We start from the raw sequence: 69,626 nt of genomic DNA, 5'->3' as shown, positions 1-69,626 counted from the left end.
CACATCTCAGAGAAAGCAGAGAAAGATGCACACCATCCCGTGGGAGGAGCCAAACGTCTAAAAATATTTGACCATGTGATCATGTATCATGAAATTTACCCCCACCCCAAAATCAAACATTTCTCCCCTAAAAGAAATGGACTTGGGGTTCAGAGTGTGTTTGGGGAGTGTGGGTTCATTTTTGCTTGTCTCCACACTGGGTGAGTGCTGAATATTTGTATATGTGTGTATGAGGGTGGTGTATGTTTGTGTCTGTGTGTGCATGTTTGTCTATGTCTATGTGTCAAGTCAGGTCTCACATACTGGCTCACTCCCGGCGGCTGCTTGGCAGGGCCTGGCATCCGTGACTCCGTCAGGCTACTTTGGGGGGTGGAGGGCCCTCAAACCTCGGGCCTCGGTCTGCTCTGGTGCAGCTGGCTGCCGGCCCTCTCTGACTTCTGCACTGTGGCTGCTCGGTGACATCCCATATAGGCATCTCCTCAGCTCTTTTAAGGTGGGTGGAGCATCTGCCCATCCGGTGGTCCTTGGGGGGGGGGCTGAATCTATGACTCCCCACACCCACTATCAGATCTTTACACGGAAAAACCTTTTGAATATAAGTGCACACAGGTGTGCGTCAAGATGAACCGAATCAACCTTTTGGGACTGCAGGGAGGGCACTGGCTGCCTCGAGAGCGAAATGCCGTGACCTGTTATTGGAGATACAACATCAGGAAATCTTTATATGGTGTTAACCTGCTGTGCCCAGAAAATGGCGCAGCTCATGGTGTGTTTGAAAAGCTGGGAAATCTAATATTGGATGCACTTAAGCTGCAACTGGGAACCAGCAAAGTAACACATTCACATTTAATGAAGTTTGGTGTGAGTGAGCAAGTATTTCACTGAGGCAATTCAGTTCAGGGGGATGTGTAGGCTGGGATATCATCCACGTAGGCTTCTAGTTGAACAGCGTTGACCAGCCTCATCAGGAATGTTGCTCGTTCACGTCTGCTAAATTTTTAAATCCAAAACTTCAATTATATTGTACGAAATGGTCAGGTGTGACAAAAGCATGTATGCATGATTACAGTTTTTACTGCCACGAGGACTGGACCGGATTCTGGACCGGAGTTTTTCCCATTTTGTGGATAAGCTGTCGGTCCACCGTTTACCTCAGCTGTCAATGCTGGAGCTGAGAAATGTCCACTTTTATTTACTCTCAAACAGGGTGTAAAACTTTGTGCAAGGAGTCTTGTGCAACCAGTGTTGGGGAGTAACGCAATACATGTACCGCCGTTACGTATTGAAAATACAAAATATGAGTAACTGTATTCCGTTACAGTTACCGTTTAAAAAGGTGGTATTCAGAATACAGTTACTTTGTTGAAATAAATGGATTACACGGCGGTACTTTCCTGTTTCATATTGTGGCGGGTCAGGACTGTTTGGGTTTTGTTTGACAGCTACGTTCTGTAGTTCTGGGCGGCAGCGTTGCGGTTGCCATGGTTACAGGGTGACGCTCTCGCTCTGCGCCTTTTTGTTGTTGTTGTTGTTGTTGTTGTTGTTGTGCTAAGCTAATAGGCAGAATGCAGAATGTAGCCTCACGGGCAGTGTAGTCCGTGCTGCAGGGAGAATGGACCGCCATACTCGTTATGTGTCTGTGAGCGCGAGGAGGGAGAAAAAGGAAAAGTAGGAGTTGTCATCGAGCAGAAACAGGAGCTCGAAGCATGTAAATATAATAATAACCACTGCAGCCAAGAAGAGAGCCTGACGAGCCCAGCTGTAAGTAAGCTGTTAAGACAGATTGCATGTCTCCCTGGAAGCCCTAAAGATTAGTTGGAAAACTTATCAGAGGGCAGTTAAGGCCGATAAACACTCCTACTTTTCTCAATTTATTTCGGCCAACTCTCACAACCCTCGTGTTTTATACAATACGATTAATTCTGTACTTAACTTGGAGGGTTACAACCTTTTGCCGTCCTCTGAGGCTATGTGCAATAAGTTTATTACCTTTTTTGTGGACAAGGTTGCTACCCTGAGGCCTCTGATTCCACCTTTGTGGATCCTTGCTCAAGCCTATTCCCTGCTTTTGCACCGATTTCTCTGCGTGACTTAGAGGAGTTGGTGCTACATGCTAAGCCCTGTGGCTCCCCAAATGATGTTGTTACTCCCCGCTTTCTCCAAAAAGTATTTCCCATCATTGGACCTTATATCCTGAAAATTATCAATACTAGTCTGTTAACCGGTCATGTTCCTAGTGGGTTTAAACGTGCAGTCATACACCCCTTACTTAAGAAACCTGGCCTTGATAGTTCTACTATGTCAAATTTTAGACCTATCTCCAAACTTCCCTTTTTAAGCAGGGATCTATCCTTGGGCCATTATTTTTCTCGCTGTATTTACTCCTCCTTGGTGCGATTTTTTTGTAAACACGGAGTGTCATTTCATTTGTATGCCGATGACTGTCAGCTTTACTTACCTTTTAGTCATTTGGATACCTCCCCATGTCAATCACTGCTTGACTGTCTTAGCGATATTAAATTATGGATGGCAAATAATTTTTTGAATTTTAATGGTCACAAAACGGAAGCAATTTTATATGGCCCGCATCGCTCTACTGATTCTCCAGATGTTGATTTTGGTGATTTGACCTCTCATCTGAAAAGTTCAGTCACTAATCTTGGTGTTAAACTTGATTCTGCGCTTACTTTTGAAGGTTATATAAATGGAGTGATAAAATTAGCTTTTTATCACCTCAGACGCCTGTCGAAGGTTAAGCCTTTCCTTTCCAAACCCAATTTGGAAACTCTTATTCATGCTTTTATCACCTCACGTCTGGACTACTGTAATTCCCTTTTAATAGGGGTCGGGTCGGGCACCTTGTCACGCCTGCAGTTAGTGCAAAATGCGGCGGCGCGATTTTTAACCGGTAGTAGGAAATTCGATCACATCACTCCGGTTCTGGCTTCCTTGCATTGGCTTCCCATTGAATTTAGGGTTCGTTTTAAAGTCCTTTTATTGGTTTTTAAATCTTTAAATGGTCTGGCACCTGTCTATTTATCTGATTTGCTGAAGCCACATGTTCCTCCTCGCTCGCTCCGTTCAGCTGAGCAGCTGTTGCTGTCGGTCCCTAAGTCGCGGCTGAAATGCAGAGGAGACAGAGCGTTTTCAATTGCGGCTCCGATGCTCTGGAATAACCTTCCCCTCCAAATTAGACAAGTGTCATCAGTGCAGGTCTTTAAGTTCAGATTAAAAACCTATTTTTATTCCCTGGCTTTTAACTCTGTAGGAAACTGACACCTTCTTATTTATTTTATTGTATGTAATGATTTTATGGTATTTTTAATTTGGTTGTTGTTTTGATCTGTGTTGTTCAGCACTTTGGTCTGCCTGGTGTGTTCTTAAAATGTTATACAAATAAATGATGATGATGATGATGATGATGACTCGACTGAACGCTGTGTTCGTGTTTTCCTCCAATACAATAACTTCCATTGCAGCAGCCTTTCAACGCCTCTCTCTGTCTCTGCTAGCAAAGTTGACCCAGACAACAAAGTACAGCTAGTTTTCAGCTACGAGCCCGACACGGACCCGACGTATGAGCCAGAGGTCCTTTACTACGGTTTGGAGTCGCGGACCTTCAGTAACAGTAATAAATCACAGCAATAGTACTGTAACGATGGTTAAGTGTTATTGTACATGTTGGTTATCTTTGCACACTGTTGTTGTTCTTTTAAGATTCATGTTTGGTTGTGCTGCAGGAAGTAGGGAGGGTGGTGTGGAGGAAGGGGAGGGGGGACCTGGGTTCTGTGTTGTGTGTGTGCCAGGCTGAAGAGAGGTGTAGCATGAGGACGCTCTCCCCTGAGTTAGCAACCCGCTTGCATGTGCCGAATAAACGGACAAACTGAGACCCAACCGTCTGGTTCTTGTGAACGTTACATTGGTGTCAGAAGTGAAGAAAGAAAAAAGAACCCCAGAACGCCCGACACCCTGTTGCTGGCGACGCTTGCCGTTACGAGACGAGGATGTTGCCGGGCAAGATTAAGAAGGAGACGGAGGAGAGGGAGGTTCGTCCGCGCTCGCCCGCCCATGGAGTGAGGGAAACGGCGCTGCGGCTGTCTGCCGAGGCTGGATTTTCTCCAGGTTTGACTAGGCTCGGGAACTGTTCGCACAGCGGCCGCGATTCCGGCGGGAAGGAGTCGACCTCGCTTGGCGCGCCGTCACGTGATGTAAACAAACATGGCGGCGCCCAGCAAGCTGCAGCGAATATAAAAACGCCTAAGTTCAGCGGCAGGACGCCATGGGAAGTGTTTATCGCACAGTTCGAGCTGTTAGCTGTCGCAGCTGGCTGGTCTGAGGAACATAAAGCTCTCCAGTTGGCTTTGTGCCTGTGTGAGGATGCAGCTGCATGCCTGCTGCTGCTGACCGAGGAGCAGAGGGGAGATTATAATGCTCTGGTCGGAGCACTTCAGAGGCGCTTCGGGCAGTATAACCAACCAGTGCTGCTGAGGTCGGAGTTCCACAACAGACGCAGATTGCCAGGCGAGCCCCTCCGCATTTTGGCCCATGAAATCGAGTGCCTTTGCCGGAGGGCATATGACAGCATGCCACCATCAGTGCAAGCGGAGTTAGCTCGGGACCAGTTCCTGCAGGCCCTGAGCCCTAAAGAGCTCCGTATGCAAACTCAGCTTGCTCGGCCAGCCACACTCAGTGCAGCCCTGGAGCTAGCGTTGGAGAGGGAGATGCTTGCAGGATCCTCTGGGGGCGCTGATGACGCACACGTGGTGAGGGCTGTGTCAGCACCTGTGGAACAGATGGAGACGCCAGCGGGCTTGTGCAGTTTGGTGCAGGCGGCTTCGCTGCAGTCGCCTTCCCCTCGGGCTGGCCCACACCGCCGACCACAGAGCTGCTGGGGATGTGGACAACCCGGACACCTCATCAGGCAGTGCCCCAAGCTTGCAGCGGTTCAGGGAAACGCCCACGGGCCCGTGTAGGCGGGAGTACACGGGCCTGGGAGAACGACATCCCCACACCACCGCCACCTCCACCCGGTGCGGCCATCGCTGTGGGCTGGACCCAGGTTGGCGGCTTTTGCCATGTTCCAGTGACGATCGCGGGGGTGTCCTGTACGGCCCTGCTGGACACGGGGTCCAATGCAACGCTGGTCCAACCCGATATTGTCCCAACCGGAGCTGCTGTGCAACCGAGTAATGTGCAACTTAAGACTGTGACCGGTGATCTGGCCCCAATGAGAGGGAGGGGAGTGTTCCAGTTCAAGGTGGGGGACCTCGGTGTGTCTTATGCTGCCTGGGTGGCTGACGTGCAGGACGCCTGCATCCTTGGGCTGGATTTTTTACGAGCCATTGGTGGTGTACTGGACTTAGGCAAAGGCTTCCTCGCACTCCCTGATGGGAAGAAGGTGCCGCTTATTCCCCCCCCGGTCTGCACAGCATCTGCCGCGGCGTCCACCTCCACCGCAGAGACCCCTGCAGACCCGCCAGCAGAACAGCGAGTGGAGGAGGAGGAGGAGGAGAGGCTCTCAGCAGTGAGGAGTATCTGGTCAAAGAACTGTGAGGGGCTGACTCCACAGCAGCAAGAGAGTCTATGGCAGGTACTAAAAGAGTTTAGTGACATTTTTGCCCTGAAAGAAAGTGATGTTGGCTTGACACACTTGGTAGAGCACGTCATTGAGACCGGGGATGCCCAGCCTATTAAAGTGCGCCCCCGCCGCCTGCCCCTGGCTCATCAGGAGGCTGCAGACAGAGAGTTGTGTGAAATGATGAAGGCGGGCATCATAGAGCCATCTGATAGCCCGTGGGCCTCCGCGGTGGTGATGGTGCCTAAGAAAAAAAGTCCTAGGATGCGTTTCTGTGTGGACTACAGACCACTCAACAAAGTGACGAAGAAGGACTCTTACCCCCTTCCCAGGATTGATGAGTCTCTCGACTTAGTAGCCGGGTCCTCCTGGTTCTCCACCCTGGACCTGCGGAGTGGCTACTGGCAGGTGCCACTGTCCCCGGAATCCAGACCGAAGACAGCCTTCTGCACTAACAGGGGACTATGGCAATTCAAAGTCCTGAGCTTTGGTCTTTGCAACGCTCCTGCGACCTTCGAGAGGCTTATGGACAGTGTGCTGGCTGGCGTCCCACGGCAATGGTGTCTGGTTTACCTGGATGATCTTCTAGTGCACGGGAGCTCCTTTGATGCTGCCCTGGATGCCCTGAGACAAGTGTTGGAGAGGGTGGCGGCTGCAGGCCTGAAGCTGCATCCCGACAAGTGCCACTTCATGAGGAGGGAGGTGGAGTTTCTGGGCCACAAGCTGGGTCGTGAGGGCATCAGCACTTTGGAGGAAAAAATTCACACCATTACCGAGTGGCCCACACCAGCAGACCAGAAACAGCTCAAAAGCTTCCTAGGACTGGCGTCTTATTACAGGAGGTTTGTGAAGGGCTTTTCCTCCATAGCCGCACCACTCTTCCACCTGCTGCAGAAGGACCGTGACTTCATCTGGACCCGGGACTGTCAGCAGGCGTTCGACACCCTCCGCAAATCGCTGACAGAGTCCCCAGTCCTCGCCCCCCCGACCCCACCCTGCCTTTTGTCCTGGACACTGACGCAAGTAATGTGGGGCTGGGAGCTGTGTTGTCGCAGGTTGGGCCGGAAGGTGAGAAGGTGGTGGCGTACTTCAGTCGGGTCCTGAACAGGAGTGAGCGGCGCTACTGTGTCACACGACGAGAGCTGCTGGCTGTGGTGGCAGGGGTGAGACACTTTAAGTACTACCTGTGCGGCACAGCATTTGTTATCAGAACTGATCATGCTGCCCTTCAGTGGCTGATGTCTTTCAGGGAGCCAGAGGGACAGGTGGCTCGCTGGCTGGAGGAGCTCCAAGCCTTCAATTTCACTGTGGAGCACAGAGCAGGGACGCACCATTCTAACGCAGACGCCCTCTCTCGCCGCCCATGTGCTGCAGCTGGCTGCCGTTACTGTGAGAAGCGAGAGGAAATAGAGCGGGAACTCACGACAATAGACGGAGCAGCACAGCTCGCCTGCAGGGCTCTTCTGGTGGTGGATGCAGCGGAGTGGAGGGCACGGCAGGAACAAGACACAGACCTGCTGCCGGTCCTGCAGTGGCTGGAGAAGGGGGAGCAACCCCTTTGGGATGAGGTCACTGGGTTTTCCATCTGTACCAGGGGGCTATGGGCCAAGTTTGCAGCTCTCAGGCTGAAGGAGGGGGTGTTGGAGCGTGCCTGGAAGGATCCTGCCACGGGGGAGGAGAGGTGGCAGGTTGTGGTGCCAAGGTCGCTGAGGTCAGCGGTGCTGGAAGCCTGCCATGGGAGCACTGGCTCCGGCCACTTTGGGGTCTCTAAGACTCTCCGCCGCCTCCGCCAGGGCTATTACTGGGGTCAACAGCGGAGGGATGTGGAGGACTTTTGCCGGAGCTGTGATGCATGTTCCTCACACAAAGGGCCACAGGACCAGTCCCGGGCTCAGCTTCAGCAGCAACCAGCAGGGGCTCCAATGGAGCGAGTAGCTGTGGACGTCATGGGCCCATTTCCTCGCACAGACAGAGGAAACCGCTATGTTCTTGTGGCCATGGACTATTTTACCAAGTGGCCGGAAGCATACGCCATCCCAGATCAGGAGGCTGAGTCTGTCGCTGATGTATTAGTGGAGGGGATGTTCAGCCGCTTTGGAACAGCAGAGACCCTCCACAGTGACCAGGGGCGTAACTTTGAGTCCAAGGTATTTGCTGCCATGTGTGAACGCCTTGGGATCAAGAAGACCCGCACCACCCCACTTCACCCCCAAAGCGATGGACTGGTGGAAAGGTTTAACAGGACGCTGGCCCAGCAGCTAGCCATCCTTACCTCAGAACACCAACGGGACTGGGACTACCATCTTCCCCTTATCCTCATGGCCTACAGGTCGGCAGTGCAAGACTCCACCCAATGTACGCCTGCCCTGCTCATGTTAGGGAGAGAGCTGAGAACTCCTGCAGAGTTGGCTTTTGGGAAGCCCCCGGACGCGCCAGAAGCACCACCAGGCCGGGACTACGCAAGGAAGCTGCAGGACCGGCTGGATTCTGCACATTCCTACGCCCGGGAGCAGCTGGCGAAGGCAGGCCTGCGCCAAAAGAGGAATTATGACATCACCACTAAGGGGAGGCACTTCCGTGCTGGGGAGCTGGTGTGGGTCTACAGCCCAAAGAGAAAGAAGGGACGGTGTCCTAAACTGGATAGCAGCTGGGTGGGGCCTTGCAGCGTCCTAGAGCGAGTGGGGGAGGTTGTTTACAGGGTGCAGTTGCCTCCTAGGGGGAGGATAGTAGCGCTGCACAGAGACCGGATGGCCCCCTACAGAGGGCAGTCCCTCCCCTCCTTTCCAGAGGGATGTGTACAGAGCGTCCATGACCCTGCTCAGAGGGGCCCCCGACCGGGGCTGCGTTCCCCTCCCTCGGACTCTTCACCCCAAAGCCCCGACGCTCCGCGCCCACCCCAGGGGCTCAGGAGGTCAAGGAGGGAACGTAGGCTACCACCCCGCCTCAGAGACTGTGTCGTTCCCTCGGGGACGAGGAACTTATTGCTGGGGGGGCAGTGTAACGATGGTTAAGTGTTATTGTACATGTTGGTTATCTCTGCACACTGTTGTTGTTCTTTTAAGATTCATGTTTGGTTGTGCTGCAGGAAGTAGGGAGGGTGGTGTGGAGGAAGGGGAGGGGGGACCTGGGTTCTGTGTTGTGTGTGTGCCAGGCTGAAGAGAGGTGTAGCACGAGGACGCTCTCCCCTGAGTTAGCAACCCGCTTGCATGTGCCGAATAAACGGACAAACTGAGACCCAACCGTCTGGTTCTTGTGAACGTTACAGTACATTCACGTAGTTGTAAACAGCATGATAATATATTAAGTAATCCAAAGTATTCAGAATACGTTACTCTCATTGAGTAACGCAACGGAATAAGTTACATTTTGGGGCATGTAATCTGTAATCTGCAATGGAATACATTTTAAAAGTAACCTTCCCAACACTGTGTGCAAGTTAATAAAGCTCACTGCTGACCGAGGACAGCCATGCTGAGGTGAGCTGTCGACGATATGCTAAACTGTTGGTTAGCTTTGGTATTAGCCTCTGTTAGACTGTGCCAGCTGCAAACAGCAGCTAACAGAGGCTTTTCCACTTTCCTTGAAGTGGATCCTTCATCATTTGTTTCTATTCATGTTTTTTTGGCAGTTCTAGTAAATTGTAAACTCAGTCAAGAAAATCTGGATAAATGACAGATTTGTGTATGAAATGTTTTTAAGTATAGTTTTTAAAGTACTTCATCTGCAAACAGACTGCTTTTCAATGAGGCCGAATACTTTTCTTATGTTGAAAGCTGATAGAGGACAGGGTTTGATGAATATCTGTGAGAGATTAGAGATTCAGAACAGAAACGCTAAGGCTGCTAGTGTTTGTCTTCATACCATTTTTCTTGTATCCACTGATATTAGCTAATAAATGTACGGTCTGCACATTTCTTCTGTGTGTGATGAGCATTTATTTGTATAAAGAAAAAACTAGCTGTCACAACACAAATCAGTCAAATGTCTGATGTTCTACATATGTATATGTGTTACAGTGCTGCATTTCTGTCCTGACCTTTGACCCCATGCTCAGACTAAAGGTCCACACAGGCTGGTGTGTAAAAACAGCTAACAATGCATTTCTGTGTAAAGCATCATTTGTAGTAAACATTTAATGCCTGTTTCAGTTTTACACAACCTGATGGAAAAGAGAAGGAGAGCAAAGGTCAGTGAAGGGAATGACTGTAGTGCAAATACAGGTGATGTCAGTGAGGATGTGACCCTGCTGCCCTCTCCTAAACAGAGGAGACATTGTTACCACAATACTGTCAGGCCAACATCAGCAATAAAACAGGGAAGATGTGGGGTTAATGCGCACTAATGTTAAAGAAGATTGTGTCACAGGGTTTTAGAGAAGCATTACATGTTAACTACAGTAGCTCCATAATGAATGAGTAACACGGGAAAAAGCTGTCCTGTAAAATTCAAACAAATCAAACAGTTGGAGCTGTTTAGTAAAGGAGCCGCCGACTAATATCATGTAAAAATGTTTAAGAATTCAAGAAAATTGTTTCACTTTCTTGTACACAAACCAAAGAAACTTCCAGACATTTCACGAGAAAAAGATGAATCTGTTGATCTCACAGTTTTCCATGCTTTCATCTCCTCCAGTCTCCTCACGTAGTGCAGACTTTACTCAGTCAAGAGTCCAGCTCGTTCAAAACTCTGCTGCCACACTTTCAGCATATTTAAAAAACAGCGCTACACTGGCTACCTGTGATTTTACCATATTAATGGCTACTTTTAAAGCGTTCCTTGAGCTTGTTGAGACCCACATTACAAATGATGTTACATCCTCAGATCAGAGCCCCAAATAAAGCTTATTGTTATTCATGTTTTTATTATTGGCTCCAATGGAGAGGTTGTTGTTCAGTTCCACCTGCAAACACAGATCCCGTTTGAGTTGCCTCAGGAAGCTCATCTAGTGCAAAACTGCCAAATCAAACATGCTGAGCTACCGGCTCCACCTGTTTATTATTTATTAATAATAAATTATAGAATGTGTTACTGTTTATCTGCAAGACCTTCATTAGGAACCTGGAATTTTAAATCATTATGCTATTATTATCATTTCAAAATGCCAGTCACTGGCTGTCACTACAGGTCTGTGCTGGACTTTCAGTAACAGCCACTTCCATGCAACAACTGCCTGAAGCATAGTACACTAAAAAATCATTCTTTACAAATCCCTTTGCAGCCCTGGCAAAAGCCTGCTTTTAGTAAATGGTAGAAGGACTGGTTCTTATGTAGCACTTATATAGCGCTACTCTGACGCCACAGCCAGGGTTCAGTTTATCAGCAAGAGATTTTTATTTAAACAAAGGAATAAACTAAAGGCTAATTTTTGGCCAAGACAAACATCAAAGTTGAAGGCAGCTGGACATTTGGATGCAGAATGTACACTTTTTAAGCAATGGCAAGAAAAACAGATGAGCAGACTAAATTGAAATTAAATTAAATTAATTAAATAATTAAATTAAATTAAAATTGATCTGGGAAACTCCATCAATAACTCAGCCCTGATGCACAAGAGAACGAGAATGAGTAGATGGTTAAAAGAGAATCCAGGAGATGGAAAGACAAGAAGAATAGAGGAGCAAAGAAATTATCACAAGGACCCACAGTGGACAAAGGGTCATAATCATATTTTGTGAAGCAATAACTTGTTGGATAACAGCTGAATGTGTACCTGCAGTGTCCTCGGACTGGAGAAAACAACATGTGAGTGTGTATCTGTAATTTTATTGGCTGATTGTCTGAAGTTCATATCCTGATAGGTGACTTGACTCAGACTTGATGACAGCGTCCTTTCTGCAGGAATGAGAAAGACGAGGATTTAAACACGAGACAAATAATAAAAGATTCTAAACCGAAGACGTCTGCCAGCATGGAGCACAAACTGGGAGTCATCAGGACGCTACAACACAGAGCGAACACCATCCCCACAGACACAGCGGCCAGGAGGAACATCACATCAAGAAGGCCCTGAGTAAATGTGGTTATCCCAGCTAGTGATGTGTCGGTCGCGAAGGAAACTCTCAGAGCCGACTCTTTGACGTGAACGACACGAGCCGGCTCCTTATCGCGAGCCGTGGGTTTTTTTTCTCTCTCTCTCTCTCTCTCTCTCTCTCTCACTTTTTTCCGCTTCACTGAGCAGAGGGGGGAGGGGCGGTAGTGACACTCAGTAGCACAGGAACAGAGCGGGAGGGAGAGAGAGAGAGCAGGGCCAACAAGGTCACATTAGAAAGGTATAGTAATCATCCACAACTATTTTCAGTTGCAGATGATAAAGGATTCAGAAAGTTTATTCATGCAGGTCCATATGACAGAGAATATGCATCTTCTTTTTGTTTTCATATTATAATTTATATTTAATTGTGTTGTGGTTTGCAGTGTTTTGTGTTGTTTCACTTTAAATTTGTAAAAGGAAAAAGCTGAAAATTTAAATAGTTAAAAGTTGAAATGTGAATAGTTGGTTTTTGTATTATATGATTTATTTATTACATTTTATGTGGAGTGAATAAATAAAAGTATATTTACGGTGGCCCCTACAGACAAAGCACATACAAACTCCGAGGCATGTACAGAAGAGAACAGAAGTGCTCCAGGATGCTGGGCGCAGTGTTGAGCTTTTGTTACCTAGAGGCTACACAAGCCAGCAAGTACCAACAACCGGATTTGGTGTGTGGTAGTAACAGGTAAATGAACATATTTTTTAATATATATATGAGTGCTTGTGTATAAATACACAAACAATACACACATGCTTTCAATTGTGTAATTTAAGTGATCTGCTCTGCTTTGAAGTTCAGTTAAAGCTAGAAATGTGTTTTGGAGTTTGCACGTGCTTTGTGTCGTGGTCCTCGTGCCTCGCTGGCTCACTCTGTGTTTGGCAACATGTTTTGTTTGTTTTGTTTCCTTTGCGCTCTCTCTCCTCTGCTGGGGCGGTGCTCATTACGGGCCCCGCCCCTGGCCCACGCACCTGTGCTCACCGTCACACCTGCAGCCGATCCCAGCTGATTTGGAGCACTATTTATGACGGCGGACCTGAACCTGTATCTGTGAGTTTGAGACTATCCCTAACCTGGACGTCTTTCTCTGTGTGTATATAGATCTGCCCTGGACTCGAGAGAGAGTGTGTGTGTGTTTGGAACCCACTGAGAGCATGTATGGGATTAATCCCTGCTTCCCCCCGGACCGTTTTTAATTAAAGCAACAAAACAACCTGAAGAGCCGCTTGGGAGCCGGAAGAGCCGGTTCTCTAAAAAGAGCCGGAAATCCCATCACTAATTCCAGCTGGACTTTTGTCAAAACCTGTAGTGATACTGTTGTGACAGGAGTATCGGAGCAGTTGAGATGCATTTTTTCTAAACACTGGGTCTCTGTGGAATTTAAACCCCAAAACACGCTGCGCCAAAAATTGTTCCACCCCAAGGATCGGGTCTTATACTTTATCAATAAAAGTGTCTCTATATTTTTCATGTAAGATAAGTTCTCTGCTAAACAATGTGAATGGGGACAGTTTATAATTGAATTATAGTATATAATCACATAATTATTAAGGAAAATTTATTTTTCCATGTAAAATGTTTAATCTAATGAGCTCTGGGGGGTTTGACACACTTTATACCTTGTTTTTTGTTCCAAAACAGCAAAGCTGCAACCAGAATAAGATCTAGAAGATCCAGAGAACCCAGAGTAGCTACAGGTGAGATGATGGAGGAGGACGATGTAGAAGGAGGGGAATTGAGATTGGTAGTTGTTGTTGGTGGTGGTTTGGTGGCACTTGGTGAAATGGTGGTGGTGTCATAGACATCTGCAGGAGAGATGATAAAACTGGGTCATTGAATTTATTATAAGCTCAGCAGGTTTGCTTTAAACAGGAAGTGATGTCAGTGTTCTGACCTCTGACCCTCAGAAAGCTCTGAGGAGATGATCCAAACTCATCAGTAGAACACCAGTAGAGACCTTCATCAGACTGCTGCACGTTAATGGTGATGTTTTTCTCTGATTTAGGTCCAACAGGACGTCCATTAAAGTAGAAATAAGCTGCAGCTGTGCCACCAATTTTCTTTTTACAGCGTAGCGTGACATCACTTCCTGTCCTCACAGGAAGTGCAGGGATCTCCAAAATCACTTCTTTATCTGAGGAAAAGACCCACAGAGTGATGTAGAGGTGGTATAACAGTCTGCTGTTAGTCTGATGAAATGAACGACTTCATTACCTGATACAGTGATGTTGACTTCTTCACTCTTCTCTCCAGCTTCACCTTCACACCAGTAAACTCCACTGATTGGCTCGCTTTGCTTATCAAGCAAACAGGATGAACCAGTTAACCTCCCGAAGCCCCGCCCACCTGCTCCACATGACTCAGTCCCACTTCCTGTGTCCCTCTTCACCGTCCATCCATCAGAGCCCAGCTGACCGTCACATGTCAGAGACACTGAGGCTGCTGTGAAGAACTGCTGAAGGTTTGGACTGACGCTCAGAGAGACTGGAGGACAGACGGACAGTTTCTATCAGTGTTTACACTCAGTGTTTGTCCTGGACCATGGTGCACTTCATCTACTCACCTGCACAAACAGTCAGTGCAGACAGCAGCAGCACACACACACCTGCAACAGGAGGTCAGAGGTCATTTAAAGAAAGACTGAGGCTGCACAGTTTTTTTTTTTGTTGTTGTTTTTTTTCTCTCAGGAAACTTTTTAATCTCCTGAAGTATCTGCCACAACCTAAGGAGCTTGGAAAGAAAAGCGTCTGGACTTCTTTAAGTTGCTTGAAGACGTTTCACCTCTCATCTGAGAAGCTTCTTCAGTTCTAGGATCAAACGGTGAAGAGACCCACATTTAAGCTCTGTGGGAGTTTCCCCCTGAGAGGGACAATGGACCCCCTGATGATCCTCTACCTAATCACATGAGCCAAGGTGTGGTAATGGGTGTGGGTCACAATCAGCCAGGGTTTTACTGCTACTACTTTGTACGTTCTTACTTTGAGTACATTTCCTAGTCTGTACTTTTTTTTACTTTTACTTGAGTTAATAAGTTGAATCAGTACTTCATCTTTTACTGGAGTATTTTTGAACAGTAGTATTTGTACTTCTACTTAATTATGGAAGGTCTGTATTTTTGCCAGATCTGTGAGCCACGCAGATTAAACTACACAAACACCACCGTGCACTGTAACAGGAACAGGAAGTTATAAAATACCACCGAGACAGCAACGCAGGTTAGCCTGTCTTTTCCTGTTTTCTATACATTTTTTGATCAGATGGCAATCAACGGTAAACATCACAGTGCACAGCATTGTAAACCATGGAGAAGGAACTGTGCATGGATGAGCTTTCATTCATGTGCAGAGAAGAAAGTGTGGGACTAAGAAGCCACCCTTCAAAAGCACAGTTTTCATTTTCAGATTTGCGGCCTGTTTCACTCCCACACTGCTGCTGTTTAAAGGTCATCATGTCAATGGGAATGGGAACTTTAACAGTCAAAACCGTCTGTGGTTGTTTGAATACACTCAGTCCTCTTAATGGAAAATTGGCTGTGAATAGAGGAAGTGAAGACTAGATAAAAGAGGGGACGCAGTCAGAGGACCCTGTGCTTCATGCAGTCAGAGGCTGTGGTTTCCTGACTGAAGAGATGTTTGATGAAAAGAGGTCAAGTCTCTTTTGTTCTTTTGGTCTTCATGTTACTGACACTTAGCTGGGCAGAAGGTTTAATCGCTGACTTAGTCCAGACTATATGGTGACTTTCCTGCAGGATTCCAGGTTAAACTGCTGAGAGTCTGAACCTCTGAGAGGTTTGCAGTGATGATGAGATCGATTTAAACCGAAAAACTTTCATCATGCATGTTTGAAACCATTTTCTATCACTCTTCATACATTTCAGTTAAAACTGTGAGCTCCATTATTCAATATTAACATCACTTCTTGGTTCCTGCCCAACTTCACAGCCACCAATCCAATGAAACCTGAAAGACATAAGAAGGAGAATGAACTGTTCCTCTCGCCTTGACGAAACTTTTCAGAATTTTTACATGAACTTTAAAGTCAGTAGCTGCGAGCTTGTAACTGCTGAAAGGTTGTTTTCCTGCCATATTGTTTGTTGGAGCTGTGATAAATAAATCGATGATTTTAGTGTTTGACTCACCGAGGAGCAGAGAGACCGGTGCAGTCTTCATGTTGTCTGGATGACGACTGAACGTCAGTCTGAGCAGCAGAGAGACGCCTTCAGCTTCAGCACTTCCCCGTTAACAGTCTTCAGTATGTCACGCTGCTGCTCCATCACAAAGAGGCAGAGCAGCTTCTCCAGCAAACGTCAGTGAATGAGATGTTCCGTTGGGTAATTCAGCTCCGAATCTATAATCCTTTTAAAAAACAAATTCCCTTTTCCTACAAAATGTTAATTGAACTCACATGTAGTTATAAGGAAAAACAGACTGTATGTGTCCAAGTCCAAACTATAAATGTATATCATCACTGTAGCTCCATCTTTGTAGAAGTAGTCGGTTTAAATCTGGTTTTACTATCTTAGAAAACATTATGAGTTGCAGCAGTTTATAATAACTAAGAAGCTGTAAAATTAAAGGTGTTGAGGTGGCAGGCAGGATGTAGGACCCAAACGCAGGACTAGTGATGTGTCCTGTGTGTCGAAGCTTCGAATCGTGCGTCGGGTAATCGCGGGGGCGTCTTTCTGAAGCGCGTATCGAGGCTTGCTTTGATTACGTATGCAGTGACGTTCGAGGCCTTGCGGGCAGTCCGTACCACGTAACTGATTCAGGGACTGGTTCACCGGTTCGCGCCAGATTCGAAATAACATGGGCAGGAAAACAGCTGATTCCCCACATTCCACACCGTGTTGTGGAATTGGATTACGTACGTGCTACATAGTTACTTGTGCATTTCTTCTTCGATGGAACCAGCAAGGAAGAGATTTTTTTCTTAATTTTGTCTCTCCTAATAAAGTATGCACACAGTAATAAATATCACAAATGATAAACACCAAAATATAAATAAACAACACTACACATCCTATAATCTGATTTCTGTCTTTTAGTTTATTAAAAAGTGAAGCACCAAACACTAGTTTGTGTCATTATCCAGATGTACATAAGGTTTACACATCATTATAATCAAAGAGCCCGCTTCACTTGAATTGAGTAGTAGAACAAATGAATCATCACAATGCTTCGAACCATGAGTCGACCAATTGGATGGAAAGCTTCAGTTCATCATGAGGCTTCATCTCACCATCACTACGCAGGACCCAGAGACAGAATGATTAACTAAAGTGGCAGCTTTATTGCTGGAGAACACTCGAATAGAAATAGAAGAAAACAAAACTAGAAACTCAAAACTTAAGCCCAAACTAGAAACCCGGGAAAGTAGAAAATCAAACCAGGAAAGAGTGAACCAGAACATTACCAGAAGCACATAGAAAACAAAACACAGTACAGTGAGGGTACAACACAACAACTAACAGAGAAACACAGGGCTTAAATACACAAGCAGGACTACGAGAAGATGGGGAATAGGTGGTAACACATCTGGGACAAATCAGGCCTAATGACAGAAGGGAAGCAAAACCAAGCACACTGCACACAGGACAGGGACTATCAAAATAAAACAGGAAACACATGAGGCACAGACTTGATACTGAAGAGAGGGAAAACAGAGCACAGGGACAGGATTGACAAACTGCAACATGAGACACGACTGAACAAGAAAATCAGCATGAAGACAGAACTAAACCTTGAGTAAACATGAGGGCTACAGGAAGAAAACCCAAGTAGATTAGATTAGATTAGATTAGATTAGATGAAACTTTATTAATCCCTCGGGTGGGTTCCTCCAGGAAATTCAGTTTCCAGTAGCAAAGCACCGAAAGAAGTTGCATGTTACAGATACATTAAGGGGAATGAGAGTAAGGATATAAGCATAAATACACCACATATACACATATATAGATACAGAATATACAATATGGATAAATAGGATTGCTCATTTGAGTGAGTATATTTCACCGTTGCTTTCGTATACATGAAGCGGACATACCTGAGTGGCTGCGATCTAATCCTGTTTACATAAAGTAAGCCTGCTCCCGAGCAGGAACATACCACAGAGATCACCTCCTTACTCCCATCCTCCCTTCTTTATCTCTTAGAAAAAGAGCTTGTTAAAGGCCAGGTGGTTCGTTTCAGAATTCACTAATGAAAGAACTCTGTATTCTATGTCTAGGAGTGTATTTTTGCTGGGATGACCATAAATTGTAGCTGAACTGATAATCTACACAAAGGATACTTCTTTGCTCAGAGGGCAGGAGGACGTTTCCTTATTTGGTCTGTACCGGTTTGAACTGAGAACCTCTTTTTTAACTGGTGTATGATGATATTAGACTGAAGATTCTGTGACTTAACAAGGCTCTTTATGTTAACCATTATTTTCTCTTGCCTTGTCAACTCAAGATTTATGGTGTGAAAGTAGATGCTAAGGTTGGAGGGAAAACACCAACAAATCACTCTTTTGCCTATCACTCCCTTGCAGAAGATGTTTATGTAAAGACCATCTGGTTTTTGTGTCTGAACAAAGGATTCCAACTGTCAGAAGGACGCCACCCCACCCAGTGGGCAGGGTCTGAACTGAAACTTGTTGTCTGCCTATAAAAAACTGCTGCACAGAGAATAAACTTTGAGTTGATTTTGGGAAAGCAACCTGAACAGTCTCTGTATCATTTTGTTCTCCTAACTGCTCCCGACGTCGTAACTAACCCCGCTGAACGGCATACCTGAGTGTTACTTTGAATAATTTTGAATCTTATACAGAACTCTGCTTATCGGTGCCCACGCCTCAGGAGGAAACCCGATCCACGGATGATCCGGGACGGAGATTTCTTTCATAATAGATATATATAATCAATCAATAAGGTGAAAATATCAGATAAAAGGGTTTTTTTGGTTATAAGGAATAAAGAGTTCAAAGGTCAAAACAAGAGTACTGTTAAGTTAAAATTAAAAGGTCAAAGGTCAGATTAAACAGGTTACACAGAAAGGATCGGCAAAACTTAAACAAGGATAAAGAAATAATACATTAAACAAGGAAATAAATTAAAAGTCTGAGTTAATGAGAAATTAAACGTTTAAATCAGGTTAAGAGTTAATTTTTTTTTTTTTTTTTTTGCCTGTCCCGTTTGGCTCTTTTGCATCAGAATTGTTGTCTAAAGGCAAAGAAAGATGCCCAACGGATTTACTTTACCAAACTGACCATCCCAGCCTTGCCATAATGGTCCATTTGATTCAACTTTTATTGTTTATTTTATTTTCACTTGCTGTATACGGGACAGACTTGACTGGAGAAAGAAGGAGAGAAAGAAAGAGGGAAAGAGAAACAGCTGAGAAGAGGGACGGGGGAGAAGGGCAAAAAACAAAAACCAACAGAATGGGCAGGAAAAAAAAGAAAAAAAAATGCATATATCGATCACCTGGATCACCTGTTGAGAAAGAAAAAAGAAAACAAGCAGAAGCGAACAAGAGTAACAGAATAAACAACATCACAATGATATATGGGAATATGACAGTAAATACTAAATATTAAACATTATTGTGCAGCACATAAGATCAACAGAACACAGTGTGCTTTGAGGTAGGAGCCAAAAAGGGTGTAGTTTGTGGGTGTGATCACCCGTGTGTACACCTGTGAGCATGGACGCGCTTGTTTTTAAAAGGTTCCTTCATGTAGATGTTGTGATCAAATAGTTTGTACGGCAGAAAGAAAAACATGTTTCAGTATGTTGAGCTAAAACCACAGTAGACACTGGTAGAGACCTCAGATCATTGTTACTGAGGAATTCTGCCTTAAACAGTAAAGTGTTCTTTAACTGTGTGTGTGTGTGTGTGTGTGTGTCTGCAGCTGTTCTTTGTGTTGTTGCTGCATCGTTGCCTCAGGGGGAAAGTTGTGTGTGTGTTATGCAGACTAGCAGAGACTGCAGCTGTCAGCAGCCACACACACTTTCTATTCTTCAAATCAAATCACAGTGAAACATGTTCACTGACAGCTCAGCTTCAGCATCGTCTTCATGCTGTGACTGCAGCCGTTCAACTCTGTTTGTCTTTAACCCAAATCATCACAACATGCAAATATAATCATCAAAATGATGTGACTGGAAGGATGCAGCAGTCTGTGCTCCACCTTTCTCCTCCACACCTGCAGGTGGAGAACATGGATGCATGAATCTCTACAGAGTTCTTTGAATATTATCCGTCTCATCAGTTTTCAGTGAACAAAACTCCTCACAGAGCCAAAATAAGCAGTTTGTATCCAACATAACTCAGCTGGACTCTGATGCTCCGTATAACAGCCACACATGAGTCTGGATTCACTCAAAGCATTGAACAAACTTTATTGGAAATGAAGCTTTTGGACATTTGTTCTCTGATATTTGCTCTTCAGCTCGAGTCTCCATCAGTGGGAACATTTCCTGATTCAACTTTTCTTCTGTTCAAATCAAACTCCATGAGAATCAAAGTGTGAATCAGAGTCCTGATGATCAGATTCTATAGAAACATGGAGACTGTAGAGGATTTACACTCAATGTGTTCATTTGTTCCCTTCAAGAAAAATCAATCATTCATCCAATAAAATCAGTCGTTGATCAGTTTGATTGACAGGACAGATGATCAGAGGTGCAGAGTTTTCACCTCCATCATTCAAACAGGGTTCGAAGTATGGGTGGAGTTTGTGAGTGAAGGAGCAGCCAGTAAAGGAGTAGATCAGAGCTGCAGCACCTACATCATAAAAGGAGACCAGACCCTCCTCATAATCCACAAACACCCCCACCTTCTCAGGACCAGGATGGAGACAGAGGGGGACTGAATACTTAGCACAAGCTATGTACTTATTTCCATTTCTCAGCATCACAGTCCAGAAACCATCCTGAGGACTCAGTGTGATTTGTCCCTTCCTGTTGATCGACTCTGTGGCCACTCCTAAAGTCCACGCAGTCTTTCCTTTAACCTGAACCTCAAAGTAAAATCTGCCTGAAGAGAAACTCTGCTCTCCTAAAACAATAGCATAGTAAGAAAATCTCTCTGGGTTGTCTGGAAGTTTCGTCCTCACATCACTATCATAAACTTGTTTTCCATCATCAGACAGGATGAGAGCAGGATGAGCTGTATCAGGATCCAGAGTCACATCCACCTCATGCTGCTGCACCCTCTGCAGCTCAGCCTCAAACAGCTTCTTCTTCATGGGTTTCCAGACTGTCTCCTCCAGCTGAGCCACAGCTCTCCCCACAGTCCCCTCATATGATGGTGGATGAACTCTGACCTCTGTCCAGTCCTTGCTGGGTGGAGCAGCTTTCAGGGAGGAGAAGCTTTGGAGGAGGTGGAGGTGGTCTTCAGAGCGTGAGAGCTGCTCCACCTCAGAGCTTCTCTCCATCAGCTCAGAGATTTCCTGTTCCAGATCTTTGATGAGACCTTCAGCCTGTTTCTCTGTAGCTTCCTGTTTGTCTTCGATCTCCTTCATGAGCTCCTTCAGGCGTCTCTCAACAGACTCCATCAGAGCCGTGAGGACCTGAACACCTTCTGCTTTCTGTCTGTCTGCAGCATCTTTACTCATCTTCACCGACTCTGTGATCTCCTGAATCTTCAGTCGTCTCTTCTGGATCATCTGCTGAATCTCAGCCTCTGTCTTCTCCAGCTCTGCCTTCTTTCCTTCATATTCTTCTCTCAGAGGAACAAACTCGTGGTTCTTGTGGTCTAAAACAGGGCAGAGCACGCAGACACACGTCTGGTCGGTCTTACAGAACAGCTGCAGAAGGTTATCGTGCTTCGTGCACATCCTGCCTTCCAGGTTCTCCACAGCATCAACCAGCTGATGTCTTTTCAGACCTTTCAGTGTCAGATGAGGCTCCAGGTGAGTCTGACAGTAGGAGGTCTGACACACCAGGCAGGACTTCAGGGCCTTCAGTCTGGTTCCAGTGCAGACGTCACAGGGAACTTCTCCTGGTTTGGCAGCTTGTTGCTCTGAGCTGCTGCTGCTGGCTTTCTGCTGAGCTTCACGTCTGAACTGAGCAACCATCTCAGAGATGAAGGTGTTGATCTTCAGCTGAGGTCGAGTGTAGAAAGTCTCTTTACACATGGGACACTGACAGCTCTGATTCATGTCCCAGTGCTGACTGATGCAGGTTTTGCAGAAGTTGTGTCCACATGGTGTAGAGACTGGATCAGTGAACACATCCAGACAGATGGAGCACAGAAACTGATCTTCAGATCGCAGATTGCTGGCAGCAGACATGTCTGCACTCTGAGGGAGAAAGAAGAGAAACATTTGATTCAAAATTCACTTTAAATTTCATTTTACAAAGAGAGAAACAAGCGTCAGTAGTCTGAGGAGCTTGGAGAGAAAAGCGTCTGGACTTCTTTAAGTTTCTTTTCATCACAGAAGCTTCTTCACCTCATCCTCAACACGGACCAAGGAATGAATACTGCACTTTTGGAAGAACTCCCTCCCCTGCAGCCTCTTATCGTCAAAGGGACGGAGGTGGAGAGGGCAAACAGCCACAGATTCCTGGGACTGCAGGTTACATCAGACCTGAGCTGGACTCTCAACACTACAGCAACTGTGGAAAAAGCCCAGCAAAGGCTTTATTTCATTCGGCTGCTCAGGAAAGCTGGCATGAACCACCACCCTCTCACCCAGGCCTGCAGAGGACTGATAGACAGCATCCTCACCGCAGGCATCACTGTCTGGTATGGAAACACTACACAGACAGAGAGGAAGGCTCTGCAGAGTCAGAAAGTCTGCAGAGAGGATTATGGGAACAACACTTGCATCCATGGACCTGCACATACAAAGCTGCACATACAATCTCAGACACAACAGAGCGGACAGCAGCATCACACACAGAACACGATTCTTCAACAGCTTCTTCCCCACAACTGTCAGACTGACGGCAAACAAAAACACACTGAACACTTAAAATAACACAGCACTACTTAACCTCACTTTGAATGTATCATCGGTTCACTGACCATCGGGCAATACACTCACAACAGACTTGTGAAACAGATCTGTGGAACAAATGTGCAACACTGTGAGTGCGATAAGAGGTAGAGAACTACACACTCTCTGTACATTTTCTTCTTTTTCTTTGTATATAGAAAATAGTACGACTACCCTACTCCGGACTTCATTTCTATCCTTCTGCTTTTTCTGTCTTTATATTGTTAAAGTGTGATTTGACTTGGAAAGCTCTGCACAAGTATTCCACTGTGCATGGACTGTTGGTCCTGTGTGCAAATGTCAAAATAAAAATCTTGAACCTTCAGTTGTCAGAGTAACTGGTGGAGACCCAGCAACACATTCAGACACAAACTGGTTCATCTGAAACACAAACTGAACAACGTCGTGTCTGCTGTACAGTGCAGCGTCCAGATGAACAGGATCAACAGGATGAACATCTTTTTAACAGTCGTTACAAAGATGTGAAGTTGTTTGGCTGACACAGACAAACAGTATCCCACATTCTTGATTTTTAGCTCACAAACACGTCTTATAAGGACTTATTGATCCTGAAATGTTGGAGGTTTTAGCTCTTTAAACAGTAAAGTTACAGGAGGATACAGATAATTATCAGGAAAATGTCCTCGGTTTGTTAAAATGATCCCGTCCGATAACACACGAGAACAATAAATGTATCATTTTCTGTTGTAACCCACAAACTGAACGGTCACACTCATCTTTCATGTTGTCACTAAAACATCACTCCTTCCACGTCTAGTTGGTCGTGATGGAGGCGGAGTGCGTTGGGTCCGCTTTCCCTGCCCAGCCGATGTTCCTGACGCAGGGAAACAGATCCTGTTGGGGATCCCTACCTCGGCACAACACCTGCCATGGTCTTTGCACACTCACCACAGTAAATGCATCATGTTGTCAGCTTTACAGTATCATAGTCAGAGAAACTGGTCAGGCCGCTCTCTTCCAAATGTCTACACTTCACCCTTTTACTGTCAGTGGGCTCAGAGTCCATCTAATGTGGCTCATTATCTGATGCCGTCTGCAGACCAGTGTTAGACACTGAGAGGTTGATGGCTCCGTGTCAGAGCACCGGCCTTAACGAAAAAGTTATCAATCGTTCTTTTCATCTTTTCTCATTACCCACAGCTACATCCACTCCTATCAGGCTGCTCACCTCTGCTGCGACGATTCAAACAGCTGGAAAGTAAATAATTTGGAGACGGTGCGTTTGTGTCACAGTGAACAGTGAAAACAGAGACTTTCTAAAACGATGATGCATGTTAGTCATGTGATGCAGGCATGTGACCAATTAAACAAAGATAGTGGAGAGCATTATACAGCAGCAGTTTTGACAGTCCTATTAAAGATGAATATCAGTCTGCACATGCTCCACAGAGCTTTTCTTCAAATTCTTTATTTCTCTCTCGCTTTTGCAACTTTGTACTTTTGTGTTACTCGCAGCAACAACTCCACCTCATTGTTAGTCCATTTTAAAACTCGGTGCTTTTCCTCCACCTCTGCTGCGACGTTTCAAACAGCTGGAAAGTGAATAAGCAGCAGACAGAAATGAGACCGGTCGAATCGTCTTGCGTTTCACGCATGCGCAGGACTGGAACGTAAGCGTTTTCAGCCGTCTTAATGTGGACGCACAACTCTGTGAAAACGACTGAAAACACCAGTGTGGACGCGGAGCGCTGTTTTCAAATCTATCCGGGCGAGTGTGGACGTAGCCTAAGTGGCACCATGGAGAAATGAGGTGGCGCTCTAGACCCTGATGAAGTGAACAGAGTGAAGATTTGTGTAGAAGCAGGAAGTGTGATCAGCTGCACTCACCACTGTTGCTGAGAGGAACCTGATGGACTCCAGTGAATCTTCTTTTAGAGACAAACAGGACTCGACTGCAGCTCTGCTGCTGCTCTCTCACACTTTCACTTCTGCAAAATGACGTTGAGCTTCTTGTTTTTCAGCTGTTGCTCCGCCTCTTCTTGCCTCTCCCTTTACAGGAATCAGCCGGTCTGTACTCAGTGACTGTGTGCAGCGGGTGCGAGGAGTGAGGAGTGGTGTGTGGGTTCACACAGTAATGATGGCCTCAGGTGATCAGGAGAAACTCACCTGGATTTCCTTTTTCCACAGCAGACTGAGAGCTTCAGGTGGACCCTGAAGGAGGTCTCAGACACAGGTGATAAAAGTACACACAGTCTGTACTGAAGTAGAAGTACTACTGTTAAAAATACTCCAAGTACTAATTCAACTTCTTTACTCAAGTAAAAGTAAAAAGTACTGGCTGTGAAATGAGAGTAAAAAGAGCTGATTGAAGAACATTTCTAACACGTGTTTATACAAAGCTAACTGAACCATGTGCTGCATCAATGTGATAATAAAATAATATTCCATCCATCCATCCATCCATGTTCATCCGCTTTATCCGAGGCCGGGTCGCGGGGGCAGCAGCCTAAGCAAAGAGACCCAGACCTCCCTCTCCCCAGCCACCTCCTCCAGCTTATCCGGGGAATACCAAGGTGTTCCCAGGCCAGCCGAGGGATATAATCTCTCCAGCGTGTCCTGGGTCTGCCCCGGGGCCTCCTCCCGGTGGGACATGCCCGTAACACCTCCCACAGGACACCCCGAGGGACACGGTCGAATGCCTTCTCCAAGTCCACAAAACACATGTAGACTGGTTGGGCAAACTCCCATGCACCCTCAAGTATCCTGGAGAGGATAAAGAGCTGGTCCAGTGTTCCGCGACCAGGACGAAAACCGCATTGTTCCTCCTGTATCCGAGGTTCGACTAGCGGACGAACTCTCCTGTCCAGCACCCTGGCATAGACTTTCCCAGGGAGGCTGAGGAGTGTGATCCCCCTGTAGTTGGAACACACCCTCCGGTCCCCCTTCTTAAAGATGGGGACCACCACCCCGGTCTGCCAGTCCACAGGTACTGCCCCTGATCTCCACGCAACATTGCAGAGGCGTGTCAACCAGGACAGCCCTACAACGTCCAGAGCCTTCAGGAACTCGGGGCGGACCTCATCAACACCAGGGGCTCTGCCACCAAGGAGTTGTTTAACTGCCTCAGTGACCTCGCCCCCGGAAATTGGCGGGTCATTCCCTTCATCCCCAGACTCTGCTTCTTCCTCGGAAGACGTGTCAGTGGGATTAAGGAGGTCCTCGAAGTATTCCTTCCACCGCCTGACAATTTTCTCAGTCGACGTCAGCAAAATAATATTATTCACTTTATTTCTGTCTAAATTTGAATTCCAATAAATATTTTAGCTTGAAATAAGTGAAAAAAAATCTGCCAATGGAACAAGTTAAAACTCTCTATTTTTTCTCTGGTTTCAAGATTCACTGTCTTGAAAAAAGTTCATATCTGGTGGCAGACGCCCTCAGACATCGGTGCGTTGGTGGTTCTTTGTGTCTGGGGATGGGCGTCCAGGTACACACCGGCTCACTCCTTGGTGGCCGCTTATCGGGGCCTGGAGCCTGGGGCTCGCTCGGGCCACTTCGGGGGTGGGGTGCCCTCAGCCTCTCAGCCTGGGGCTCGGTCACTCAGGCACAGCTGGCTGCCGGCGGAGCTCACGGGCGCGTCACTGCAACCCCTCCTGGCTTCTGCTCCGCGGCTGCTGAGTGAGCCCTCATCTGGGACTCTCCTCAGCTCTTTCTGGGACAGTGGCGCGTCCATGCTTACAGGTGTACACACGGGTGCTCACACACACAAACTACACCCTTTTTGGCTCCTACCTTAAGGTCAAGGTCAAGGTCGAATTTCTTTATATAGCACATTTCAAACAGCCGATGCTACACAAAGTGCTTAACAATATAAAAATGGTATTGAAAAGCAACAATGTAATACAATAATAACAATAAAAAACAATAAAAGGACAGTAAAAGAATTAAAACAATAACTAAACTAATTCAAATAAGACCAAAATGCTTGGGTCATAGTTTGTTAAAAGCCAGGGCATAGAAATGTGTCTTTAGTAAAGATTTAAATTGCTCAAGTATTTGTGCAGATCTAATATTTAAGGGGAGACTATTCCAAAGTCTGGGACCTGCCACAGAGAAGGATCTATCAGCACGGGATTTGAGGTTAGTCCGTGGGATGGACAGCATTAGTTTTGAGCTAGACCTCGTGGTTTTTCCTGGAGCATAAGCACAGAGGAGCTCAGACAGGTAAGGAGGGGCTCGGGCGTTAAGTGACTTAAAAACAAAAAGTAAAAGTTTAAATTGGATCCTGTAGGAGACAGGAAGCCAGTGTAAAGAAGCTAAAAGTGGGGTTATATGCTCTCTCCGTTTGGTACCAGTTAGCAGGCGAGCAGCTGCATTTTGAACCATCTGAAGATGATGGATGGTGGCCTGATCTAGACCATAATACAATGAATTGCAGTAGTCCAATCTGCAAGTAAGAAAAAGGTGAATAACACGCTCAAAGACATTAGCCGGAAGGTATGGCTTTACCTTGGCTAGTGTTCTTAACTGAAAAAAGCAGGACTGAACTACTGCACTCACCTGCTTATTCAATTTAAAAGAACCATCAATATAGACACAGAGGTTTTTTACATGTGTTTTACAATACGAGGAAAGTAGCCCAGAGTGCTGTCGATATGATTAAAGTTGCCAAAAGTGACAACCTCAGTTTTATTTTCATTTAGCTTTAAAAAACTTTAATGACAACCACTGTTTGACATCATCAAGGCAGCATAATAAGAGCTGGGGATGGTCTGACCCTGCTTTTAAAGGTAGATAAATCTGCAAATCATCAGCAAAACAATGAAATGAAATGCTGTACCGCGAGAAGATGGAGCCCAATGGCAACAAATAGAGTACGAACAGGGCAGGACCCAAAATAGAGCCTTGAGGTACACCGTATTTAAGAGGGGCTATTTTGGAGTTGTGGGGGCCCATACTGACTGTGGGGATGAACAAAAAGTATTTTACCAGCATAATATAATCTGCAGTATGATCATTGCTTTAACAATGTAACAGATAGCTTTAAGATGGCCTTAAGATGTTTATGATGATGTTAGCAGTTATAACTATTTTATACATATTGCATATCTGTGCTTATTTGAGTTGATGTTCAGGTTCTTTAAAGGTTTGAAGCTTCACTGACGTGACTGTTCAGATGATCCATGTTGAGGGAAAACTAGAACATAGAAGGATTGCAATACATGCTTACAAAACACTTATATCAGGTTATTTTTAATATCTTTTATATGCTTCATATTTTTATATTAAACTTTTAGTAGAGGTTCTTGGTTAAAACATTTATTTAGTAGAAGACATACACATAGTCTCAGTGAGCCTCTGGTCTGGTAAAAGGTCAGAAGTGCGAGAGGTGACATAGAGGCTGAGTGAGGTCGTGACACACACACACACACATGAGTTAGATTTATTTAGAGGAGAGAGGTTAGTCATGTCTGGATTGTAACGGCGAAAGTGTCTCTGAAAAAAGAAGAACCGTTCCTTGTTGTCTCAGCAAGAAAGAGGAACTGAAAGGTAGAAAGGAAGTCCCGGCCATGAAAATAGAAAATGATGTTCTTTCAAATTGGGTGAAAAGTCAGTGTGGTGTTGATTTGACGTATGTATAAAATGTATCTGTGACGTTGAAGGGGCGTCAGTAAATTTAAGCCCTGATGGTATAAAATATCTGTTTATGCTTTGATTAAGTTGAAGATCAATTGTTGTTTCTAGTGATCTTCCCACGCGTGAATTAAAATCATTGTTTGACTTCACCCGGCCGGATCAGTGTGGTTATTCTTCGATCACCTCTTGTATCCTTCCTCAATCTTTGAACCTTAACATGACATAAAAAAACCTTTCTGACAGATAGGACCGAAACCACTGTAAGGCAGATCCTTTTAGGCCAGCATGAAATTCTAGCTGTGATAACAGGATGTCATGGTCGACCGTGTCAAAAGCTGCTGACAAGTCCAACAATAAAAGGGCAGCAGGGCTGCCAGAGTCCAGAGTTAAAAGAATAGCGTTAAAAATCCTTAAAAGTGCCGTCTCAGTGCTATGTAGTGGAGGCCGGAGACAGCCCTGATGCCAAAGGATCCCAAGAAGCAAGTGTTCTCACCCAAATAGCTCGGTACTTCATATAAGTTCCTGTTAGGCATAGCAACAAAGAGGAATAAGGATTAATATGTGAGTGGGGCACACAAAGGAAAACTACACTGACCAACATATGCACCACCTGCATTTACTACAAGAAAGCCTATGACTCTGTGCCTCACACAGGGATCCTGGAAGTGCGCAAGATCAACTGGACTGCAAGGACCTTCATAAGTCACCATCAAGTGCATTATTTACCAAGGAGTTGCTCTGTCCTCACAGCTGTTTCTTGAAGACGTTTCATCCGAGAAGCTTCTTCAGTTCTAGGGTCGAACCGTGGAAAATCCCAGATTTAAGCCCTGTGGGAGTGTCCCCCCAAGAGGGACAATGGCGTGAAAACGGGTGTGGGTCACAATCAGCCAAGGTTTTTGGGTGAGTTCATTGTGAAACCTAACGCCACCATATCATGTGATTTCCTGAGGTCAGATGGCCCAGGGTGTGAGTGGGCGTTAAGGCGTCTGGGAAGGATCTCAAAACTGGATTATAGATGGCATATAGTTGGTGTTGTAAACCACCGCCTCTGTTCAAAGATGGTCGCTCACAGTGGACATAGATGGCTTGTGAACTTTTTTTAGGAACTGCATCACATGACTGTGTTATGATCGTGCTTTTAGATTTAACAGCTGCCTTTGATACAGTGGATCATAGGATTTTAGTGCAGTTTAGAGCAGGTGGTGGGTGTTAGGAGTACTGCACTGCAGTGGTTCAGATCCTAATTGGCAGACCAAATTTTCTCTGTGAAACTTGGTGAGCTTGTATCCTCTGCTGCTTCTTTTCAATGTGGGGTTCCACAGGGTTCAGTTTTAGGCCCGCTTCTTTTCTCCTTATATCTGATACCACCCGAGTATATTTTCAGGAAACATGGGATTTCTTTCTACTGTTTTGCCGATGACTCCCAGATTTGTTTCCCACTTAAAAGATAAATGGTTTCTCAGTAGACCCTCTGCTCAGATGTCTTGATGAAATAAGGGCCTGGGTGCCTTTGAACTTTTTACATTTTAATGAGCAGAAAACAGAAGTGATGGTTTTTGGTGGCACTTCTGAGACCACTACTATGGATCCTGGTTTGCTGGCGCAGTTTGTTAAACCAATCACCACTAACCTGGGAGTTTAAATGGAGGCAGATGATGAAGTTGAAAGCCAGGTCAGAGCTGTTGTAAAATCTGTCTTTTTTTCATTTGAGACAACTGGCAAAAATAAAGCCCATCTTATCAGAGCAGCTTTTTGAGACAGTAATCCATGTCTTTGTTACATCTAAGATAAGAGATGAGGTAAGATGTACCTTTATTAGTCCCACATGTGGGAATTTTCTAGACTCCATTATTGTAACGCACTTTATAGTGGGGTTAGTGATGCATCTGTTAGGCGTCTGCAGGTTATGAAGCACATCTTTTAACTGGAACAAAAAGGTCTGAGCACATTACCCCCATTTTAATTTCACTCACTGGCTTCCTGTCACAAACTGGTAGTAGGAACTCAAGAGCAGAGTCTCCAAAAACAGTTTATTTACAGCACCAGTGCACGATATATACAGTGAAGGGAAAATCCAAACTCCAGGGAATCACAGGGAAGCGCTCTCACACTCGCTCACGTCTTCTTGCCCAAACCCACACATGCTCACACGACAGGGAGGTCCGGGGAGGAAAGTCTGTAGCAGAGGAAAGGGAAGTCACTCACAAATCACGAATCACAGGTATACTCAAGCACAGGTTCACAGGAGCTGGGAGAATCACTAACGTCTGTAGTACAATCATCCAGCAATGAGAGGATCTGTGTTCCAGCCTCAAATAGTGCTCCAGGTGATGACAGCTGATTGTTGTCAGGTGTGTGGGCCAAGGGCGGGAGCCCACAGTGAGCTCCGCCCAGGCAGAGAGAGAGAAAACCAAACACCACATGCAGTCTTGTGGGCCGGCCGGGCAGGCACGGAGACCATGACACTACCTGTACATTTTAGGGTCCTTCTTAAAGTTCTCTATTTGTTTTTAAATCTCTTATAGCCTGCCCCCACCTCTCTGAGATGCAACAGCCATATACACCTTCCCACTCCCTTAGTAAGCATTAATTTGCTTTGGCTGTAGCAGCTCCAAAGTTGTGGAACGATCTGCCCTTGCACGTTAGGCAGGCTTCTTCTCTTTCTGAGTTTTAAACTCTTCTTAAAACACATTTTTTTGCTGGCGTGTACAGCATTTGTGAACCCTGGTTTTATTTTAAAGGGCTTTATAAATAAAGATGGTATCATGCAGTATGGTAAAGTTAAATTAACACCTATACTTCACAGTTAAATAACAGTGGCCATTATGAAGTGTTACCCACTCAGTTCCTTTCTGTTACTGAATGAACTCCCACTGGTCACCATCAGCCTTTGCTGTGTTTGATTTGAGTATCACTCCCTCTGGTGGGCTGTACAGGTATTACATGTGAATGGCAGTAGATTTTTTGTTGTTGTTTTTGCTGTTTTCTTCAGTTTTGTAACTAGAATTTAAATCTATCCTATAATATTTATGATTAAAAGTTACATTTAAAGAGAAGTGAAAATAAAGATCAATCCCAGCTGTGCTTAGATGCACTTAGATGGTGGGAAAATAGTTAAAAGAGAGTGGGAATCAACAGATCCAAAACTGGAAACATTTAATTTTAGTGTTTCATGTTGAAAAGGTGTCATGATTAAAGTTACGCATAACAGATTAAAATCACAGATTTTAAGCAGGAAGTTTTTAAATGTGCAAATAGGTTATTTAGGTTTTTACTCTAATGAATGCTTCTTTCATTCTAACAGTTTCTTCTTTACTGGCTGAGGCTTTTGTGAACACTCCTCCTCCTCCTGCTTTTAAAGAAGTGTTTCCTCTTCCTGAATGAAAACAATCCACAGGTGTGCTGTGTGACATGGAGAGCAGCCAGAAAACACCTTTGGCTTCTTGGCAGGATTATTTAATCTCTTAGTCGGTTCAGGTTGAAGATTAACTTTGTAGATGTCTACTCTCTGTATAGCAACATGAAGATTTTGGATTTGTTTGTGATCCTCCTGTACGGTAAGAAAAGTTTCTTTTAAACTTATGACACACACACATATTTACACAAGCACACACACACTGGTTTTGCTTACAGAAACAGTCAGACAGGTTTGTGCATGTTGATCAGGAAGATAAGTTCTCAAATGCCGCAGGTTATTCTCGCATAGTTAAAGCCAAAAGAGAGAATTGTTTTTTGTTTTAGGACCAAGTGTATGTTTGCACCAGACTTTTACCATAAGAAGTATGTAAATGAGAAAAAACTGAACTGTAGTCCTCTCATTTCTTTTAAAACAATGACGGGACTCAAACACAAACACACTGAAGCTGAAGTCCAGCTGTAATCCAGGCCTGAGTTCTGAACAGTAAGACAGTCAGTGGGTAAAATATCACAGGCAAGGGGGAGAGATGACAGACAAAATATAAAAACAGCAAAGGTAAACACACACACACACACACACACACACACACACACACACACGGCATTATTATAGACAGGAGAAACGTCTTGGAAATAGTCTTTGAGCATGAAGAATCCACATCTGTCACTGGTGGGCAGATAAACTGAATCCGTTGATACAGCCATGCTTGGATGTGTATCTGAGGCAAATGATCAGACGGAGCAGGTGGTGGTCAACCTCCCGAGCAAACCACACCTCATCCAAAGTTTGGGCATGGAGGTGGTCACCACGTACAAGCTGCTGGGTGTTCACCTTAACGATAACCTGGACTGCTCAGAAAACACTCAAACTCGGCACCAGGACCAAAGTCGACTGTGCTGACAGGCTGAAGTCTGCAGGACATTACTGAGGATGTCTGCAATCTTTTATCCAGAGCTCTGCTGTGGAGGCGGCAGCAGAGAGAGGGGCAGGTAACGGCTAAATAGCCTGGTGAAGAGGGCCAGCTCTGTCCTGGACAGTCCCCTAGACCCCATAAAGGAGGTGGGTGGGCTATTATGCACAACATCTCTCATCCCTGCATGAGACTGTGGATGGAGACTGTGGATGGAGACTGTGGACGGAGACAGTGGACGGAGACTGTGGATGGAGACTGTGGACGGAGACAGTGGACGGAGACTGTGGATGGAGACTGTGGAAGGAGACAGTGGACGGAGACTGTGGATGGAGACTGTGGAAGGAGACTGTGGACGGAGACTGTGGATGGAGACAGTGGACGGAGACTGTGGACGGAGACTGTGGATGGAGACTGTGGAAGGAGACAGTGGACGGAGACTGTGGATGGAGACTGTGGATGGAGACTGTGGACGGAGACAGTGGACGGAGACTGTGGACGGAGACTGTGGATGGAGACTGTGGAAGGAGACAGTGGACGGAGACTGTGGATGGAGACTGTGGAAGGAGACAGTGGATGGAGACTGTGGATGGAGACTGTGGAAGGAGACAGTGGACGGAGACTGTGGAAGGAGACTGTGGACGGAGACTGTGGAAGGAGACTGTGGATGGAGACTGTGGAAGGAGACTGTGGACGGAGACTGTGGACGGAGACTGTGGACGGAGCGCTATCACAGGTCCTTCATCCCGACAGAAGCCAGGCTGTAACATTATAAACAGGATAAACACTGTTTAGAAATATGTGTGTATAACTATCACTGCCTGCACTTTATGTGCACATAAAACATCTTGTTGTATTTTTCTGCACATAGTAACCATTGAATCTTTTTATTATTTATTTTTTCTATTTTTATGTGGGATCAATAAGGTCTTTGTCTATGTCTGTGTCCTCAGTTTCCCAGTGTGCCTCAGGTGTGGAGGTACTAGAGGGGGCGGAGTTTGTTCTCCTGCCCTGTGAGTTTCCCACTTTTGAAGAAAAAGAATCCACAGCTGTGTGGAGTCGCTATGACCTCAATCCCTCCACAGTGCACCTGCGTCGACGAGAAGGCGATGACCTCCAGAACCAAAATGACCAGTTCAGCGGCCGAACATCGATGAATCCTGACGCTCTGGAAACCGGAGACCTCAGTCTCACTCTGAAAAAGCTTCAGCTGTCTGACAGCGGCAGCTACACCTGCACCATCCGTAAGTTTGGAGTAGAACTGGGTCAGTCAAGAGTGGAACTGCAGGTTCAGCGGGTCAAAGGTGGAGGTCAGTGCAAAGAGATTCAAAATCACATGTAGTGTCACAGAGTGTTAATCATTTTATGTTAACATCATGTAATGTTCATGTTTTCATTGTGTTATAAGTTCCCATCAGTGTCCCAGTGGCTCTGGGTGTCCTGGCTGTAGTTGCAGCTGTCATCGTGGGTGTTGGAGTTCACTTCAGAGGCTATTTTAAGGAAGGTATGTTGTGTGTGTGTGACGTGTTTGCATTGTGAATAATCTGAATCATCCCTAAACCTCAGATTTATTTTACTTGACTTGCAGTGTTTTTATCTTCTTCTTAATCTATTAGTTATGTTAATAGGTTGTTTTAATTGTCTCCTTTCTTTCAATAAAACACAAACCAGTGCATCCCCATGTTTCATGTTCTTAAGGAATCCTCCAGCGCATTTTGCAAAACAGGCTCCTCTCTCTCATTTAGGAGCCTTCCTGAGGACAAACGGCAGCTATTTGTCTAGAATACTAATTGAATTACTCTTTGCTCCCTTCACACACTTTACATGTCAAACATGGGAGCTTTGACAGACTGCGTGTACAAATCATTATTTGTTGTTCTTACTTCACAGTCCCACAGGTGGATGTGGATTCGGGGGTGGAGTCTGTTCAGCTGCCCTTTATAACCACAGTTTACCGACATGAAGATGTAACTGTAGAGTGGACTGACAGCTCCAACAGGATAGTGCACATGTTTAAAAACGGTTCTGACCAGCTTGAAAAACAGCACTGGTTTTACAGAAATCGAACAATGATGAGGAAAAACCTGCGGATAGCTGTGGACCTCAGCCTGACCCTGACATACCCGACAAACAGAGACGCACTCACCTACACCTGCACCGTCTACAGGGGGGAAAACATCCTAAAGAAGAAACAAGTGAAGCTCTACGTCAGAGGTGAGTGCTGTAGACAGAAGATGAAGATGGTGAGTCATGAATTGAAGAGCTTGGTGACCACACTGATAATCTGTCCCTGAGGTGAACAGGACTTGATGAGTGAGCTACAGTAAGATCTATTAAGTTAGGTTTTTCAACCATTACTTTTTTATCAGCTCAAACTAAAGATGTGACACAAGTCCGAGAAATTGAGGAGTTTAAGAGAAATTTATGAAATGATTTAGAATGAAAATATTATAATGATAATGTTTTTGAGTCAATGTCAGCCTGAAAGCACCAGGATTTTGAGGATCAGATGTTTTCTTAAGGAAACTCACACGAGCTTCTTCTATTTCTTCTATTCCACACTAAAACAACCTCATTAAAATGCTGCAGGCTTTGTCTGGGCCTGCATAGCCCAGAATAATAGCTTATTTAACAAAAGTTCATAATAATCTACATGTAGAGAGAAAATTCAAAAGAAATATTAAGTAGGCAAGCTCACATGATGGTATATTAACGTTTCCAGTTTGGGTGTAGGAAGTGAAGATAAAGACAGATGATAAATTTCTTCCCATAATTGATTTAGGACACCAAAGATAACACTGTGTCTGCTCAGTGGAGCAACAGGACAAATCCCAGGCTGCAGCCAGTCAAACATGTTTTCAGTGCAGATGTTTCACTTCATCCAAAAAAAATGTTCTCAGTGCTGATGATGCTGTGTTCAGCTCATTGTGGTATTTTTTCTCCTTTCAGTCCCCCTGGTGGAGGTGGAGCAGGGGGTCGAGTCTGTACAGCTGCCCTGCAAAACCAAACTTCACCTGCTTAAAGGCAGTAAAGTGGAGTGGACCTGCATTTACATCCGGACCACAAAGGTCCACGTGAATGAGAACGGCTCTGACCAGCTTGAAGAACAAGACCACTTTTACAGAGACCGAACGAAGATGAATGAAGACCTGCTGAAAACTGGAGACCTCAGTCTGACCCTGAGATACCCCACAGACAGAGACAACGAAGTCTACACCTGCACCGCCTACAGCAGCGAGGGAAACATCCTGCTGAAGAGAGAAGTGAGGCTTCGAGTCAAAGGTCAGAAATGAATTTAAGTCAGTTATTTATACAGCACCAAATCACAACAACAATTGCGTCAAGGCACTTTATATTATAAGGTAGTTCCTTCAATAATACAGAGAAAACAGAGAAAAACCCAACAATCATATGAGCCCACTATGGGTAAGTGCTTTGGTGATAGTGGGAGGAAAAAATCCCTTTTAACAGGAAGAAACCTCCGTCAGAACCAGGACTGGGGCGGCCATTTCTGACCCATTCCAACAAAACGATGGCTGATAAACACACGTGCTGTGGTAGAGAGGCAGAGGTTATTAATGACTAATTATTACATTCAGAGAGGTGTATTAGTGTATTAACACATCATCACAACCACAATCAACACAATCATCATCTCGGCTCCTCTGACGACCTGTTTGCTGTTGCATGCTGTTGAAAGGCAGTGGGGAGAGGGGACACTCTCCCCACTGCGTAGGAAACGCTTCAGGAAACGGGGTAGAAGGAGTGGTGCTCGCGTCCGCTTCAAGGCTTATCTTAGAGCCATGGCTACGGATTACCCTTCTACAAGCCGTGAGCTTTCACGTCTCGTCCACTATTCCTTTTTTTTTTTTTTTTTTTTTTTTTTTTTTGTGTCCCGTTTGGATCTATAGCCATCAGAATTGTTGTCTTGAGGCCAAGAAAGATGCCAAGCGGATTTATTTTACCAAGTGGATCATCATGGCCTTGCCATATTGGTCCATTTGATTGACCTTTATTATAATTATGAATTTATTTTATTTTCAGTTGCTACAAACGGGACAGACATGACTGTGGGATAGGACAGGGGGAAAGAACGAAAGAAAGAGAGGGAGAGAAAGAAAGAAAGAAAACCAAAGGGGAGAAGAGACGGTGAGAAGGGGGGGAAGAGAGAAAAAAACAAACAAACAAAAAAAACAAAACTCCTGGGTCACCTGTATGGAGAAAAAAAAAACAGAGGAGACAGCAAACAACAAAGAGCAACATAATAAGAAAAAAAAAGCACCATCACAATAAACTAGCTAGCAGTAGATATCAATAGTTACTAAATAATAAACGATATTGTGCAGCACGCAAGATAGACAGCGCACAGTGTGCTTTGAGGCAGCAGCCAAGAAAGCTGTAGTCCGCGTCTGTGAATACCCATGTGTACACCTGTGTGCATACCTGTGTGGATCAGCATGCTTGTATTCCAAAGGTTCCTCCATGTAATGATCTGCTAGGGAGTGTGGGGAGCCACAGCCCTGTCCTTTATGGTATCAAGCAGGTATGGAGGAGATCAAAACTCCAGACATCCAGAGGCCCCCAGAACACAAGAGACCAAGGAAGACCCACAGAGGGGCAGCCGCGCCACTGTCCCAGTAAGAGCTGAGGAGAGTCCCAGATGAGGGCTCACTCAGCAGCCGCGGAGCAGAAGCCAGGGGGAGTTGCAGTGATGCGCCCGTGAGCTCCGCCGGCAGCCAGCTGTGCCTGAGTGACCGAGCCCCAGGCCGAGAGGCCGGGGGCACCCCACCTCCGAAGTGGCCCGAGCGAGCCCCAATAAGCGGCCACCAAGGAGTGAGCCGGTGTGTACCCGGACGCCCACCCCCAGATACAAAGAACCACCAACGCACCGACACCTGAGGGAGTCCGCCACCGGCAGGGGAAGTGGTGGTGGGTGGAGATAGGCCTCCAAACCTTGGAGGGCCCGAGATGTCCCCAGAGAGGTGGCGTCTGATACCCAACCTGACATATAGACACGGACATACAGGCACACACAGATACATCCATTCCCACCCTCATGCTCTCATGTGCACTTCACACTCAACCGACTGCTGAGTCATCGTTGGATTTGCCTTGCTGGCCTTCAAACTTACCCTGCCCGCCCAGTGGCTCTCCTCCCTGCTCGATCCTGGATAACGTCGCTCGGTCGCGGTGTCCAACATAACAACCTCAGCACTCTGCGACGTGCTACCGCTAATGACCTAGCTCCTCGGACTCGGATGGCTTTATTTAACGTCAGGTCTCTCTCGAATAAGGCTTTTCTTTTAAATGACTTTTTCCTCACCACGGGACTGGACGTTCTATTTCTGACGGAGATGTGGACTTCCCCGGGTGAGTTCATCCCCTTCTCCGAGCTTCTCCCTCCTGACTGTGTTTTTTTTTTTTTAGCTCACCAAGGCTCACTGGCAGAGGTGGCGGCTTAGCCTCGGTTTTTAAAAACAAACATGAAGCTCGGCTGCTATCCTCCCCCATCTACTCTAGCTTTGAAGCTCAGTTATTGGAGTTGACTGGCTCTCGGACTACTCTGTGTGTTGTGGTCTATCGTCCGCCTAAATACCACAAGATGTTTATTTCTGAATTTGCTGACTTTTTGGGATCCATTCTTTTTAAATATGGCTTTGTTATTATTTCTGGTGATTTTAATATACATGTCTGCTGTATGGATGACCAATTGGTCAACGACTTTCTTGCATTGACTGACTCTTTCAATCTTACTCAGTGGGTGAATGAACCAACCCATGTTAAAGGCCATACTCTTGATTTGGTCTTTACATATGGCGTGGATATATGCATTAAGGATATTAGAAATACTGGTCTTTCTGACCATTCCCCGGTTATCTTCGATGTTGACCTAGGTAATACCGGATTACACCTTGAGGCTACTCTTTGCCCTATGCGTACTGTTAATGCTGATACTGTGGTGAAATTCTCTGCTTCTTTTGTGTATTCTGCATCTATTACATCAGATTGTCTTACCCCTCATATGGTTGAGAATTTTACCAATACCCTGTTAACTACATGTTCCTTCATCCTCGACACTGTGGCACCTATTAAAATGAAGCGCCCCAGAACTTACTCACAATGTTGGTTAAGTGACTCTGTTCGCGCTCTACGACGTGCGTGTCTGAGAGTGCGTGTCTGAGAGGAGGTGGAGGAAAGATAAACTCCAGGCATCTTATGACATCCTACGTACTAGTCGCTTGAAGTTTCAAACTGCTGCCAAAATGGCTAAAGCAGCTTTTCTTTCAAAAATGATCTCTACCAATGGTAACAATCCTCGAATTTTATTTAAAATTTTTAACTCTGTGGTCAACCCCTGCCCCACTATGCCGCTGCCGTGCTCCACGGTTCTTTGCGAACAATTTTTAAATTATTTTTTAGATAAAGTCTCATCTCTTAAATCTGCTCTTCCTTTAATGACAGGCCCTGCGTTTACCCCTGACTGTTCCTCTTCCTTCTATCAGTTTGAACCCGTTTCACTCCCTACTCTTAAGCATCTGGTTGAACAACTGAACAATACTAATCTCGTATATGATGTTCTTCCATCTTGTATAGTTAAGGACTGTTTCAGTGCAATTGGACCTAGTATATTGTCCCTTTTGAACTCTTCTTTGCTCTTTGGTTGCGTACCATCAGCCTTTAAACATGCTATAATTCAGCCTGTTCTTAAAAAAAGGAACCTCGATTATAATGATTATGCGAACTATAGGCCGATTTCCAAGCTTCCGTTCTTGGCCAAAATTCTTGAGAAGATAGTGTTGCTTCAACTCCAGGCCTACCTGGATGAGAATAGCATTAATGATAAATTCCAATCGGCCATCAAACCACATCATAGCACTGAGTCAGCGCTGCTCCGAGTTCTCAATGACCTTCTACTAATGGCTGACAATGGACGCTCCTCGGTCCTAGTGCTATTGGATTTATCGTCGGCTTTCGATATGGTTGATCATAAAATCCTATTGGCGAGACTTGAGCACACTGTAGGCATCAAGGGTGTTGCCTTGGATTGGTTTAAATCATACTTCTCCAATCGGCTCTCCTCGGTTCACTTGGCCACTTCCTCTTCCTCCGCTGTACCTGTCTGTTGTGGTGTCCCTCAGGGATCTGTGTTAGGCCCTACTCTGTTCTCATTGTACATGCTTCCATTAAGCGCTATCTTTGAGAAATATCACATCTCTTTTCATTATTATGCTGATGACTTTCAGATCTACTTTAAGTTAAATGATGACCTAGCTTTGTCCTTGAATAGTTTTCGAGAGTGCATGTGTGAGGTCAGGCAATGGCTCCTGGCAAATACTCTTATCCTTAATGATAAGAAAACTGAAATTGTGGTCTTTGGCAGTGACGTCCTTCGTGCCAAACTTCGTGATGCTTTTGGTTTTCTCACTAGCCCCTTTTCCGACACTGTTAGGAATTTGGGCGTGTTACTTGACAGCTCATTTAAACTTGATAGACAAGTGTCTGCTGTTGTTAGATCCAGTTTTTACCAACTCCGCCTTATTTCTAAGGCCAGGCAGTATAACCCGCATAAAGACCTGGAAAAACTCATCCATGCCTTTGTAACTTCGAGGCTGGATTACTGCAATTCACTCTATTTTGGACTCCACTCTGCCCTCCTCCATAGATTACAGACAGTCCAAAATGCTGCTGCACGCATTCTAACCAAAACTAAGAAGTTTGCCCACATTACTCCCGTCCTAGCTGATTTGCACTGGTTGCCTGTGAAATACCGTATCCAATTTAAAATTCTGCTGTTTACTTTTAAAATCACTAATAACACAGCACCGAGCTATCTTAAGGAACTCTTAAGCTTATATGTTCCTGCTAGGGCTTTAAGATCATCCTCACAGTTACTGTTGGTGCGGCCTAGATCTCAGCTGAAGTCTAGAGGTGATCGAGCGTTTGCCCTGGCCGCACCAGAGTTGTGGAACAACCTTCCGATTGGCATTCGGGCGTCTGACTCTATTCAATCTTTTAAATCACGGCTTAAAACGTATTTGTTTAATGTTGCGTTTTCTACCGGTTAAATGCTGGCCTTGTCTGCAGTGATTTATTTTACTAATTTTCCTATCTGTCACGGTATGGCATGGCACACCGTGGAAGGAGTGGGGAAGGAGGACCCAGGCGCGGTGCTCTATGTATAAACAGTGTGTTTATTTACAGAGTGGGAAAAAACAACAATAAATCCCCGTGTTCTCTCCCGTGTCGTGCCTCTGCGTGAATAGTCCATGTCTCTGTGCTCTCCGCTCCCATGTCAGCACCCCCCGGTGCTCGCTGCTCTTCGTGCCTTCCACGCTCCTCCTGCGGGAAACAATAGACGCAGCCGTCAGGACACAAATAACCGCGGGCATACACTAACACACACTAACTCAATTCAACGGGATGACTAACATGGAGTCTCAAGGAAATGATCCCGCGTCGGTGGGAGCTCCAACTCTCTCCTAAGTAGCTCCCCCGACGAGGCCTGATCAGCAGCAGGTGTGTGGCTTCGGGTGTGGCCAGTCCTTCCGCAGGGCCACACCCCTCAGGCCTGCAGGTGGCTGAGCTCCATCCTCCAAGCATACCCGCAGACATACACACACACACTCACATCTACAAGCATGGAGAAGAGCAGCAGCAACACCAAAATACATATAATAATAATAATAATATAATTCATAACTGCTCAGGGATCCTGGGTTGCTCAGACCCAGGACCCTGACACTATCATGCTTTTTATTTGCGCTGTGTATGTCTTATCCCCATTGTGTGTTGATGGCATAGTTATATTGTGCTATAGCTATGTGCTATAGTTATATTTTTTCTATTGGTGGCTTTTTCCTGTGAACATAATTCTACACTTTTATTTTTATGACTCTGATTATACTTGTGTTAATTTGTTCTATGTTAAGCACTTTGGCATGCCGTTGGTTTTTAAATGTGCTCTATAAATAAAGATTGTTGTTGTTGTTGTTGACACTCGGGCAGTGCATTTATCACGTATAATGTGTTTCCTGGATACACTGCTGCTTTTACAGCATTCAGAGATAGATGGCTCCGTGTCAGAGCTGGCTATGAACTTCAGATGGATCAGGCCTTAACTTAACAAAAAAGTTATCAATCTTTCCTTATTACCCACACCTACATCCACTCTGTCAGGCCTAGGCTGCTCACTAGGGCTGGGTATCATCACTGATTTCTATAATCCCTTTGATTCCGATTCACGAAGTCCCGATTTGATTCAATTTTGCCTCAGACAGTCAGAAATATTATAATTCTGATCATTTATCAGCACCGATACATGTGAGACTTCATCAGAATTGTGAGCATCACAGCTGATGCCTTTGTGTCAAAGTAACTAAGGATAAAACAGAGAAAAACATGAAGGAGATTTTCCTGGTCTGGGGTTTTATAGCAGATAACCATAAAAATATTCTACAGTAGATCAAAAACTGTAGAAAACCATGAATCGACATATGAACATTACCTGATGCTGCTAAAGTGAAGCAGAGCAAAGTTGCAGAGGTTCTTTTTAAAAGTGGAATTAATGATGACATTTATCAAATGTGAGTTGTAGTTTGGATCTTGTCTGTGAAGCTTCTCAGTGATCCAGGTCATCGTAGTCTAAGGAGTGTGGAAAGGAAAAACGTCTGGACTTCTTTAAGTTGCTTGAAGACGTTTCACCTCTCATCCGAGAAGCTTCTTCAGTTCCAGGACCAAATTGGTCACACTCTAGGGACTCCCCGGCAGCCTACCAAAGGAAAGTTTTAAGCCTAATCTTAAAAGTAGAGATAGTGTCTGTCTCCCGAATCCAAACTGGAAGCTGGTTCCACAGAAGAGGGGCCTGAAAACTGAAGGCTCTGCCTCCCATTCTACTTTTAAATACTCTAGGAACAACAAGTAGGCCTGCAGAGCGAGAGCGAAGTGCTCTGGGTAAACTGGTGTAAGATCCAATAAAGTCATTACTTTCATCTTGTCATTATATGCTCCACTTTCTTGTAACTAGTTACCAAAATAGATTGTACTGATACAATACAATAGATACTTTATACCCAAAATGAGTTGAGATCAGGAGTATCTGTACTTCATTGATTTGATTGATCGCAATCTGTGTGTTACATGAACACACAGATTGTAGTTTTGGGTAAGTTTAAGGGTCCAAATATGTGTTTCATTCAATGATATACAGATGAATTTACACTTTTTATGTAATCTTTCTTTTTTGGATTTTTTGTTAATAAATGGTAAATGGCCTGTATTTATATAGCGCTTTACTCAGTCTCTAAGGACCCCAAAGCGCTTTACACTACACTCAGTCATCCACCCATTCACACACACAGTCACACACTGGTGACAGCAGCTACAGTGTAGCCACAGCCACCCTGGGGCGCACCGACAGAGGCGAGGTGATAATTTGTCTCCCTTTATTAAAATTAAACTACCATAAAAAATTAGAGACTCATTCTTTCTTTGTGAGCAGTCCCACTCAAATCCTACTAAAGTGGACTGAAGGCAACAATTCAAAAGAAATGAAGAACAACCATTAAAATACATTAATCCTGAATTAAATGAGTGTAGTATATTTCATCTTTAGGAAATCAACACAAGCAAAAACAAATATCATAGTTTGAGCTTATGTTACGATTCGGTGTTGTCAGTGTTTTGTTTTTCCGTGACTGTCATGTATTTCCTGTTTTACTTTGAAAGTCTGTGTTATCTTAGTGTGTTCAGTTTACGTTTCCTTGTCTCGTCAGGTCTAATTTGCCCCAGCTGTGTTTGTGTGCACCCCGGTTGCCTAGGCCGGGGTGTAACACTTAAAATTGAATATTAAAGTTCTCTTTGGAATCATTGAATAAAACTGCTGCTGTGTCATGTTGTGTTCGTTGTCCTCTCAGTCTGTCAGGTGGAGGTGGAGGAGGGGGCGGAGTCTGTCCAGCTGCCCTTCACAACCACAGAAAACCTGCCTGGAGATGCTGAAGTGGAGTGGTGGCGCTATGAACCTGAACCACCGATGACTGTTCACAAATATCACGCCGGCTCTGACCAGCCTGACGCACGAGACCAGTTTTACAGAGAGCGAAACGAAATGACAGACGACTCACTGAAAACTGGAGACCTCAGTCTGACCCTGAAACTCCCCACAGACAGAGACACTGGAAAGTACATCTGCAGAGTTGAGGGGAAAGGGATCAAGAGAAAGAAAACAGTTCTGCTGAGAGTGATGAGTCAGTGCAAATACCTATGAAATATTTCTTACAGTGTATTTGTTTATAAAATGACAATAACAATAATTAAATGTAAATATCAGACTGCAGCATCTATAAAGAAGCTTAATAAGGTGTTTTCTAGATTCACTGCTGTCTGTACAGCTCATGTTGTGTTTGTTGTCCTCTCAGACTGTCTGCTGGAGGTGGAGGAGGGGGCGGAGTCTGTCCAGCTGCCCTTCAAAACCACACAAAACCTGCCTGAAGATGCTACAGTGGTGTGGAAACGCATTGACCCTGTACCATCAGTGTTGGTTCACATGTATAAGAACGGCTCTGACCAGCCTCACAAACAGCACCAGGATTACAGAGACCGAACGGAGATGAATGAAGACCTGCTGAAAACTGGAGACCTCAGTCTGACCCTGAAACAGCCCACAGAGAGAGACAGTGGAGAATACATCTGTAATGTCTGCAGCAAAGAAAAATGCATTTCAAGAGAGACCACGGTGCTATTAAAGGTCAAAGGTCAGTATGAAAATATAAGTTTGTCTCTTGTTGTCTGTCCCTGTCTGACTGTCTTGTCTCTGCAGGGAGAGTTCAGGTCCAGGATCAAACAGGGGACATCAGGAACAGAAGCAGCTCCATTGATCCGACTCCTCTGATGGCTGATCAATCAGTTTGATCTGTGCTTAGTTTAGGATCAGCTTTTAGTTCAAGCTAAAATTAAAGTCCCTTTCTCATGACTACACTTTAAGAAAGGGACTGGAGCACACCAGCCTGCGTGGCAGAGTTCCAAGACTGTTGGGGGAAATAAACCCTGGACTGATGAGTGTGTGTCATTACACACTGCATTTCAGAAAAGGAACCTCATACCAACAGTAAAATATGGTGGTGATAGTCTGATAGTCTGAGGCTGTTTTGCTGCCTCAGGACCTGCAAGACTTGCCTCCCTAAATGGAACCATGAATTCGGCCCTCTTAAAGAAACAATTCTTTAGGAGACTATCTGCCATCCGTTCTCATCTGACCTGAAGCGCACTTGGTTTCTGCAGCCGGATAATTATGCAAAACACCCAAATAAGTCAAAGTTCTTACCTGAATCTGATTTATATGCTGTGACATGACCTTAAAAAGGTGGTTCATGCTTGAAAACCCAGCAATGTGGCTAAATTACAACAATTCTGCAACAGTGAGTGGGCTGAAAATCCTCCACAGTGCTGTTAAAGATTTATTGCAGGTTGTTACAAATGCTTGGTTGCAGTTATTTATTAAATTCAGGGGCAATAGCTTTTTCTGACATGTTCATCTAGGTTTGGGTTTTTTCCCCTTAATAATAAACACATTTATTTAGAAACTGCATTTTGTGTTTACTTCTGTTCTTTGGATAATATTGTAATTCAATTAATGTTTTATCACTCACCTTTGAAAGTTCAGGTCAGGGGTTAACGTGTGATAATGAGAAATAACAGAGAAAAACAAAAGGAAGAAAAGGAAGGTGCAATGAGACATAGGAAATCACGATTCATGGCAAATGAAATTTATCAATAATTGAAAGCCATCCTGACAGTTATTACAAATTAATATTAGCAGGTTCAGTCCCAACTGATGACCTATAAAGATCTGTGTCATTACCAAAGTGTCACAAAAGAAACATCTCATGATGGGTAAACCAGTGAGCCGTCTCAAAACCTTCACAACCGTATTGTTGCAAAACATACTGAAGGTATTGGTTCTAAACTACTGGAGGTTCTAGTGAGCACTGTTGGGTTCTTAATGCAGAGGTGGAAAGAACATCATTTCACCATATATAATAATGATCAGAAGAGTCGTTGAAGAGCCAAGGTGCTAGAGAAAAACCTGGAATCAGCAGGTACAATTGTTTCAAGAAGGCATGGCATGTAGGTCACCATCCATGGTGCCATTGCTGAAGAAAAAGCATGATGAAGAGCATTTAAAGTTTGCTGAACATTTAGAGAAGCCAGTGAAATATGGTCTGGTCAGATGATCATATGATTGTTCGGTTTTTCTCTGTAGGGTCTACCTTACAATATAAAGGTAACTGTTATTGTGATTGGTCGCTATATGAATAAAATTGACTGGAAATGAAAAGATGACATTTAGTCCTTGCCAAGCTCAATACAGGAAGGCTACACAGATAAAGGTCAGTAAAAATAGTGTTCAAGCTTGTGGTTTATTTTCCGGCTCTACATAAGAAATGCTTCAACCACGAGTGATGGCAGTTCACTGATCATCATTTATACATGTAAACTGGTTGTTTGTGTAAACGAACTGCTGCTACTGCTCTAATCCAGCTGAGCACTCAAGACTCAGCTATTCACACACTGCTTTCTAAGCACCTTTATCAAACACTCACGTTTGGATGGAGGCGTCAGAAGAAATTTGGGGTTCAGTATCTTGCCTAAGAATACTTCAGCATGCAGACAAGAAGACACATTTAGAAGACAACCCACTGCATCACATGAGCCTCAGTCAGCGTTCACAGTGCACAGAGAGATCCTGCTGGTTTGCTGTTTATGCATTACTAATGTAGATTTATTGTTGACATGCGTGTTTAAGGTTCGGTGCCCAAACTGACAGTGACTGATGGCAACATTTAGACTGAAAACCAAACAATGAAACTCTGAGAGACACAGGACGATTATCGACTCTGTCCACACAGTGGAAAATTTGTTCTTAATAGAGGAAACATCGTCTACATAACAGACCCAATCAGCAGGAGCGATGCTAAACACAGCCGCTGTGGTTTCCTGTTTGATGAAAACAGGTCGTCTGCCTTCATGTTCAGTCGTCATGTTACAGATACTAACTGAACTGAACCTTCAGCAGGTTTTGGACGTTTATGAGACAAATTTAAATCACAAACTTTCATCACTTTAATCCTGCAGGTTTGAAACTGTTTTCTATTATTAGAAAGATTCTTTGTGTATTTCAGGTAAAGTGTGATGCTCATATGTAAATAACATCTTGTTTTGTTTCCTGTCCAACTGGCCAGCTTTGAGATGAAACCAGTCATTTTTAACCAGGACATGTCCTTTAATGCACATATTAAACAAATATGTAGGACTGCTTTCTTCCATTTGAGCAACATCTCTAAAATTAGAAATATCCTGTCTCAGAGTGATGCTGAAAAACAAGTTCATGCATTTATTACTTCTAGGCTCAAAATCGTTTTCTGTGCCTGTCATGAACAGCTGTGTGGCAGGCAGAGGCAAGACCCAAATGCAGGACTTGGAAACAAAGGGGTCGGCTAAAAGAGGCAGCGTTATTAATGTTAGAAGATACTCAGAAAGAAACATAAAAATACAAGAAAAACAAAGAAAGAAAATTAGAGAATATAAACAGGAAACTACGAAGGAAACATAGAACTCACAGAAGAACACAGCAAAACAGGCACGAGGGAGACTGAGGACCTAAACACAGGGATGGGATTACAAACACAATGAGACAGAACACAGAGAAAACAGACAAACGCAGGTACGTGAGCGGGGAGACTGAAAGAATAACAAAACACAGAGAAGAGGCTGGCACAGACTGGACACGAAGGAAATAAACATGAACAACAAGAAATAGAGAATAAGAAATATAAATAATGACGACTCTGACAAATAAGGGAACCTGAGCTCAAGAGACACCAATATAGAACCAGAACAAAGGTCATTGAAACAAGAGAACAAATAAACACATAGTCCATAACAAACACAAAAACTAGGTCAAAGACTGAGGACCATCACAGGACACTCTGTGTCAAACATGAGTGTTCATAAGTTCAGAGTATTGATCAGTTTGAAATGATGGAAGCAGCTCCTGAAAGTGACGACTCTTCACCTCGCAGTAGACCTTTGTCAGAGTTCAAGCTGCACAGACTCAAACCAGCAGCAGGTCGATTTCTTTAGTTCCCCGTCAATCCTGGTTCCTCAGGAGGAACTTGCTCCCACAATGACATCACTGTGTGAATGAATGGGAGTGAATGAAGAAAGGAGGAAGCTGATGACTGCCTGTAAATGTTCCCACGGTGACTGACAGAGTGAGACTGTCCACAGGAAGTCTGCAGGTCTGTCCTCAGCTTCCTGTTTACACTTCTTCTGTGGTGTCTGTGGTTCCTTTAGCTTCTGTAAAAATGGGACAGTTGAGTGTGCAGTCATGGTGCAGGTCACTAGAAGGGTGAGGCATTTATTGTCCTACCAACTTTAAAACCTAATTAAAATGTATATGTATGTAACAAATATACGAAACTTTAAACCTAATTTTTAAACTGAAGCTTAAAGAGAAAAAAGTTAATGATGGATTGCATTTATATAACACTTTTCTAGGCACCCAAAGTACAGTTCCACAGTCACTCTCACACACTGGTGGAGGCAGCTACAGTTGTAGCCACAGCTGCCCGGGGACAGACTGACAGAAGCAAGGCTGCCATATCGCACCATCGGCCCCTCTGGCCATCACCAGTAGGCGGTAGGGGAAGTGTCTTGCCCAAGGACACAACGACCAGGACAGAGAGAGAGCAGGAGGGATCAAACCGGCGACCTTCCAGTTATAGAGGAGCTTCCCAATCCACTGAACCACAGTCGCCCCGATAGTTCAGCATGTAATAACACTGGGACATGAGTCATATAGGTGCAGCCTCCCTACCTGTGTTCTCAGGGGTCTGAGTGATGATGTCAGCATTGGTCATGTGTGTTTTTGGGATGACATCATCAAGACAAGAACATGCCAATGAGTGACTGATATCCGGGATTTATTTACAACTCACTGAACTTGGATTTCCCATCAACCCTGTTTGCCTGCTGAACTGAATTCAAATATATATTGTTTTCATTTAATAATAATCCTGCAGAGAAATCTTAATTCTTATGAAGACGTTGTGAGGGGCTTCATGAATCTCTCTCTGAAAAAGAACTCATTTTGTTTCACTTTAAACACTAGTCACACAAAGAGATGAAGACAAGAAACAAAGTTAAGAACATCTTTTGCTGTGTGGTAACTTTACATCTTCCTTTGTTCAGTCCTGTATCTCAGCACCGGTATCTGCTGACATGCACTCTCTCTACTCTCAGACACTGTTTACCTCTACAGAGTCCACAACATTCAAATAGCTGCTAGACTGATCTTAAACACATAAAACACTTCATGGTTTATGTGTTTTACCTTTGATCATTTCCCACTGATCTCAACAAAGAAGCTCCGTCACAGAGAGCTTCTCTCAGCAGTTAACCACACCAGCAGCACCTGTTTTGATGTGGGTGAATGAACGCTCGACTCCGGGAAATATGAACTACTGACTCAGGTGACTTCACTATTTATGTGCTTTTACATCTGATTACTGCTACTACTGTGTATAACCCTCAGATTTACATGGCAATAAAAGAAATAATGTGGTCACTGAACTAGCTTCTCCTGCTAGTCCCAAAAACGTGACTCAAAGTGAGAGCTGACTGGGCTTTTTCAGCTGTAGCCTAAACTGTGGAAGCATCACCCTGCCCTCGTTAGTTCAGCCCACTCGCTGCCTGTCTTTAAATAATGTCTTAAAATGTGTTTTTGCTCCTCAGATTAGAGTCAGAACGCGAGCAGTACATTCTCACCTTGTACTGGTTGTTATTTTCCTAATTTTGCTGGTTTGCTGGTTTGTAGAGTATTTTTATTAAACTGTCCAACGTGTGCTTCTCCGATTTATTTTTGAAAAGATACATCTGGATTAAAAACAAACCAAATCCGCTCAGATTATTTTCAATCTTCAGTTCAGGCCGACTGCTCCTGTTACACTGTGTCATACACACAAACCTGAATTGACTCCCATCAAACACCGATCATATCTGTTTAAGCTGCAGGATTTCCTGTCTCAGTGCCACGTCTCTCTCTGCTGACTGCCTCATGTTATAAACACTGAACTGACCAACGAAACCACAGTACAGCTTTAATTATGAAACCAGTGACAGGTTTTACTGAGGAAACAGGAACCTGAAGAGTGAACTGCACCTGCATTCAGGTCCCACTTTCAAAACACTAGTTTGATAAATGTGAGAAGAAGATTCTCATTGTTTCATTGACCACATTTTACAAGCCCAATGAAAACTACTTTTGGGTTTATCTCTCATTGATGTCCCTCGCTAGAACACAGGTGAATGTGTACCTGCAGTGTTTGTCCTCAGACTGGAGTAAAGTACTTCAGGTTCGCTGGCTGGAGTCTTATTGGTCCAGGCTCTACTGGTGACCTCAGCATAGGTGACATCATTTACTGGAGCTGACTGGTATCTCCCTGCAAAGATGAAGTGATCTGAAAGAATACTAGTATTTGTGTCTGTGGAGTTTTAGTCTGAATCTACTTTCTAAGTGTTCTAAAAATAGAAACGCTGATGGAGGCTGTCTTGATGTGTCCAAGATGATGACTTTGGATGAAAATTTGAGACAGACGCCATACCTGTGCGCTTCTTCCATAGAAGATGAAGTACAAACAGAACCAGAACCAATAGCACCAGGGAACCTATAGCAGCTACAATTGGGGATATGAGGGAGGAGGGGGGAGAGGGAGAAGGGGGAGGAGAAAGAAGGGTAGAAGAAGAGGAGATATGAGTGTTTGTGAGTGACGTTATGGTTGTTGTTGCTTCTTTTGTTGTTGTAAACAAGGCTGTGGTTGAAGGACCTGCAGGAGAGATGAGGAAGCTGGTTCAGTCAGTTTATCATCAGCTCAGCAGATTGGCTTTAAACAGGAAGTGATGTCAGTGATCTGACCTCTGACCCTCAGAAAGCTCTGAGGAGATGATCCAAACTCATCAGTAGAACACCAGTAGAGACCTTCATCAGACTGCTGCACGTTAATTGTGATGTTTTTCTCTGATTTAGGTCCAACAAGACGTCCATTAAAGTAGAAATAAGCTGCAGCTGTGCCACCAGTTTTCTTCTTACAGCGTAGAGTGACATCACTTCCTGTCCTCACAGGAAGTGCAGGGATCTCCAGGATCACATGTTTATCTGAAGAAAAGACCCACAGAGTGATGTAGAGGTGGTATAACAGTCTGCTGTTAGTCTGATGATGAAATGAATGACTTCATTACCTGATACAGTGATGTTGACTTCTTCACTCTTCTCTCCAGCTTCACCTTCACACCAGTAAACTCCACTGATTGGCTCGAACTCATCAAACAAACAGGATGAACCATTGAACCTCCCGAAGCCCCGCCCACCTGCTCCACATGACTCAGTCCCACTTCCTGTGTCCCTCTTCACCGTCCATCCATCAGAGCCCAGCTGACCGTCACATGTCAGAGACACTGAGGCTGCTGTGAAGAACTGCTGAAGGTTTGGACTGACGCTCAGAGAGACTGGAGGACAGACGGACAGTTTCTATCAGTGTTTACACTCAGTGTTTGTCCTGGACCATGGTGCACTTCATCTACTCACCTGCACAAACAGTCAGTGCAGACAGCAGCAGCACACACACACCTGCAACAGGTCAGAGGTCACTGAAGGTCAGAGGTCAATGAAGGTCATAGGATATTAAAGGTGAGAGGTCACTGAAAGAGAGTGGACATTATGACCAGAAGGCAGTAATAGGCCTGGGAGAGCATCTTCTATGTTACCATGTTCACCCTTCACCCTGCTATGATGGCACTTGTTTAGCCATTTGTCACATAGACTCTGGATGTTATATTTCAAAGCTGCACACTGGTTATCTGTGTAGGTCACAGTTAGGTAGTGATGGCCCGCTTGAAGCTGACGCTCCGGAGCGTGTGTCGAAAAAAACAACACACTGGTTCAGAAGCACTGTGTCGAGGCTTGCTTCGTTTGGCAAAAGTCACGTGACCAGTGACGTCCGAAGCTTCATTACGCACGTAACTGCTTCGGTACCTGATTCAAACGGATATAAGGAAGTGAATCATCCACGGGATTCGTGGAGTGTGTTGATGGTGACAGATAGCGACGAGGTGATCATTCCACTGACAGATATGGAGCCTGAAATGTCCAAAATCATGTTTTCATAATGTAAATATCATTACAGCATATGACTTCAGGAACACTTCCATGTGAATTAAAGCTGATGAAGACTACAAAAATGTATTTGACACTATACGTACATTACATTGCTACACAGTTTAGAAAATCATTTTGTTTATTGTTTTTAGGTGATAGTCTGCAGGACCCAGGAATACCTGCATATCTACCAGCTTGCAGTGTAGTTCCTGCACTCCACAGCCTCTTCTGTTCCATGCAAGTGGATTTTCTCCAAGGCAGGAGAAACTATTTCCAAGAAAAGAAACAGACTCAGCCAGCGCACAGTAACACTAATCCTCTTTTTAAATGTAAATAACAAAAGGGCTACCTGACATAGATCATGTTTTTACTTTGCAAGTTCTTGATTAGGGGTGGGTTTTGATTATCGCTTTTCTGATTACAATCCATGCTAAATTGAATAAAGTGATATTGATTCATTAAAATCCCGTGTCGATTTGTAAATTAACGTTATTATGCCTGAAACGTCAGCATCTCAGGTTAAACCTCACAACATGTCGTCAAACACCATACAGCTAAAACAGTACCTGGGAGCAGGTTTACGGATTCTGCATACAAACGTGAACACAGAGCGCGGACCCGACGCGTCAGAGTCAGATTTTGGTGCGTCATCGGGTCCGCGCTGTGTTTGCCTCCTTTTTCTTCGCTGGCTTCTGCAGCTGCAGGTTTCATAACTCTCTGTTTACATCTCTAATTAAGTCTCACATGTGTCAGCTTTCTTTTAATAGATACGAAATTATGGATATATACTGTTAAATGATCAGAATTGTAATATTTCTGACTGAGGCAAAACTTTCCAGATTCCAATCAAATTGAATCGGATCCTGTATCGAATCAAAATGATTCTACAAATCAGTGACGATGCAGCCGTACTCAGCTTCCTAAGCATTTTCCCTTTCCAGTTCACAATCAATCCTACCCCTAGGTCAAAAATATGTATAGGACAATTGGCCTCATCTAATATTTTGTATGAACCTGTCCAGCTGTCCAGTGATTAAATGACAAGTAGATGGAGGCAGGACTCCACAGCAGGGGCATACTCCATAATGTGCTGTGCATTATCATATGTATATTATATATATTGCTCACTTATTGTATTTACCAACATCAAGGAGTTATGAGCAGAGAAAGGCCACACCATAGTGCATGTTTAAATAGGGAAAGTTTATTGATCAAAATGTATTACGCAGATACGCATGACATTTTTTTCAGCCCCCCAATCGAGAAAACAAAACCAATTACATGTTCAAAGCAACGGAACGGTGGCCCAATATCAGAGAGAACTCCACTCTTGAGTGAGCAGTGATGATTGAGCAGTCCGTTTTATTTTGCAGATTCAAGCTGCTCTTTAAAATTTTCACCACCAGATGTCACCGGAGAGGACTGTGTTGAAAAGCTTCGAGTAATGAACCGTTTTTCAATACAAGCTTCAGTGCTTCGGAAAGCTTCATTTGGCCATCACTACAGTTAGGTGTTGTGAGAAAGTTGGTGACACCCAGTTGGTGGGGAGGTCCTGGTGGTGAAGTCTTCTGTTCTCCTGTGTCAAGAGTGCAGACAACAGCTGTTGAAACACCTTCTCTTTTAACGTCTATTCAACTAAATGCTGTGCTATTCATCTTTAGTGACTGTGTACCTGCCCCCCCCCCCCCCCCCCCAATAGTATCTTCAACCTCTTGTATACTCTGAGTGGAAAACAGTTAAAACATAAACATGTTTAATCAATACCTTTCATAACTTGAAATGCAAATAGAAATTATACATTTTTAAAAATGATGCAAACAACAAAGTAAAATGTTGCTATTTACCCCAAAATGCAGCAAAGGCCTCAGATTTTTTGCACAATCACTTCAAACTATTTACAGAACAATCAGGTGTGTTGCATCAAATAAGAAGGCACACAAAGTATTCATGCAACTCCCAAAGAATAGGTCCTGTCCACTATAAAACAGAGGAGAACACCACAAGGTCTGACAGCAGGAGCACCTGTGACATTCACTAGTATAACTCACAAAAACCCAATAACTGCATAACACACTAACTACAGCCTCCAAACACACTAAACGTCACTAATCTCTCACATGTGAAAACTCGCTCTCTCTCTTTCTTTCGCTCTCTCTCATTGGTGTCACTCCTAAAACTTCTCCCTCTTCCTAAACAACCAAATGCCTCATGTTGCCATATCATTTTTTGATTGGTGGACATGGTACACTTCAACATGAATAAGGAAGGGAAGGGGTGTTTTTTCTTTTTCACTCGCAAGCGGAGAGCGTTTGCTAGCGCTGTCCTTAGAAAACGCAGTTGCTGAGGCGGCTGAGGTCATTTGGAGTCCAGGGAGCGCTTTGAAGACCTTCTGTGACTCTTTGGTGGCATCTGTCATTTTTTACAGTGTTGTATGTTGGTACCTCAGGTCCCACATCTCCAGATTCACTAACAGCTTCTTCCACCTGGGCCATTCGGACATTTAACAAACACCATGTCCCCTCTGTTCTATCTCTGCTGTGATCCCAACAACCTACATGTAAAGGTCGCCCAAACTAATAAAATTGTCAGGGATTATAGTGGAGAGAGAAAACAGGCGGCTCCCACACTTTATCTGAACATCAGTTTTGAGTGGCTATACAGTATATCTGCAGAGATACGGGCAGTACAGGTGCAGCAGTTAGGTATTAAGAAATAAAAAAGAAAAGAAAAACAAAATGAATTCATATTCAATTCCCACATTTACTAAAAGCAAACAATGTAATGATATTAAAGAAACTCCCTGATGGATGACATGAGCAATGAATAGCTTCACTGATTTTATTAGGTTCTATTTGAGTCTCAATCTGCTGCTGTTTGAAGCTCATCACCAGAAAAACAACAAAACATACAAACTCTGAGGGAAATGACCAAAACAGTCTCCAGTCTTTTGTTAGACTCTGTGTTTATAGTGGAAAACTTGCTCTTATTAAAGGAAGTGAAGGCTACATAATAGGCAGATAAGACAAACGTGTGGTGAGTGCAACTAGCAGCTGTGGTTTCCTGAATGAACGTCGATGTTCGAAGAAACGAGGTTACTACACCGGGGGACCCCATCCTTGGGGTGGACCCATTTTTGTTTTAGCATGTTTTGGGGTTTAAAAGCCACAGAGACGCGGTGCTTAGGAAAAATGCATTTCAGCTGTGCTGATGCTCCTGACACGTATAAGACTGGGGAAACCTGCATTCAGCTGGACCTGAAACACACTATGTCCAGATAAACACAATCAACTTTTGGAGAAAAATAAAAGATTCTTCATCAGACTAACAACTAAAAACATGACACTTACCTTAACAGTATGGGCTACATCAAATATATTCAAGACCGACAACAACACTTCTCACTGCTGCTAATTTTAACAAAACTAAACAAAAAGTAGAAAAAGGCAATTCACCAAGTCTTGAAAAGTAAAACTGAAAAATAGAAACACAGAATAAAATAAAACATCCATCCAGATCTTTACCACCAACAACATAAAATCCATCTTAATTAAATGGACAAATTCTCCAATAAATGAGCAATAATAAAGTAAGAAAAAATAAGACATTCAATTTATGGACGCTCAAATTAACAGAGCGACATTAAACGCACCTCATTGCCTGCCGTAGCGTTCTTCGCAGCTGCACTTCACCTCAAAGGTCGGTTAATACATCGGATTGAACTTAACCAAAGTCCAATTAAAGGAAAATAAATGTTTCTAACAAATACAATGAAGAAGATTAAAATAATTCACTGTCAGTTACTGTCGCTGTGAGTTTGACCAGGTCAGCTGCTTCATTTGGTTCTGCCTAAAGTTCTCTCAGTGATCCAGTGTTTATATGATAAGATACGTGTTTAATGCAGAGAGTTGGAATTACAAGTTGGTAAGAAGCTTTTTAACAAAGGTTTGATTTAAGCTTTAAGTTCAAAGGTGAAAGAAATTTCACGTTTGATGAAGGAAGATCAAGGCTAACAAGGACATAGGTCAAAGGTCAAAATAAGGTAAGGTGAGAAAATATAATAGATATATATAATCAATCAATAAGGTGAAAATATCAGATAAAAGGGTTTTTTTGGTTATAAGGAATAAAGAGGTCAAAGGTCAAAACAAGAGACACTGGTAGAGACCTCAAATCATTGTTACTGAAGAAGGAGTTCTTTAACAGTACGACATTGATAGAGTTTGTTTGTGTGTTTGAGAGTTCAGACTGAAAGGGAGCGCACAATCGTGTGTGTGTCTGCAGCTGTTGTGTTGTTGCTGCATCGTTGCCTCAGGGGGAAAGTTGTGTGTGTGTTATGCAGACTAGCAGAGACTGCAGCTGTCAGCAGCCACACACACTTTCTATTCTTCAAATCAAATCACAGTGAAACATGTTCACTGACAGCTCAGCTTCAGCATCGTCTTCATGCTGTGACTGCAGCCGTTCAACTCTGTTTGTCTTTAACCCAAATCATCACAACATGCAAATATAATCATCAAAATGATGTGACTGGAAGGATGCAGCAGTCTGTGCTCCACCTTTCTCCTCCACACCTGCAGGTGGAGAACATGGATGCATGAATCTCTACAGAGTTCTTTGAATATTATCCGTCTCATCAGTTTTCAGTGAACAAAACTCCTCACAGAGCCAAAATAAGCAGTTTGTATCCAACATAACTCAGCTGGACTCTGATGCTCCGTATAACAGCCACACATGAGTCTGGATTCACTCAAAGCATTGAACAAACTTTATTGGAAATGAAGCTTTTGGACATTTGTTCTCTGATATTTGCTCTTCAGCTCGAGTCTCCATCAGTGGGAACATTTCCTGATTCAACTTTTCTTCTGTTCAAATCAAACTCCATGAGAATCAAAGTGTGAATCAGAGTCCTGATGATCAGATTCTATAGAAACATGGAGACTGTAGAGGATTTACACTCAATATGTTCATTTGTTCCCTTCAAGAAAAATCAATCATTCATCCAATTAAATCAGTCGTTGATCAGTTTGATTGACAGGACAGATGATCAGAGGTGCAGAGTTTTCACCTCCATCATTGTTACAGGGGCTGAAGAATGGGTGGAGTTTGTGAGTGAAGGAGCAGCCAGTAAAGGAGTAGATCAGAGCTGCAGCACCTACATCATAAAAGGAGACCAGACCCTCCTCATAATCCACAAACACCCCCACCTTCTCAGGACCAGGATGGAGACAGAGGGGGACTGGAGGACCAGCATTAGCTTCGTACTTATTTCCATTTACCAGCCCTACAGTCCAGAAACCATCCTGAGGTCTCAGTGTAATTATTCCCTTCCTGTTGATCGACTCTGTGGCCACTCCTAAATCCCACGCAGTCTTTCCTTTAACCTGAACCTCAAAGTAAAATCTGCCTGAAGAGAAACTCTGCTCTCCTAAAACATTAACACACTGAGAAAATCTCTCTGGGTTGTCTGGAAGATTATTCCTCACATCACCACAGTACACTTGTTTTCCATCATCAGACAGGATGAGATTAGGATTTGCTGTATCAGGATCCAGAGTCACATCCACCTCATGCTGCTGCACCCTCTGCAGCTCAGCCTCTAACAGCTTCTTCTTCATGGGTTTCCAGACTGTCTCCTCCAGCTGAGCCACAGCTCTCCCCACAGTCCCCTCATATGATGGTGGATGAACTCTGACCTCTGTCCAGTCCTTGCTGGGTGGAGCAGCTTTCAGGGAGGAGAAGCTTTGGAGGAGGTGGAGGTGGTCTTCAGAGCGTGAGAGCTGCTCCACCTCAGAGCTTCTCTCCATCAGCTCAGAGATTTCCTGTTCCAGATCTTTGATGAGACCTTCAGCCTGTTTCTCTGTAGCTTCCTGTTTGTCTTCGATCTCCTTCATGAGCTCCTTCAGGCGTCTCTCAACAGACTCCATCAGAGCCGTGAGGACCTGAACACCTTCTGCTTTCTGTCTGTCTGCAGCATCTTTACTCATCTTCACAGACTCTGTGATCTCCTGAATCTTCAGTCGTCTCTTCTGGATCATCTGCTGAATCTCAGCCTCTGTCTTCTCCAGCTCTGCCTTCTTTCCTTCATATTCTTCTCTCAGAGGAACAAACTCGTGGTTCTTGTGGTCTAAAACAGGGCAGAGCACGCAGACACATGTCTGGTCGGTCTTACAGAACAGCTCCAGGAGTTTATCGTGCTTCGTGCACATCCTGCCTTCCAGGTTCTCCACAGCATCAACCAGCTGATGTCTTTTCAGACGCTTCACTGTCAGATGAGGCTCCAGGTGAGTCTGACAGTAGGAGGTCTGACACACCAGGCAGGACTTCAGGGCCTTCAGTCTGGTTCCAGTGCAGACGTCACAGGGAACTTCTCCTGGTTTGGCAGCTTGTTGCTCTGAGCTGCTGCTGCTGGCTTTCTGCTGAGCTTCACGTCTGAACTGAGCAACCATCTCAGAGATGAAGGTGTTGACCCTCAGCTGAGGTCGAGTGTAGAAAGTCTCTTTACACATGGGACACTGACAGATGACATTCATGTCCCAGTGCTGACTGATGCAGGTTTTGCAGAAGTTGTGTCCACATGATGTAGTGACTGGATCAGTGAACACATCCAGACAGATGGAGCACAGAAACTGATCTTCAGATCGCAGATTGCTGGCAGCAGACATGTCTGCACTCTGAGGGAGAAAGAAAAGAAACATTTGATTCAAAATTCACTTTAAATTTCATTTTACAAAGAGAGAAACAAGCGTCAGTAGTCTGAGGAGCTTGGAGAGAAAAGCGTCTGGACTTCTTTAAGTTTCTACTCATCACAGAAGCTTCTTCACCTCATCCTCAACACGGACCAAGGAATGAATACTGCACTTTTGGAAGAACTCCCTCCCCTGCAACCTCTTATCGTCAAAGGGACGGAGGTGGAGAGGGCAAACAGCCACAGATTCCTGGGACTGCAGGTTACATCAGACCTGAGCTGGACTCTCAACACTACAGCAACTGTGAAAAAAGCCCAGCAAAGGCTTTATTTCATTCGGCTGCTCAGGAAAGCTGGCATGAACCACCACCCTCTCACCCAGGCCTGCAGAGGACTGATAGACAGCATCCTCACCGCAGGCATCACTGTCTGGTATGGAAACACTACACAGACAGAGAGGAAGGCTCTGCAGAGTCAGAAAGTCTGCAGAGAGGATTATGGGAACAACACTTGCATCCATGGACCTGCACATACAAAGCTGCACATACAATCTCAGACACAACAGAGCGGACAGCAGCATCACACACAGAACACGATTCTTCAACAGCTTCTTCCCCACAACTGTCAGACTGACGGCAAACAAAAACACACTGAACACTTAAAATAACACAGCACTACTTAACCTCACTTTGAATGTATCATCGGTTCACTGACCATCGGGCAATACACTCACAACAGACTTGTGAAACAGATCTGTGGAACAAATGTGCAACACTGTGAGTGCGATAAGAGGTAGAGAACTACACACTCTCTGTACATTTTCTTCTTTTTCTTTGTATATAGAAAATAGTACGACTACCCTACTCCGGACTTCATTTCTATCCTTCTGCTTTTTCTGTCTTTATATTGTTAAAGTGTGATTTGACTTGGAAAGCTCTGCACAAGTATTCCACTGTGCATGGACTGTTGGTCCTGTGTGCAAATGTCAAAATAAAAATCTTGAACCTTCAGTTGTCAGAGTAACTGGTGGAGACCCAGCAACACATTCAGAGACAAACTGGTTCATCTGAAACACAAACTGAACAACGTCGTGTCTGCTGTACAGTGCAGCGTCCAGATGAACAGGATCAACAGGATGAACATCTTTTTAACAGTCGTTACAAAGATGTGAAGTTGTTTGGCTGACACAGACAAACAGTATCCCACATTCTTGATTTTTAGCTCACAAACACGTCTTATAAGGACTTATTGATCCTGAAATGTTGGAGGTTTTAGCTCTTTAAACAGTAAAGTTACAGGAGGATACAGATAATTATCAGGAAAATGTCCTCGGTTTGTTAAAATGATCCCGTCCGATAACACACGAGAACAATAAATGTATCATTTTCTGTTGTAACCCACAAACTGAACGGTCACACTCATCTTTCATGTTGTCACTAAAACATCACTCCTTCCACGTCTAGTTGGTCGTGATGGAGGCGGAGTGCGTTGGGTCCGCTTTCCCTGCCCAGCCGATGTTCCTGACGCAGGGAAACAGATCCTGTTGGGGATCCCTACCTTGGCACAACACCTGCCATGGTCTTTGCACACTCACCACAGTAAATGCATCATGTTGTCAGCTTTACAGTATCATAGTCAGAGAAACTGGTCAGGCCGCTCTCTTCCAAATGTCTACACTTCACCCTTTTACTGTCAGTGGGCTCAGAGTCCATCTAATGTGGCTCATTATCTGATGCCGTCTGCAGACCAGTGTTAGACACTGAGAGGTTGATGGCTCCGTGTCAGAGCACCGGCCTTAACGAAAAAGTTATCAATCGTTCTTTTCATCTTTTCTCATTACATACAGCTACATCCACTCCTATCACGCTGCTCACCTCTGCTGCGACGATTCAAACAGCCGGAAAGTGAATCAGCAGCAGACAGAAATGAGACCGGTCGAATCATCTTGCGTTTCACGCATGCGCAGGACTGGAACGTAAGCGTTTTCAGCCGTCTTAATGTGGACGCACAACTCTGTGAAAACGACTGAAAACACTAGTGTGGACGCGGAGCGCTGTTTTCAAATCTATCCGGGCGAGTGTGGACGTAGCCTAAGTGGCACCATGGAGGAATGAGGTGGCGCTCTAGACCCTGATGAAGTGAACAGAGTGAAGATTTGTGTAGAAGCAGGAAGTGTGATCAGCTGCACTCACCACTGTTGCTGAGAGAAACCTGATGGACTCCAGTGAATCTTCTTTTAGAGACAAACAGGACTCGACTGCAGCTCTGCTGCTGCTCTCTCACACTTTCACTTCTGCAAAATGACGTTGAGCTTCTTGTTTTTCAGGTGTTGCTCCGCCTCTTCCTGCCTCTCCCTTTACAGGAATCAGCCGGTCTGTACTCAGTGACTGTGTGCAGCGGGTGGGAGGGGTGAGGAGTGGTGTGTGGGTTCACACAGTAATGACGGCCTCAGGTGATCAGGAGAAACTCACCTGGATTTCCTTTTTCCACAGCAGACTGAGAGCTTCAGGTGGACCCTGAAGGAGGTCTCAGACACAGGTGGTAAAAGTACACACAGTGTGTACTTAAGTAGAAGTACTACTGTTAAAAATACTCCAAGTACTGTTTCAACTTCTTTACTCAAGTAAAAGTAAAAAGTACTGGCTGTGAAATGAGAGTAAAAAGAGCTGATTGAAGAACATTTCTAACACGTGTTTATACAAAGCTAACTGAACCATGTGCTGCATCAACGTGATAATAAAATAATATTATTCACTTTGTTTCTGTCTAAATTTGAATTCTAATAAATATTTTAGCTTGAAATAAGTGAAAAAAATCTGCCAATGGAACAAGTTAAAACTCTCTATTTTTTCTCTGGTTTCAAGATTCACTGTCTTGAAAAAAGTTCATATCCGGTGGCGGACGCCCTCAGACATCGGTGCGTTGGTGGTTCTTTGTGTCCGGGGATGGGCGTCCAGGTACACACCGGCTCACTCCTTGGCGGCCGCTTATCGGGGCCTGGAGCCTGGGGCTCGCTCGGGCCACTTCGGGGGTGGGGTGCCCTTGGCCTCTCGGCCTGGGGCTCGGTCACTCAGGCACAGCTGGCTGCCGGCGGAGCTCATGGGCGCGTCACTACAACTCCCCCTGGCTTCTGCTCCGCAGCTGCTGAGTGAGCCCTCATCTGGGACTCTCCTCAGCTCTTTCTGGGACAGTGGCGCGGCTGCCCCTCTGTGGGTCTTCCTTGGTCTCTTGTGTTCTGGGGGCCTCTGGATGTCTGGAGTTTTGATCTCCTCCATACCTGCTTCATGCCCTGGAGGACGGGGCTGTGGCCCCCCCACACCCTCTAGCAGATCATTACATGAAGGAACCTTTTAAAAACAAGCGCGTCCATGCTCACAGGTGTACACACGGGTGATCACACCCACAAACTACACCCTTGTTTGGCTCCTACCTTAAGGTCAAGGTCAAGGTCAAATTTATTTATATAGCACATTTCAAACAGCTGATGCTGCACAAAGTGCTTAACAATATAAAAATGGTATTAAAAAGCAACAATGTAATACAATAATAACAATAAAAAACAATAATAGGACAGTAAAAGAATTAAAACAATAACTAAACTGATTCAAATAAGATCAAAATGCTTGGGTCATAGTGTGTTAAAAGCCAGGGCATAGAAATGTGTCTTTAGTAAAGATTTAAATTGCTCAAGTGTTTGTGCAGATCCAATATTTAAGGGGAGACTATTCCAAAGTCTGGGACCTGCCACAGAGAAGGATCTATCAGCACGGGATTTGAGGTTAGTCCGTGGGATGGACAGCATTAGTTTTGAGCTAGACCTCGTGGTTTTTCCTGGAGCATAGGCAGAGAGGAGCTCAGACAGGTAAGGAGGGGCTCGGGCCTTAAGTGACTTAAAAACAAAAAGTAAAAGTTTAAATTGGATCCTGTAGGAGACAGGAAGCCAGTGTAAAGAAGTTAAAAGTGGGGTTATATGCTCTCTCCGTTTGGTACCAGTTAGCAGGCGAGCAGCTGCATTTTGAACCATCTGAAGATGATGGATGGTGGCCTGATCTAGACCATAATAAAATGAATTGCAGTAGTCCAATCTGCAAGTAAGAAAAAGGTGAATAACACGCTCAAAGACGTTAGCCGGAAGGTATTTCTTTACCTTGGCTAGCTGTCTTAACTAAAAAAACAGGACTGAACTGCTGCACTCACCTGCTTATTCAATTTAAAAGAACCATCAATATAGACACCGAGGTTTTTTACATGTGTTTTACGATACGAGGAAAGGGGCCCAGAGTGCTGTCGATATGATTAACGTTGCCAAAAATGACAACCTCAGTTTTATTTTCATTTAGCTTTAAAACATTTAATGACAACCACTGTTTGACATCATCAAGGCAGCGTAATAAGAGCTGGGGATGGTCTGACCCTGCTTTTAAAGGTAGATAAATCTGCAAATCATCAGCAAAACAATGAAATGAAATGCTGTACCGCGAGAAGATGGAGCCCAATGGCAACAAATAGAGTACGAACAGGGCAGGACCCAAAATAGAGCCTTGAGGTACACCGTATTTAAGAGGGGCTATTTTGGAGTTATGGGGGCCCATATTGACATAAAAAAACCTTTCTGACAGATAGGACCGAAACCACTGTAAGGCAGATCCTTTTAGGCCAGCATGGAATTCTAGCCGTGGTAACAGGATGTCATGGTCGACCGTGTCAAAAGCTGCTGACAAGTCCAACAATAAAAGGGCAGCAGGGCTGCCAGAGTCCAGAGTTAAAAGAATAGCATTAAAAATCCTTAAAAGTGCCGTCTCAGTGCTATGTAGTGGAGGCCGGAGACAGCCCTGATGCCAAAGGATCCCAAGAAGCAAGTGGTCTCACCCGAATACCTCGGTACTTCATATAAGTTCCTGTTAGGCATAGCAACAAAGAGGAATAAGGATTAATATGTGAGTGGGGCACACAAAGGAAAACTACACTGACCAACATCTGCACCACCTGCATTTACTACAAGAAAGCCTATGACTCTGTGCCTCACACAGGGATCCTAGAAATGCGCAAGATCAACTTGACTGCAAGGACCTTCATAAGTCACCATCAAGTGCATTATTTACCAAGGAGTTGCTCTGTCCTCACAGCTGTTTCTTGAAGACGTTTCATCTGAGAAGCTTCTTCAGTTCTAGGGTCGAACCGTGGAAAATCCCAGATTTAAGCCCTGTGGGAGTGTCCCCCCAAGAGGGACAATGGTGTGAAAACGGGTGTAGGTCACAATCAGCCAAGGTTTTTGGGTGAGTTCATTGTGAAACCTAACGCCACCCTATCATGTGATTTCCTGAGGTCAGATGGCCCAGGGTGTGAGTGGGCGTTAAGGCGTCTGGGAAGGATCTCAAAACTGGATTATAGATGGCAGATAGTTGGTGTCGTAAACCACCGCCTCTGTTCAAAGATGGTCGCTCACAGTGGACATAGATGGCTTGTGAACTTTGGCATCCTCAAAAGAGTGACCTTTGTCCTTTAGATGCAGATGGACTGCTGAGTCTTGTCCTGTGGAGGTGGCTCTTCTATGCTGTGCCATACATTTATGAAGTGGCTGTTGGGATTCCTTAATCTTAGATAAGTAAAAGCCATATCTGAACCATGGCTGAATGAAGGCACCTGTGAAGCCAGAAGAAAGTGTAGAGAGCTGAACGTAAACGGAAGAAGGATGAACTTCAGGTGTCAGCAAATATTACAGTATTACTGGAATTCACATCCTGAAATGACTGCAAATTACAGACCTATTTCCAAATTGAGTTTTATCTCAAAAATTCTTGAAAAGGTAGTTTACAAACCATGAATATCCATTTTTAGAAGAATGTTGTATTTCGGAAGTTTTTCAATCTGGTTTTAAAGCTTTGCATAGTACAGAATCTGCCCTTTTAAGAGTTTTTAATAATTTTTTTAGGAACTGCATCACATGACTGTGTTATGATCGTGCTTTTAGATTTAACAGCTGCCTTTGATACAGTGGATCATAAGATTTTAATTTGCAGTTTAGAGCAGGTGGTGGGTGTTAGGAGTACTGCACTGCAGTGGTTCAGATCCTAATTGGCAGACCAAACTTTCTCTGTGAAACTTGGTGAGCTTGTATCCTCTGCTGCTTCTTTTCAATGTGGGGTTCCACAGGGTTCAGTTTTAGGCCCGCTTCTTTTCTCCTTATATCTGATACCACCCGAGTATATTTTCAAGAAACATGGGATTTCTTTCTACTGTTTTGCCGATGACTCCCAGATTTGTTTCCCTCTTAAAAGATAAATGGTTTCTCAGTAGGCCCTCTGCTCAGATGTCTTGATGAAATAAGGGCCTGGGTGGCTTTGAACTTTTTACATTTTAATGAGCAGAAAACAGAAGTGATGGTTTTTGGTGGCACTTCTGAGACCACTACTATGGATCCTGGTTTGCTGGCGCAGTTTGTTAAACCAATCACCACTAACCTGGGAGTTTAAATGGAGGCAGATGATGAAGTTGAAAGCCAGGTCAGAGCTGTTGTAAAATCTGTCTTTTTTTCATTTGAGACAACTGGCAAAAATAAAGCCCATCTTATCAGAGCAGCTTTTTGAGACAGTAATCCATGTCTTTGTTACATCTAAGATAAGAGATGAGATAAGATGTACCTTTATTAGTCCCACATGTGGGAATTTTCTAGACTCCATTATTGTAACGCACTTTATAGTGGGGTTAGTGATGCATCTGTTAGGCGTCTGCAGGTTATGAAGCGCATCTTTTAACTGGAACAAAAAGGTCTGAGCACATTACCCCCATTTTAATTTCACTCACTGGCTTCCTGTCACAAACTGGTAGTAGGAACTCAAGAGCAGAGCGGTGTGACGTCTCCAAAAACAGTTTATTTACAGCACCAGTGCACGATATAAACAGTGAAGGGAAAATCCAAACTCCAGGGAATCACAGGGTAGCTCTCTCACACTCGCTCATGTCTTCTTGCCCAAACCCACACATGCTCACACGACAGGGAGGTCCGGGGAGGAAAGTCTGTAGCAGAGGAAAGGGAAGTCACTCACAAATCACGAATCATAGGTATACTCAAGCACAGGTTCACAGGAGCTGGGAGAATCACTAACGTCTGTAGTACAATCATCCAGCAATGAGAGGATCTGTGTTCCAGCCTCAAATAGTGCTCCAGGTGATGACAGCTGATTGTTGTCAGGTGTGTGGGCCAAGGGCGGGAGCCCACAGTGAGCTCCGCCCAGGCAGAGAGAGAGAAAACCAAACACCACATGCAGTCTTGTGGGCCGGCCGGGCAGGCACGGAGACCATGACACTACCTGTACATTTTAGGGTCCTTCTTAAAGTTCTTTATTTGTTTTTAAATCTCTTATAGCCTGCCCCCACCTCTCTGAGATGCAACAGCCATATACACCTTCCCACTCCCTTAGTAAGCATTAATTTGCTTTGGCTGTAGCAGCTCCAAAGTTGTGGAACGATCTGCCCTTGCACATTAGGCAGGCTTCTTCTCTTTCTGAGTTTTAAACTCTTCTTAAAACACATTTTTTTGCTGGCGTGTACAGCATTTTGTGAACCCTGGTTTTATTTTAAAGGGCTTTATAAATAAAGATGGTATCATACAGTATGGTAAAGTTAAATTAACACCTATAATTCACAGTTAAATAACAGTGGCCATTATGAAGTGTTACCCACTCAGTTCCTTTCTGTTACTGAATGAACTCCCACTGGTCACCATCAGCCTTTGCTGTGTTTGATTTGAGTATCACTCCCTCTGGTGGGCTGTACAGGTATTACATGTGAATGGAAGTAGATTTTTTGTTGTTGTTTTTGCTGTTTTCTTCAGTTTTGTAACTAGAATTTAAATCTATCCTATAATATTTATGATTAAAAGTTACATTTAAAGAGAAGTGAAAATAAAGATCAATCCCAGCTGTGCTTAGATGCACTTAGATGGTGGGAAAATAGTTAAAAGAGAGTGGGAATCAACAGATCCAAAACTGGAAACATTTAATTTTAGTGTTTCATGTTGAAAAAGTGTCATGATTAAAGTTATGCATAACAGATTAAAATCACAGAGTTGAAGCAGGAAGTTTTTAAATGTCCAAATAGGTTATTTAGGTTTTTACTCTAATGAATGCTTCTTTCATTCAAACAGTTTCTTCTTTACTGGCTGAGGCTTTTGTGAACACTCCTCCTCCTCCTGCTTTTAAAAAATCGTTTCCTCTTCCTGAATGAAAACAATCCACAGGTGTGCTGTGTGACATGGAGAGCAGCCAGAAAACACCTTTGGCTTCTTGGCAGGATTATTTAATCTCTTAGTCGGTTCAGGTTGAAGATTAACTTTGTAGATGTCTACTCTATGTATAGCAACATGAAGATTTAGGATTTGTTTGTGATCCTCCTGTACGGTAAGAAAAGTTTCTTTTAAACTTATGACACACACACATATTTACACAAGCACACACACACTGGTTTTGCTTACAGAAACAGTCAGACAGGTTTGTGCATGTTGATCAGGAAGATAAGTTCTCAAATGCCGCAGGTTATTCTCGCATAGTTAAAGCCAAAAGAGAGAATTGTTTTTTGTTTTAGGACCAAGTGTATGTTTGCACCAGACTTTTACCATAAGAAGTATGTAAATGAGAAAAAACTGAACTGTAGTCCTCTCATTTCTTTTAAAACAATGACGGGACTCAAACACAAACACACTGAAACTGAAGTCCAGCTGTAATCCAGGCCTGAGTTCTGAACAGTAAGACAGTCAGTGGGTAAAATATCACAGGCAAGGGGGAGAGATGACAGACAAAATATAAAAACAGCAAAGGTAAACACACACACGGCATTATTATTGTCAGAGATTTATAGTTAACAAACAGTCAGGTGAATAAACAACACTGAGACACTTGTTACTGATAACATGCGGCATGGGTGAATCTCAGACAGAGAGACACACCGAACTGCAGCATTCGTTTATTTTATAGGTTACATCGTCAATATGCAAATATAATCACATTTCCTGTTACGCAGGTCCTGATGCTGTCTGTGTGTAAGCTGTGTGTGTGTGTGGTGTAAGTGTGCTACAAGTCAATTTCTAAGAATAGTATAATGCAATTCAACTTCTGCGGATGTGTATTTCTGAGCTGAGCTGAACTCTTGTCACTCTTGTCACAGGGTCAGCTTCCTGTTTCTACAGAAAGCTGTCTAGTGAAATATGTGAACATAAGTATAACATAACATGTGAAGCATAATCAAATAAAACATTAAAAACTCCCTGACATTCCCTCCTGTTGTTACCGTATTTCACCACTTCAATCATACTTTATTATCAGCCAACAATCACTTGCTTATAACACTTTCAATTGTAGCATCATTCAGTATGTGTGAGTGTGTGTGTTCCTATACTAAATCCTCTTCGTCCGGTTCATCTTCTAGTGGCAGTCCAACATAGGTGATTACTGTGGCCTGTACCATTTTGTCAATCATTGATCTGATACAGGGTAGAATGCAAGTTGAGAACATGCAAAGCAATAAAAGAAGAACTCCTATCAAGACAAGTCCTTTAATCACGAGGGTCTTCCAGCTGCCGCTCAGCAGCCAGGTCAGCCAGTCCTCTGTGTTCGTGACATAGTCTTGTTGCTCTGCATTACTCAGTTGTCGTAACTTGTCTAGGGCGGTGGTCATGGTCAAAGAGTGCACGTTGTCCGGGATATAGGTGCAGCAAGTGGTGTTGAATAAGACACAGAGGCCCTCTCTCTCAGCCAGAGTCATGTCCAGGGCGACTCTGTGTTGCATGACCACTATTCTGATCGCGTCGATCTCCTCATTCTGAGCCTTGTTTATCCTTGTTGAGCTGTTCAGGAAAAGTCCAAATCGGTAGTCAAGTGTCTCTATCCTGAGCTTGTTCTTCCCAGTTCCGACCCATGGGAACAGTGAGTGCAGGACCTTCTGTCCGGTGGTCCACAACTTGAACTCCGCTGGCACATCACTGCCCCATATTGGGTCATGGGGTTGCACGTCATCAGTGCTCCTCTTGCGTCTTGGTTGGTTCCGATGGAACATTCTGAATGTGTGGTCTGACACTAAAATTGGGGCGCAGAGTCCGGTGCTGTTGGGTGGGATGGTGAAGTATGTCTTTGAGCCACATGCCCATGCTGTACCCTGCACCCAATACGTGCCATTCAGGAAGCTTGTCTGTGCCTTTCTGTCCTGCGGCATTCGGAAAGTCTGGGAGCAGTTTTGATTCATTCCCAGCTTTCTGTTGCCGTATGCGAAGGTGAAACACATTGGATGTTGTATTCCTGGTTCCCTCCTGACGTTGAAAGATTTTCCCTTGTCATTGGTTGCATTTAAGTGTACCCAGTATCGTCCATCACAGCTGTAGTTCCAGTCTGAGATCTCTGGTGTACAGAACACTACCTCATTAGTTGTATAGTTGATCTGTGTTCCATTACACCGTGGCAAGTCGGGTTTTGAGACTTGTGTCTTTAACTGAACCTTGAAGAAGAAGATGTCTTCGGGGGAACATGTTCCGTTGATGGCTTTGTGGAATATACATAGGGCTTCGGAAAGGCTGGGTGATTTTCCATATAGGGTGGCTTGTATTGCTGTTGTTGGGAGGTGAGAACAGACATAGCAGCCAGTGTGGTTGTCTTCTGTATGTACTCGGTTGTAGACGTACCGGTACCAGGCATTGTTCAGCCAGGGGTGGTTGTGCTCTTTGTCCATATCCTTTAGGTGTGAGTTGTCATATGACCATTTCTTCTGCAGGTGGTGCTGTGGGTCTTCATCTTTCCAGGTGAATATCAGTAGGCTCACTAGGAGCACAATGCCAGCCACTATGAGGACAATTTTCTTCATGATGACCAGGCACACCTAGACTTCTGGTGAGTAGACTACCAGCGAAGTGGAGAGGCGGGATATACCCAATCAGCCCTTCCTCCACCGGTAGATCACCTGGAAGCTAGGGGAACTGGCGTCTAAACGTCTGGACTGTCACTCACTTTTTTGCAGTGGCTGTGGTGGATCCAAGATGGTCTTTCTGCAATTTTGCAGGCAGTCGGTGTGGTAAGTAAGACCTGATATGGGCCTTCCCACCTTGGTGAATACCAATTCTTTCTCTGGAGTACTTTGATCAGGATCCAATCACCTGGTTTTAACCTGCAAGAAACTGGAGAGGTATTACTCGGCAGTTTATTGTTTAGCACAATCTCTTTGTTCTCAA

The 69,626-nt window shown here is 44.4% G+C and overlaps 5 protein-coding genes and 2 long non-coding RNA genes across 7 annotated transcripts; 1 reads left to right on the top strand and 6 right to left on the bottom strand.

Annotated features, from left to right (window-relative positions):
* Positions 1-11,083: 11,083 nt before the first annotated feature.
* LOC146712651 (uncharacterized) lies at positions 11,084-13,287 on the bottom strand. Its single transcript, XR_014917133.1, has 3 exons — positions 13,227-13,287; positions 11,286-11,407; positions 11,084-11,115 (listed from the first exon to the last, which is right to left on the bottom strand). It is a non-coding gene; the product is annotated as an uncharacterized LOC146712651 (long non-coding RNA).
* Positions 13,288-19,965: 6,678 nt separating this feature from the next.
* LOC146712650 (E3 ubiquitin-protein ligase TRIM21-like) lies at positions 19,966-21,922 on the bottom strand. The gene has a single exon (XM_085452132.1). The coding sequence runs from the start codon at positions 21,916-21,918 to the stop codon at positions 20,215-20,217; it is 1,704 nt and encodes a 567-aa protein (XP_085308258.1). The 5' UTR covers positions 21,919-21,922; the 3' UTR covers positions 19,966-20,214.
* A 9,647-nt stretch (positions 21,923-31,569) lies between these two features.
* Positions 31,570-45,236, top strand: LOC146712649 (uncharacterized). Its single transcript, XM_085452118.1, has 8 exons — positions 31,570-31,748; positions 33,473-33,829; positions 33,928-34,023; positions 34,410-34,733; positions 35,469-35,801; positions 43,433-43,762; positions 43,934-44,269; positions 44,335-45,236. The coding sequence occupies exons 1-8, from the start codon at positions 31,712-31,714 to the stop codon at positions 44,424-44,426; spliced, it is 1,905 nt and encodes a 634-aa protein (XP_085308244.1). The 5' UTR covers positions 31,570-31,711; the 3' UTR covers positions 44,427-45,236.
* Positions 45,237-47,007: 1,771 nt separating this feature from the next.
* LOC146712648 (uncharacterized) lies at positions 47,008-50,157 on the bottom strand. The gene is made up of 2 exons (XR_014919063.1): positions 49,892-50,157; positions 47,008-47,873 (listed from the first exon to the last, which is right to left on the bottom strand). It is a non-coding gene; the product is annotated as an uncharacterized LOC146712648 (long non-coding RNA).
* A 282-nt stretch (positions 50,158-50,439) lies between these two features.
* On the bottom strand, positions 50,440-56,174 carry LOC146712647 (uncharacterized). Its single transcript, XM_085436826.1, has 3 exons — positions 56,150-56,174; positions 50,814-51,080; positions 50,440-50,730 (listed from the first exon to the last, which is right to left on the bottom strand). Exons 1-3 carry the CDS (start codon positions 56,172-56,174, stop codon positions 50,447-50,449), a joined length of 576 nt encoding a protein of 191 aa, XP_085292952.1. The 3' UTR covers positions 50,440-50,446.
* Positions 56,175-56,471: 297 nt separating this feature from the next.
* On the bottom strand, positions 56,472-58,391 carry LOC146712646 (E3 ubiquitin-protein ligase TRIM21-like). Its single transcript, XM_085452142.1, has one exon. It carries the CDS (start codon positions 58,389-58,391, stop codon positions 56,733-56,735), a length of 1,659 nt encoding a protein of 552 aa, XP_085308268.1. The 3' UTR covers positions 56,472-56,732.
* Positions 58,392-65,344: 6,953 nt separating this feature from the next.
* LOC146712645 (uncharacterized) lies at positions 65,345-69,262 on the bottom strand. The gene is made up of 2 exons (XM_085436816.1): positions 67,973-69,262; positions 65,345-65,431 (listed from the first exon to the last, which is right to left on the bottom strand). Exons 1-2 carry the CDS (start codon positions 69,260-69,262, stop codon positions 65,345-65,347), a joined length of 1,377 nt encoding a protein of 458 aa, XP_085292942.1.
* Positions 69,263-69,626: the final 364 nt, after the last annotated feature.

Source organism: Copadichromis virginalis, linkage group LG3, assembly GCF_057382275.1.
Source record: "Copadichromis virginalis isolate Kocher_CV1m ecotype Utaka linkage group LG3, C_Virginalis_male_GT1.1, whole genome shotgun sequence".
Lineage (NCBI taxonomy): Eukaryota > Metazoa > Chordata > Actinopteri > Cichliformes > Cichlidae > Copadichromis > Copadichromis virginalis.
This window is presented reverse-complemented; position numbering and strand designations above follow the sequence as displayed.

Excerpts from the sequence above, each read along its gene's own strand:
- LOC146712649 (XM_085452118.1), top strand. The coding sequence starts at position 31,712 with ATGAAGATTTTGGATTTGTTTGTGATCCTCCTGTACG. Across the intron at positions 31,749-33,472 it reads GTTTGTGATCCTCCTGTACG|TTTCCCAGTGTGCCTCAGGT; the intron begins GTAAGAAAAGTT and ends CTGTGTCCTCAG. Across the intron at positions 43,763-43,933 it reads AGTTCTGCTGAGAGTGATGA|ACTGTCTGCTGGAGGTGGAG; the intron begins GTCAGTGCAAAT and ends TTGTCCTCTCAG.
- LOC146712645 (XM_085436816.1), bottom strand. The coding sequence starts at position 69,262 with ATGAAGAAAATTGTCCTCATAGTGGCTGGCATTGTGCTCCTAGTGAGC. Across the intron at positions 65,432-67,972 it reads GCGGCAGCTGGAAGACCCTC|ACTTTCCTCCCCGGACCTCC; the intron begins GTGATTAAAGGA and ends CCTCTGCTACAG.
- LOC146712650 (XM_085452132.1), bottom strand. The coding sequence starts at position 21,918 with ATGTTTCTCTTCTTTCTCCCTCAGAGTGCAGACATGTCTGCTGCCAGC.
- LOC146712647 (XM_085436826.1), bottom strand. The coding sequence starts at position 56,174 with ATGAAGACGATGCTGAAGCTGAGCT. Across the intron at positions 51,081-56,149 it reads GACGATGCTGAAGCTGAGCT|TCTCTCTGAGCGTCAGTCCA; the intron begins GTCAGTGAACAT and ends TCTGTCCTCCAG. Across the intron at positions 50,731-50,813 it reads AGTCAACATCACTGTATCAG|ATAAACATGTGATCCTGGAG; the intron begins GTAATGAAGTCA and ends TCTTTTCTTCAG.
- LOC146712646 (XM_085452142.1), bottom strand. The coding sequence starts at position 58,391 with ATGTCTGCTGCCAGCAATCTGCGATCTGAAGATCAGTTTCTGTGCTCC.